Source organism: Bufo gargarizans, chromosome 6, assembly GCF_014858855.1.
Source record: "Bufo gargarizans isolate SCDJY-AF-19 chromosome 6, ASM1485885v1, whole genome shotgun sequence".
Taxonomy (NCBI): domain Eukaryota; kingdom Metazoa; phylum Chordata; class Amphibia; order Anura; family Bufonidae; genus Bufo; species Bufo gargarizans.
The window spans coordinates 321,509,030-321,581,118 of record NC_058085.1 but is presented as its reverse complement, the minus strand read 5'-3'; the positions used below and the strand labels follow the sequence as shown (position 1 = coordinate 321,581,118).

General features: G+C 43.2%; 1 protein-coding gene across 2 annotated transcripts; it reads left to right on the top strand.

Annotated features, from left to right (window-relative positions):
• Window positions 1–20,644: 20,644 nt before the first annotated feature.
• Window positions 20,645–66,507, top strand: HCK (HCK proto-oncogene, Src family tyrosine kinase). Of its 2 annotated transcripts, XM_044296910.1 has the most exons (12): window positions 20,645–20,701; window positions 23,367–23,592; window positions 33,963–33,993; window positions 34,982–35,081; window positions 57,639–57,737; window positions 59,186–59,289; window positions 60,058–60,207; window positions 62,948–63,100; window positions 63,933–64,192; window positions 64,276–64,429; window positions 65,002–65,133; window positions 65,288–66,507. In XM_044296910.1, the coding sequence occupies exons 2-12, from the start codon at window positions 23,479–23,481 to the stop codon at window positions 65,488–65,490; spliced, it is 1,500 nt and encodes a 499-aa protein (XP_044152845.1). In that variant the 5' UTR covers window positions 20,645–20,701; window positions 23,367–23,478; the 3' UTR covers window positions 65,491–66,507. The 2 variants fall into 2 exon arrangements, with proteins under 2 accessions (XP_044152845.1, XP_044152844.1); XM_044296909.1 differs by lacking the exon at window positions 20,645–20,701 and having other exon boundaries at window positions 23,273–23,592.
• The last annotated feature ends 5,582 nt before the right edge of the window (window positions 66,508–72,089 follow it).

Below are 72,089 nucleotides of genomic sequence, written 5' to 3'. Positions count from 1 at the left end.
GGAGATCTGAGTGCTGAGGGGTGTGGAGAGATGGAGATCTGAGTGCTGAGGGGTGTGGAGAGATGGTGATCTGTGTGCTGGGGGGTGTGGAGAGATGGCCATCTGTGTGCTGGGGGTGTGGAGAGATGGCGATCTGTGTGCTGGGGGGGAAGATGGCGATCTGTGTGCTGGGGCAGACAGAGATGGCGATCTATGTGCTGGGGGGGGGGCAGAGATGGTGACCTGTTATTCGGGGGGTGTACTGCAGTCAGTGGGTGTGGGGTTCAGACAGTGGTATTCATATTTTATGTCAGGTCTGTGTGAGAGAAGGGGCACATGGTGGGAATTGTGTGATCAGACAATAGTACTTGGGGAAGCAGTCTAGCTAGATGGAGTGACCTGGGGTGCAGTACCTGGTCTCGGGCATATGGGGTCAGCAGGGAGTATTGTGTGGAAGCCAGACAGGGAAATCATGAGTGCAAGAGTGTGGTCGCATGTAGAGGAGTCCAGGTTATGTGGGGGCAGTGTGTTTGTGTGGGAAGCTGAATGGCACTGGAGAGAGGTGTCCAGTCACTAAAGCCAGAGGAGAGGAGCGCTCCAGTGCTGGATCCTGCACAGGCGGAGAGGAGCACTCCAGTGCTACTTCGAAAAAAAAATAGTCTCAAGCCCCCTTTTTTAACCGACTGTACAGTTTTACGCTGTGTTCGCAGTTGGGGGATTGCAGGCATTTTGGGGGCTGGGCCAGGACTGGATTAGTTTTATCTCCACGAACAAGGACTGCCATACATGCGACTAGTTTATGATGAGGTACACGCCTCGTCATAAATTGGACTAATCTTACGGCAGTGCAAGGGGGAAACTAAGACTGGTGTAAAGTGCCCCATTGGGTCTTGTTTATTGAGACAGTGTAAGGCTAGGTTCACACTTTCATTGGCCTTTCATCTCTTCTGAATCAGAAAAAAAAACCGAGCTAGGGCTGCAGTAAACGATTATTTCAGTAATCGAGTATTCTACCGATTGTTTTTACGATTAACCGAGTACTCTAATTAGAAAAAATGAATTAATAGACTGTTTTCCTTTATAAAAACACATCAGACCCCCTGCCAATAGTCCCCAAAACCCTTCGTTCCCCTGTGGGCGATCAGCCCAAGTGCATCAGGCTCTTTAACCTATTACATGCAGCGGGCAATGGCCCTTGCCACATGGGAGCAGATACCCTCTGTTTCCCATTGGCACCTGCAAATAAGATTGCGGGTGCTGGTTTGTGTATACAGTATATACATTCCGGGAACTAGTATAGGCCCCAAGCCTACCTTGAGCGTTCCTCAGCAGGCTGCTCTTTTCTGTATAGCACTGCCATTAAAATGCAATGCACTATAGGAAGAGTGGGGGAGATTTATCAAACTGGTGCAAAGTAGAACTGGCTTAGTTGCCCATAGCAACCAATCAGATTCCACCTTTCATTTTCCGAAGGAGCTGTAAAAAATAAAAGTTAGAATCTGATTGGTTATGGGCAACTAAGACAGTTTTCCTTTACACCCAGTAATTTATAAGCGATCAATAGATCGCCTGTTATAGTCCCCTTGTGGGACTTTTAAATGGTAAAAAAAAATAAAAAATGATTAAATAAGAAATATGCTTAATTTTTCGTTGAAAAAATGCTTTTCAATAGAAAAATTGCAAAATAAAATCTACCCCACGTTTGGTATCACCGCATCTGTAATGACCCACACTATACAAATATCATGTAAATTACCCTGTACCGTGAACGCCATAAAAAAAATTGCAGGATTGCTACTTTTAACTTAGTCACAACCCAAAAAAATTTAATAAGCGATCAAAAAGTGTTTTATGTACCCCAAAATACCAATGAAAAATACAAGTCCTGCAAATATCAAGTCCTCACACAGCTCTATAGAAAGAAAAATATAAAGGTTCTGGGTCTTGGGATGGGGCGACACAAAAATATTTTCTTCTTATTGAAAAAGGATTTTTTTTAATTGTGCAAACGAAGTAAAACATAAATAAGAAATATAAATATATATATATATATATATATATATATATATATCCCAGAAAATAAAGTTATGTTATTTATGCAAAAAATAAAAACACAAAATTTATAGCATAAAATCTCAGTGGAATCTCCCTCCCAGAAAGAGTTAATAAAAGTTAATCAGTAAGGTATGTGTACCCCAAAATGGGATCAATAAAAACTACAACTCCCCAAAAAAACAAGCCCTCATACGGCTATCTTTGTAAAAAAAAATTAAGTTCTAGCTTTTGTACAGTAACAATGAATATTTTTTTAATAAAAACACGCTTGGTCAGTAAAGCCCATAAGTGACTAGTTACTAAGGGGTTAAAGGGGTTATCCGGTAATGTATTTATAACATGCTGCCTGCAGATTGCACTGCATTCTGTGGTGACATGTTTTTTTTAAACAGCATATGTCAGCAGGGTCAACCCTATTAAGCCAGGCACAATGCCTCATAGGTTAGATCCTACTGATTCGAACCATATCTTTTGTTATGGGGATTGGTTGCTTCATTGTGGAGCAATGTCATATGATTGCATTCATCCGTCCAGATGTGCACAGCCTGAGCGGCAGCAGCGTCTCCAAGGACTCTCCCAGAAATTGGAAGATCTTGCTCTGGTTCTTCTGTGTTACTTGCAGGTAAGTTTGCCATGTGCTGTATAATCGTTGATCTTGATTCACGCAGCGCTGTCAACAGTACACATTCTGTTGACAGATTGGTGTCGTATTTATATGTAGTTTTAGAATGGTTTTAAAAAAGCGCCAAAACAGGATAAAAAGTACCGTGTACAAAACGTAGTGATCACATCTCAGTCCAGACAATGCCAGTGTTCTATATATTCACATTGTCTTCGATCTGCATCACATGGTGAATATAGCGGTAGTTTAAAAAGTTTAAACAAAAGTATCTCTAACAAAGAAGTTTTGGTACATAACACCTTACATATTTGTCTCAGACCATTATGTAGACAAGGTAGAAAGGATGGATATTGGCCCATTACAATCTCTGATCACTCTGAAGTCTCAGCGGTACTTCTCTTTTGTAATTTACCGGTGAGGCACTGGACGTAGGGATTGAATGAGACTTTGCTTGACAGAGATTTTAAAACCATCCAGAATAAACTGTCCCTTTTCTTTAAAGAGAATTATCCCCTGACCTATCATCCACTATAATAATTTGGGAAGCCCATAAAGCAGTAGGGGGGGGGGGGGGGGGGAGGGATTTATAGCATTAGGCAGTCGAGTTAAGAGAGAGAGGCAGAAGTTTAACCATTCCCTGCTATCTCAAATTGTTGCCATGGAGAAAATTCGTAAACAGTCGAAGGCTTGACTGGTATATGATGAGTTAGTTAAATTGCGTCAGCAGCTTAAGGACCATCTTAATCTACAACATGCCAAATCATACCAATACGCCAAGTTTAGATATTATGCACGTGGTGATAAAGGCAATCGTATGATTTCTTATCTCGTTGAAAAGCAAAGGGAAATTACATGTTACTCAATCTCTATACCTGTGGGTGGGAGCGTCTCCATTGCCAAAGATATTGCCACGGCTTTTAGAGACTTTTATTTTACATTATACAATTTGAATGGTAGCATTTAGGGAGAGGCACAAGAGATACTTCGGAATACCTTTCTGCAGTCCCTTAAAGGGTAACTGTCATTTTTTTATTTATTTGCTAGTTTATTACAGCTAGGCATGTATACCTGAGTTAGTCTGTCAATGATTGTCAAAGGATATGTAATTACCTTATAATAACAGCTTTTATTAATGTCCTCTGTCCCTTTCCACTGCTCCCTTAAAAGACTGTTGCTATGGCTTGTCTGTCTTCCCTTTAGTACAAAAAGAAGACAGAGGGGCAGTCCCCCACACTGCGTGGCTGCATTAGGCTTCAGAGTGAGGAGGCGTGTCTCTCAGTAATCCAAGGTGATTGGCTGGCAGGGAGCTGCTGGCTGCAGCAAGTGTGTATGGGAAGTGAGGGAAAGCAGTTTTGGCCTCAGAGAACTGGCAGAGGAGCCAACTTGAGAAGGTCCTCATATTGTAAATGTTTAAACAGACGTAACTAAGGGGAAAACTCAAGGAAAACAGTGGTATGTGAAGAAACTAAAGATTGTTTTATGCATGATGCTGCAGCAGCAGTAACATATGCTAAAATAGATTTTTTTTTTTTATGCCGATATTGCTTCCATATCTCGCAAAATGGTGTACAGAACTGTTCCAGGGCACACCCTTACATAAACAAGCACTGGAGGCTATTATAACTACAAACCGGATTCCAAAAAAGTTGGGACACTATACAAATCGTGAATAAAAACTGAATGCAATGATGTGGAGGTGCCAACTTCTAATATTTTATTCAGAATAGAACATAAATCACGGAACAAAAGTTTAAACTGAGAAAATGTACCATTTTAAGGGAAAAATATGTTGAATCAGAATTTCATAGTGTCAACAAACCCCGAAAAAGTTGGGACAAGGCCATTTTCACCACTGTGTGGCATCTCCCCTTCTTCTTACAACACTCAACAGACGTCTGGGGACCGAGGAGACCAGTTTCTCAAGTTTAGAAATAGGAATGCTCTCCCATTCTTGTCTAATACAGGCCTCTAAGTGTTCAATCGTCTTGGGCCTTCTTTGTTGCACCTTCCTCTTTATGATGCGCCAAATGTTCTCTATAGGTGAAAGATCTGGACTGCAGACTGGCCATTTCAGTACCCGGATCCTTCTCCTACGCAGCCATGATGTTGTGATTGATGCAGAAGGTGGTCTGGCATTATCTTGTTGAAAAATGCAGGGTCTTCCCTGAAAGAGATGACGTCTGGATGGGAGCATATGTTGTTCTAGAACCTGAATATATTTTTCTGCATTGATGGTGCCTTTCCAGACATGCAAGCTGCCCATGCCACACGCACTCATGCAACCCCATACCATCAGAGATGCAGGCTTCTGAACTGAGAGTTGATAACAACTTGGGTTGTCCTTGTCCTCTTTGGTCCGGATGACATGGCGTCCCAGATTTCCAAAAAGAACTTTGAATCGTGACTCGTCTGACCACAGAACAGTCTTCCATTTTGCCACACTCCATTTTAAATGATCCCTGGCCCAGTGAAAACGCCTGAGCTTGTGGATCTTGCTTAGAAATGGCTTCTTCTTTGCACTGTAGAGTTTCAGCTGGCAACGGCGGATGGCACGGTGGATTGTGTTCACTGACAATGGTTTCTGGAAGTATTCCTGAGCCCATTCTGTGATTTCCTTTACAGTAGCATTCCTGTTTGTGGTGCAGTGTCGTTTAAGGGCCCGGAGATCACGGGCATCCAGTATAGTTTTACGGCCTTGACCCTTACGCACAGAGATTGTTCCAGATTCTCTGAATCTTCGGATGATGTTATGCACAGTTGATGATGATAGATGCAAAGGCTTTGCAATTTTTCGCTAGGTAACACCTTTCTGATATTGCTCCACTATCTTTCTGCGCAACATTGTGGGAACTGGTGATCCTCTACCCGTCTTGGCTTCTGAGAGACACTGCCACTCTGAGAAGCTCTTTTTTTACCCAATCATGTTGCCAATTGACCTAATTAGTGTTAATTGGTCTTCCAGCTCTTTGTTATGCTCAAATTTACTTTTTCCAGCCTCTTATTGCTACTTGTCCCAACTTTTTGGGGATTTGTTGACACCGTGAAAATTTGAATCAACGTATTTTTCCTTTAAAATGATAAATTTACTCGGATTAAACGTTTGATCTGTCATCTACGTTCTATTACAAATAAAATATTGACATTTGCCATCTCCACATCATTGCATTCAGTTTTTATTCACAATTTGTTTAGTGTCCCAACTTTTTTGGAATCCGGTTTGTATTTTGCCTATAGAGGGTAAGGACTTAGAACAATGCGGGAGATATCGCCCCATTTTACTATTGAATGTGGACTTGAAGATCTGGGATAAGCTTCTTGCTAAAAGATTGAAAGATTGAGACCCTTTCTTCCTAAGTTGATTCAATTAGAACAGTCTAGCTTTGTGCTGGGGAGAGAGGGGAATCACAACTCATGCAGCGTGTTGCATGCTATTCACTATGCTAGAGACAGAAGACTGCCCCTGGTCCTTTTCGGCACAGATGCAGAGAAAGCCTTCGATCTGATAAATTGGTCCATTATGTGGTGTGTTTTAGCTAATTTTTATCCAGGCTATTATGTCCTTATATAGCTGTCTGAGTGCTAGAGTTAGAGTAAATGGCATCCGGGCTGATTCACTTGACATTCGTAATGGTACTAGGCAGGGATGCCCCCTGCACCCCTCGCTGTTTATCTTGGTAATGGAGACCATTTTACAGGCCATTAGGGATCACCCAGGTATTGAGGGTCTGCGGGTAGGTGATCAGGTGCATAATACAGCGGCTTTCGCAGACATCTTGCTGCTGTTAATTGCTAACCCTTCCCAGGCTTTTCCTCATATTCTTACTCTGTTTGAGACCTTTGGGAGGATATCCAATTTTAAGGTCAACTATAGCAAGACAGAATCTCTAAATATTTCAGTCCCTGAGAGCGTTGTCGCATCCCTACAGAAGACTATGCCGTTCAAATGGTCCTCTTCTCAATTGACATATCTAGGTATACAACTTACTAAGGATCCAGAGAAGCTTTATCAAGCCAATATCCCTTTAATACATAAGGTTAGGGCCCAATTGCATGCTCTTGCAATTCCATGTTTCCTGGGTGGGGAGGAAAAACTTATTGAAGACATTTATTTTGCCCATCTACTACCGATGGTCCCCGTTGGTCTGCCCAAAACGTTTTTTCTCCAAGTAAAATCTCTGTTTTCTTCCTTTTTAAGGCAGGGAAAAAAACTCATATTCCCTATGACAGGTGGAAACGGAGAAGGGAAATGGGAGGTTTTGGTATGCCTGACATTCTTACATATTATAAAACTGTTCATTTGCACCGCTGGTTACAATTATGTGGCCCGAAATATTGCATATTTTGCACAGATATTGAGTTATGTTGTTTACACACAGCACAAATAGCTAGTCTTTGGAGTCTAACTCTAATGGGTGGTATCTTAAATTGCCTTACCAGAGGAACTGCTCTGTGCCTCCATAGCCTAAACTCTGACCTGTCTTTAATCTCCAAGCCCTCCCCTATGTTACCAGCTTGCTTGATATCATATTTACTTCATCCTGATTCAAGGAGCTGCTCTGAGATTTGGAGTAGGCTAAGAGACCAGTCTTTGGAATCCCTACTACCAATATTGCAGGGTGAAATTTCCTCTGGTAACTTTTTGGGGGTAATGGATCTGCCATCCTCTCTATCACTTTTACTGTTTAACACAGCTGGCTTGAGAAACTTCTTCAGATTTAATCGCCCCCTTAGAAACCATATCCAAGATATTCATGCTATACAGTGCTTTTCTAACAGCTAAGAGTCAAGGGGTACCAGCATACATCAAGACGTGGGGGAGAGAGAGCTCAGTAGATCATTCTCAGAAAAAGACCTTAGGTCACATGGGTTTTCAAGGTGTGTTCGCATACAAGAACACTCTTACAAGACACTCACCCAAATCTTACAGTCAGCTATACCATAGAGGCCCAGGTGACTCCAGCCTTTGTTGGAGGTGTGGGTTGGAGGAGAGGACCCTGAGTCATATATTCTGGTTATGTCCTCTTATTCTAGAGTACTGGAAGGAGATTGGAGATCAGATAAACAACATTTGTCAAACTAACAAAACTCTTTGTCTGTAAACTGTGCTGTTGTGGCTATCGCATATGTCTTAGACTGCTTTTAAAAGGGATCTCCCTACACATTTATTACAGGCTGCTAGAATGCTTATACCCCCACAATTCAGATGTGGAAAGAGAAGGTAGATTTGCTATGTAGACTTAAGGAGTTAGCTAGTTGGGAGCAATGAACGCACTCCCAGTACCCCAAATTATGGTACCCATTGAAAGTCTTCAGATCGTGTCCTAGGGCCCAATAAGGAGTGTTGCGTCAGTCCTGATGACCTGATGTGGACCGGTCCCTGAGTGGGTTGTTCTCTTTCTCTCTCTTATATTATTAATGCCATATTTCAAGATATACTACGAATCAGTTTGTTTTAAGTACTCAAGGACTTCGCCTTTTCTTCAGCAATGGACTATAGACTGCAGAAATGTGGAGTTGGATTGATCGTCCACTTCTACCCCAATGGCTACTTACCTTTTCCCCTTCCAGCCTCTATTTTACTTTGTTCCCTCCTCTTTTGTTTTTGTTCTCTATATACCTAAGTTGAATATGTCATATATGTCATTCAAGTCGGCTACTCATTATGGATCATATAATGTACTGCTTGTGCGATGCTGACTTGTACTATAAGAAAAATAATTCTAACAACACCCCCTTTCCCCATAATTTAAATAAAAACAAGCAATAAAAAAACTATTAAAATATAAACATATTTATCCTTACAGTGAACACTGTAATAGAAAAAAACAACAATATGGCCAATTCGCCTTAAATCGTTATCAATAAAAACTACAGATTGCTCCACACAAATTGAGCCTTCACACAACTTCATAGTGTAAAACAACTGTAAAAATGTTATACAGGTCAGAATAGGGAGATGGAAAGAAAATAGGATTTTTTTTTCTCAAATCATTTTTTTTCGGTATTAAAACACAGGAAAAATTAGCTATAAATGTGGTATGATTGTAACCGTGGGGCTGAATGGAGGATAAGGCCTCTTTCACACAAGCGATATGGATTACGTCAGGATCTGTTCAGGAAAAAGTTGTATCTGGATTTCATGTGTGTAAAAAAAAAAAAAAAGAATAATAATCTACATGTCCTAGCAACCATCACTGAAAAACGCATTGCATCCATGCCTTCCGTTAGTCACTCAAGTCCCATTCACTGCTATGGAGCCAGAGCTGTGTGAAATACGCAGAATATAGAATATGCTGCAATTTTTCCTGAACACAGAGATGATGTATGAAAAAAAGAACGCTCATGTGCACAGAGCCATTGAAAGGAATAAATCAGGATTCAGTCCGGATCCTGTGCACCCACAACATGCATCGTATCCGAACCGAAAAGACGCTTGTGTGAAAGAGCCCTGACAGGTCAGTTTTACCGCATAGTGAATGGAGTAAAAACAAAACCCATAAGGGTCCATTCAACAGCTGCGGAGCTATTCATTTTCAATGGGGCGGGAATGAGCTATCCGTATCCGCACTTCCGGATCTGCACTTCCTTCTGCAAAAAAACGGACCATGTCCTATTCTTGTCCGCAATTGCGGACAAGAAAAGCCATTTTCTATGAGAGTGCCGGCGATGTGCGGTCCACAAAATGCGGAACGCACATTGCCGGCGTCTGTGTTTTGTGGATCCGCAGTTTGCAGATCCGCAAAACACATACGGACGTGTGAATGGACCCTTAAACTGTGGCAGAATTGCGTTTTTTTTTTTAACAGTTCTACACCATTTGGATTTTCCAACTACATTCTTTGCAATATTAAAAAATGCTATTAGAAAGTACAACTTGTCCCTCAAAAAAATTGCCCCCATACCACTATGTGAATAGGAACAAAAAAATAAAAAATAAGTTATGACTCAAGGAAGGCAAATATTAAAAAATGGAAACACAAAAATGGAAAATCCTCTGCGGCTGAAAGGGTTAAAACAACGCTTTCTTTCGGTCAAGTTTCCATTATTTCCCACAGACAGTACTTTTTCTCCTGTCAAAAATAACTGAAACATGATGTAAGGAAGTCAGAGCAGAACTGATGCTAATATTACACCATTGAAACCAATGGTAATAGTGGAATTTTTTATTTTTTTTTCATGTTCCTGTTCTTTAACCCCTTCAAGCCCTTATTATTTTTCACTTTCCTGATCTTGGCTAATTTAGCAAATCTGAAATGTGTCACTTTATATTGTAATAACTTTGAATGCGTTTATTTATCCAAGCAATTCTGATTGAGATCTTCGTATTTCACGATAGTGATAAATTTGAGTTGATATTTTTTTTACCTTTATTTATATAAAAATACATAAAATTTTTGCAAAAAACGTGGAAAAATTTGTTATTTTCTAAATTTTAATTAAGGACGGATAGTAACACCCCATGAAATAATTAGCAATATTCACCATGTTTACTTTATGTTTGCACCATTTTTTAAATGTCTTTTTATTTTTTTAGGCAATTTCTGAAGTGACGCTTAGGGTCGTACATAGTAGGAACCACCAATTAATGACCCCATTTTAGAAACTATACCCCTCAAATAATTTAAAACTAATTTTGTTAAGTGTTTTTTGAGTTTTTTTTTTTTTTTACTGATGACCTATCCTCTGGATAGGTCATTCGTAGATATGGGTCACCCGATGATCTGGGGGGTCTGACAACTGGGATCCTGCCGATCAGCTGTTTTGAGAAGGTACCAGTGCTCCTTTGAGTGCTGCTGCCTTCTCGCAGCTCACTAAGCACAGCACCATACATTGTATAGCGGCTGTGCTTGGTATCATGCTTAGCTTCACTTGAATGGGGCTCAGCTGCTCCTTGGCCACGTGACAGTTGTCATCACTGGCCTAGGAAGTGCTGTGAGAAGGCCACAGCTCTCACAGGAGCACCTCTGCCTTCTCAAACAGCTGATTGGTGGGGTTCCCGGTTGTTGGACGCCCACCAATCAGATACTGATGACCTATCCTGTGGATAGGTCATTAGTATACAAATCTCAGAAAAGCCCTTTAAAGCAAGATGTTGGTGAAATTCTAAAAGTTTATATTTTTTTTGTAGATTTTCCATTTTAACCCATTTTTCCTGTAACAAAGCAAGGGTTAACAACAAAACAAAGCTCAATATTTATTACCTTGATTTTGCAGTTTACAGAAACACCCCATATATGGTCATAAACTGCTGTATGGGCACACCGCATGGTTCAGAAGGGAAAGAGTGCCATATGGTTTTTGGGTGCCATATCACATTTGAAGAGACCACGAGGTAGCCCTAAAATGGAAACCCCCAAAAAGTGACCCTATTTTGGAAACTCCACCCTTCAAGGAATTTAGTAGTAGTGAGTGCTTTGACCCCACAGATGTTTCATAGAATTGGCTCTGGAAATGAAAAATTACATTTTCTCCAATTAAATGTTGCTTTAGCCCCAGCTTTTTCAATTTCACAAGGGATAACAGGGAAAAAAGAGCATTTTAGCCCCACAGGTGTTTTGCAAAAATGTATTTAGAGCAGATGGTGCAAAGTGAACCTTGCAATATTTACACAAATATGCCATTTCAGTGCCCAATATGTTGTGTTCATTGTGTGCCAGTGTAAAAAAGTCAGCCCTTTTATTATTATGCTGTTTCCTAGTTTAAGAAACGCCCTACATGTGGCCTTATTCTTTTGCCTGATCATATGAGAGGGCTCAGGAGTAAAAGAGCACCATGTGCATTTGATGCGCATTTGTGGTGATTTACCCAGTTTCTGGTGACAACTGTAGAGTCTCTGGAATGAAATAATAAACAGAAACCCCAAGAAGTGACCCCATTTTTGGAAACTCTGCCCATCAAGGTACTGAGCAGTGGAGTAAGCATTTTGAGGCCACGTGTATTTTTTCTGTGCAAAATGAAAATGGCAAGTTTTCCACAGATTTAGCATTTTAGTGCCCAATATGTTTTGCCATCTGAGACAAACCATGTCCCTTTAAATTGTTAGGCAGGTTCTACTGTAGTGCTATAAATGTAAACGTAAACTGCTGTTTGGATATGCTGCGGGGTTCAAAAGAGAAAGACCACACGTGCATGCAGGGCCGCTCGGGAGCGCGTCCCGCTGGGTTTAAATAAGTTGAGCTGAGCGGCCCCAAGAAGAAAGCGAGAGTCATCTCCTGGGCAACGAGCATCCCCTGGAGACAAGCAATACCCTCTGAACCCCTGGACAACGAGCATATTACTGCTAAGTAGCATAAGGGTGCCTTCACACACGGCAGACTTTGTGGCAGAATATTCTGTTTCTTCCATTTCAATGGGGGGGAGCAAGCTCCATTAGGGCTTATGCACACGACCGTAAAAAATACGGCGGTCTGCAAAAAATACAGATGATGTCTGTGTGCAATCCGTATTTTGCAGAACGGAATAGCTAGCCCTAATAAAACTGTACTATCCTTGTCCGTGATGAGGACAATAATAGGACATGTTTGATTTTTTTTTGTGTGGAATGGACATATGGAAACGGAATGCATACGGAGTAACTTTAATTTTTTTTATGCGGACCCATTGAAATTAATGATTCCGCATACTGTCTGCAAAAAAAACCTGAACGGAAACAGAAAGAAAATAAGTTTGTGTGCATGAGCCCAATGGAATAGATTTTCAGTCAGAGATGCTAGGGGGGCTCATCCTCGGCTGCCTTTGGCTGTCCCGTCGCACCCCCCCCCCCCCCCCACCCGTCCGACACCAGATGTTTTAATCTGGGCACGGGGAGAAGCATCAGCAGCGGGACAGAGACTAGGAGCGGCGCAGGAAGCGAGGAGCCAGGTAAGTATATTCAGCGTAGGGAGCCCGCCGTATGGGGGGGCTTTTTTTTTAGGATTGGATAACCCCTTTAAGGCTAGGACTACACGGCGACACTGGTCGCATGACAACTGTCGCAGCCAGGATCGCTGAGCAACCGTGATCCCTTAGAAACTAATGGGATCACCGCGGCAGTTGCAAGAAATCCAGCCGTGTAGCCCTAGTCTAAAGTATTTAGCCATTTTGTACGGCAAAGGCAGCACCAACACCCACTGTTGTTTCCTCTCCAAAAATGTTCAAATACAAATTGTGCAAAACACGGATATCAGCAGTGTGCGTTGTCCATTTTGCAGAACGGAACGTCCGGCCTATAATAGACCAGTTGGTAATGTGAACAAGAATAGGACATGTTCTGTATTTTTGCGGATGCCACGGAACAGACATACGGAGGCTCTGATCTGTCTTACAAATGCATTGAAATGCCGGATCCATCTTTCTGGTGTCATCCGGAAAAACGGATCCTGCATTAATTTTTTTTTCACATTTTTTTCAGTCTGCACATGCGCAGACCGGAAGGACGGATCCGGCATTGCGGTATTTTGAATGCCGAATCTGGCACTAATACATTCCTATGGAAAAAATGCTGGATCCGGCATTCCGGCAAAGGTTCCGGATTTTTGGCCGGGGATAAAACCGTAGCATGCTGCGCTATTATCTCCGTCCTGAACAGTCAAAAAGACTGAACTGAAGACATCCTGCTGCATCCTGAACGGATTGCTCTCCATTCAGAATGCATGGGGATAAAACTGATCAGTGCTTTTCCGGTATTGAGCCCCTAGGACGGAACTCTGTGCCGGAAAAGAAAAACACTAGTGTGAAAGTACCCTTAGAGTCCATTCACACGTCCGCAAATGGGTCCGCATCCGTTCTACAATTTAGCAGAACAGGTGCGGACCCATTTATTCTCTATGGGGACGGAATGGATGCGGACAGCACACAGGGTGCTGTCCGCATTTGCGGAGAGCGGCCCTGATCTTCGGGTCCGCAGCTCCGCAAAAGATAGAACATGTCCTATTCTTGTCCACAGCTGCGGACAAGAATAGGCATTTCTTTAGGGGTGCCGGGCGGGTGTGTTGCGGATCCGCAACACACTACGGACGTGTGAATGGAGCCTGTATTATACTCAAGAGAAGTGCTGACTATTCTGCTAGCTGTTAGTGTGTACATACATTGTATAACATATTCTGTACTGAGCCTGAATTACATTCTGTATTGTACTCCACAGCTGCACTCATTATTCTGCTGGTGGAGTCACTGTGTACATATATTACATTACTTATCCTGTACTGATCCTGAGTTACATCTTATATTATACTCCAAAGCTGCACTCACTGTTCTGTCGGTGGAGTCACTGTGTACCTTCATTACTTATTCTGAGTTACAACATGTATTATACTCCAGAGCTGCACTCACTATTCTGCTGGTGGAGTCACTGTGTACACACATTACATTACTTATCCTGTACTGATCCTGAGGTACATCTTATATTATACTCCAGAGCTGCACTCATTATTCTGCTGATGGAGTCACTGAGTTCATCCATCACATTATTCATCCTGTACTGATCCTGAGTCACAGAGCCTTATGATGTTAGACTCACTCTCACCTGTAATTAGCGATTCTGAGCCTAATAATATAGTATGGATATACTAGTTAGGCGATTACTTACAGGAGACCAAACCAGAATTTAAACAAATCTAAATCTGTTCAGATGTAAAGTTCATCTTGCCCTCAGTACCCAAGTGCCAGAGTCGGTAAATATCTTGGTGATGTCTTTTTATCCATGGCAGGTGCCAGGAAGGAAGAAATTACTGGTGACATTTATCCGTGCAAAATATGCTAACACCGCAAGATCGAAATCGCCCCCCCCCCCCCCCAACTGCGCTCATTAATGACTGAAGACACAGATGTTAATCTGTAGATGAGAAAAAAAGACAAACAGCAAGTGTAACATGAGATGTGTGTCTGTACAGGAGGCACTGTAATACTAATAATATACTGCATCTAAAACCACAGCAAGGAGAAGTCTAACTACCAGCATAAGGGTCCATTCACACATCCGTGTGTGTTTTGTAGATCCATTGATCCGCAATTGCAATTGCGGACAAGAATAGGGCATGTTCTATTTTTTTTCGGAAACGGAAATGCGGACCAGGAAGTGCGGATGTGCGAATGGAGCTTAATCCTGCCCATTCTGATCCACAGTCTTATCCACAAAGTGCAGTATTATAGTAGTTATATTCCTGTACCTAGGAGCAGTATTATAGTAGATGCATTCTTGTACATTTTTCTCAATAGGGTGGCAGTATGCTAATAGATATTTCTGTACATGGAAGGCAGTATTAAAGTAGTTATATTCTCATACATAGGAGCAGTATTATAATAGTTATAGTCTTCTACATAGAGGGTAGTATTTTAGTAGTTATAGCCTTCTACATAGAGGGTCTTATTTTAGCAGTTACCTTTTGGTACATAGGGACAGTATTATAGTAGTTATATTCTGTGCATAGAGGATGGTATTATAGTAGTTACTTTGTGGTACATAGTAGGCAGTATTATTGTGGTTATATTCTTATACATAGGGGGAAGTATTATAATAGTTATATTCTACTACATAGTAGCAGGAGTGTAGATAAGAAAGAAGGTTAAAACCAGCTCACCCATATTACTCCTGTGGAACGGTGCACAGAACGGACCCAAGTCAGTCCTGATGTACAGTACAGATCAAAAGTTTGGACACACCTTCTCATTCAAAGAGTTTTCTTTATTTTCATGACTATGAAAATTGTAGATTCACACTGAAAGCATCAAAACTATGAATTAACACATGTGGAATTATATACATAACAAAAAAGTGTGAAACAACTGAAAATATGTCATATTCTAGGTTCTTCAAAGTAGCCACCTTTTGCTTTGATTACTGCTTTGCACACTCTTGGCATTCTCTTGATGAGCTTCAAGAGGTAGTCACCTGAAATGGTCTTCCAACAGTCTTGAAGGAGTTCCCAGAGATGCTTAGCACTTCACTCTGCGGTCCAGCTCACCCCAAACCATCTCGATTGGGTTCAGGTCCGGTGACTGTGGAGGCCAGGTCATCTGGCGCAGCACCCCATCACTCTCCTTCATGGTCAAATAGCCCTTACACAGCCTGGAGGTGTGTTTGGGGTCATTGTCCTGTTGAAAATTAAATGATGGTCCAATTAAACGCAAACCGGATGGAATAGCATGCCGCTGCAAGATGCTGTGGTAGCCATGCTGGTTCAGTATGCCGTCAATTTTGAATAAATCCCCAACAGTGTCACCAGCAAAGCACCCCCACACCATCACACCTCCTCCTCCATGCTTCACAGTGGGAACCAGGCATGTAGAGTCCATCCGTTCACCTTCTGCGTCGCACAAAGACACGGTGGTTGGAACCAAAGATCTCAAATTTGGACTCATCAGACCAAAGCACAGATTTCCACTGGTCTAATGTCCATTCCTTGTGTTCTTTAGCCCAAACATGTCTCTTCTGCTTGTTGCCTGTCCTTAGCAGTGGTTTCCTAGCAGATATTCTACCATGAAGGCCTGATTCGCACAGTCTCCTCTTAACAGTTGTTCTAGAGATGTGTCTGCTGCTAGAACTCTGTGTGGCATTGACCTGGTCTCTAATCTGAGCTGCTGTTAACCTGCGATTTCTGAGGCTGGTGACTCGGATGAACTTATCCTCCGCAGCAGAGGTGACTCTTGGTCTTCCTTTCCTGGGGCGGTCCGCATGTGAGCCAGTTTCTTTGTAGCGCTTGATGGTTTTTGTGACTGCACTTGGGGACACTTTCAAAGTTTTCCCAATTTTTTTCGGACTGACTGACCTTCATTTCTTAAAGTAATGATGGCCATTAGTTTTTCTTTACTTAGCTGCTTTTTTCTTGCCATAATACAAATTCTAACAGTCTATTCAGTAGGACTATCAGCTGTGTATCCACCTGTCTTCTCCACAACGAAACTGATGGTCCCAACCCCATTTATAAGGCAAGAAATCTCACTTATTAAACCTGACAGGGCACACCTGTGAAGTGAAAACCATTTCAGGTGACTACCTCTTGAAGCTCATCAAGAGAATGCCAAGAGTGTGCAAAGCAGTAATAAAAGCAAAAGGTGGCTACTTTGAAGAACCTAGAATATGACATATTTTCAGTTGTTTCACACTTTTTTGTTATGTATATAATTCCACATGTGTTAATTCATAGTTTTGATGCTTTCAGTGTGAATCTACCATTTTCATAGCCATTAAATTTAGAAAACTCTTTGAATGAGAAGGTGTGTCCAAACTTTTGGTCTGTACTGTATGTCCATGTGAAAAGGAAAATGGCTCCAGCACCAGTTGTAGAAGTTTTTTCAGTCCCGATCTTTATCCACCAGATTTGTTCAGAATATGTACAGAATACAGTGGCACTAATTCCCACTCTTCCCCAGTTGATTTACGGGTTTCGAACACTTATGTTCTTAGTCATAATGACTAAGAACATAAGTGTTCGAAACGCGTAAATTAACTGGGGAAGAGTGGGAATTAGTGCCACTGTATTCTGTACATATTCTGAACAAATCTGGTGAATAAAGATCGGGACTGAAAAAACTTCTACAACTGGTGCTGGAGCCTATATTTCTTTTTTAGCAGGAGTGTAGTTACAGTGGAAGAAGGGGAAACAGCTGCTACAGAGAGCGAACTCAGAAGGGCCCCACCCGGGAGGAGGACTGAAAGATTTTATTGTCAGGACCCACTCAACAGTATTATACAAAGACATTATATACAGTGATAGTATGTACAGTGACATGACATACAGTATATACGTGTAGGAAATGAACAGTTAAGCTGCCTGGCCTGGTCTGAGAGAGCTATAATGACTAGCCACAGCAGTGAGGGTTGCATGGGGGTAGGATGGTGCTGGTGGGGGCGGGGGAATAATTTTTTTTTGCTGTGGGGCCAAGTCAGTTCTAGTTAAAGGGGTTGTCCGAGTTATTTTTTTATATTCTTTCTATGTTTCTAACTAGGCAAATGTAACAGCTTTCCAATTAACTCACTTTATCTCCAGTGGCTGGTTTCTCAGATTTCACTGAGGGTCACATGACCAGTGATGTCAGCTTCTCTCCCTGCTCTGATAATGTTAGTGCACAAGCCTGAGAGATCTGTACACAAGACTGTCACTGTGCTGGCCACGCCCCCCTGCACTGCCTGCTGCTGCTTATTGCTCTCTCCCAGAATTCTTAACCCCTTCAGCTGCACAGACTCAAGGCTGAAGTGTTTACTGTGTAGCTGCAGTCAGTGAGGAGACAAATGCTGGGCACAGGAGCTAAAAGAAAAGTTCTGCAGAGCATTGCAGGTAGGGGAAAGATCCTGTGTGTATCAGCAATATCATTGTACAGCTAGGACTTGTAGTTCTATACATACAACATTCTGCTGAGTCTCCCAGCAGGCAGACATGTCACTCAGGGCAGCACTTGTATTCACTCCCTTAGCAGTTTTTCATTATACAGCTGGGACTTGTAGTCCTACACATACAACATGCTGCTCAGTCTCCCAGCAGGCAGACATGTCACTCCCTCAGCAGAGCAGGGGGAGGGGAAGAGATAGTTTTTATTGCAAGTAAACAAAGGGCTAGAAGAGAACCAGGGAAATGAGGAAATAGATTTTTTTTTGCCTAAAACTTGCTTAGCTTAGTTATATATCGCTGACCATCAGATTTACAGTGCTATATCTTTTTTTCCCATAACTCGGACAACCCCTTTGCATAGTGGCAGTATTATACTACTTATATTCTTGTATATAGCGGCAGTATTATAGTATATATATCCATGTACTTAGGGAGCAGTATTGAAGTAGTTATCCTTGTCTATAGGGCCATATTTACTGTATTATATTCTTGTACATAGGCAGCAGTATTATACTGTAGATGTTATATTCTTGTACATAGAGGGCATTATTATAGAAGTTATCTTCTTGTATATAGGGGGCAGTATTATACTAGTTATATTCCTGTATATAGGGGGCAGTGTTATAGTAGATATATTAGTGTACATAGAGTACATAGAAGGATAGAAGGCGGTATTATAGTAGTTTTATTTTTATACATAGAGTCAGTATTATGGGAGTTATATTCTTGTACATAGGGGCCACTATTATAGTACTTACACTGAACAAAAATATAAACGCAACACTTTCGGTAAACCATTACTCTCAAATATTTAATAAATATTTTCTGCACATGTCAATCTGGTTGCCAAGTGTATGAGTGCTCGCTCATTACTCTATTACTGCATTTGCCTTTTAAGAGAGGGTGGGGTGATTCCCTCTATATGAGCTTGCAGCACCATACCTTAACTACTTGCTAGTGAGCCACCACAACCTACCACTATTCATTACTCTCAAATATTGTTCACAAATCTGTCTAAATCTGTGTTAGTGAGCACTTCTCCTTTGCCAAGATAATCCATCCCACCTCACAGGTGTGGCATATCAAGGTGCTGATTAGAGAGCATGAATATTGCACAGGTGTGCCGTAGACTGAAATTTGCACAGTTTAAACTTACCGGGGGGGGGGTTCAGAACACATCTCCGTCTCATAGAGTTGATCAGATTGTTGATTGTGGCCTGTGGAATGTTGCTCCACTCCTCTTCAATAGCTGTGCGAAGTAGCAGAATATTGGCAGGAACTGGAACACACTGTCGTATACGCTGATCCAGAGCATCCCAAACATGCTCAACGGTATCTCTGTGCATTCAAAATGCCATCAATAAAATGCACCTGTGTTCGTTGTCCATAACATACGCCTGCCCATACCATAACCCCACCGCCACCATGGGCCACTCGATCCACAACATTGACGTCAGAAAACCGCTCACCCACACAACGCCACACACGCTGTCTGCCATCTGCCCTGAACAGTGAAAACCGGGACTCATCCGTGAACAGAACGCCTCTCCAATCTGCCAGACGCCATAGAATGTGAGCATTTGCCCACTCAAGTCAGTTGCGATGACGAACTGCAGTTAGGTCCAGACCCCGATGAGGATGACGAGCATGCAGATGAGCTTCCCTGAGACGGTTTCTGACAGTTTGTGCAATTCTTTGGTCATGCAAACCAATTGTTGCTGCAGCTGTCCGGGTGGCTGGTCTCAGATGATCATGGAGGTGAACATGCTGGATGTGGAGGTCTTGGGCTGGTGTGGTTACACGTGGTCTGCGGTTGTGAGGCCGAATTCTCTGAAACACCTTTGGAGACGGCTTATGGTAGAGAAATGAACATTCATTGCACGGGCAACAGCTCTGGTAGACATTCCTGCAGTCAGCATGCCAATTGCACGCTCCCTCAAACATTGCGACATCTGTAGCATTGTGCTGTGTGATCAAACTGCACATTTCAAAGTGGGCTTTTATTGTGGGCAGTCTAAGGCACACCGGTGCAATATTCATGCTGTCTAATCAGCACCTTGATATGCCACACCTGTGAGGTGGGATGGATTATCTCGGCAAAGGAGAAGTGCTGACTCAAAGATTTAGACAGATTTGTGAGCAATATTTGAGAGTATTGGGTCTTTTGTGTATGTAGAAAATTTTTCAGATCTTTGAGTTCAGCTCCTGCAAAATGGGAGCAAAACCGAAAGTGTTGCGTTTATATTTTTGTTCAGTATATATTCATGTAGATAGTGAAAGGTATTATAGTAGTTATCCTTGTATAGAGGATTTTTACTGTAGTATAGCACTGTATATTCTTGTATGTAGGTGGCCATGGCAGCATTATAGATGTTATATTCTTGGATATAGAGGGCATTATTATAGAAGTTATATTCTTGTACATAGGAGGCAGTAGTATAGGAACTATTAATCCTCATTCTGTTTGTGAACTAGGAAGCTCACGATGAACAAATCTGCATGGAATTGCAGGAGGACACAAGATGATTTTGAATTATTAGACGACTATATGATATATTTTAAGAGTAAGATGTTGAAGGCGGGTAAGTAGGAGGACCAGCTAACCATGACACTTGTGCAGGGTTCAGTGGTTATGTATTTACAGCTTTATGTTTCCTGCTGATATCTCATCTCTGGTTTCTCTTTTCCTCATCTAGTGTTGTGTACTGGCTTAGATGTTACACCACCTCTAAGTTCTAAGGTAAGTCTCAGGTCCCATGCCGTCTTGCTTGCCTCATACTGACTAGTCAGGTTGTGGGCACTGTGGAAGTGAGCTAGTGGAGCAGTGCGTTAGGTGCAGGTTTACAATCAGAAAATCCGCACAGATTTCCATGAGGATTTCTTTTGTGTTTCCGCACCAAAACACGCATATGTTACTTGCGTTTTTGGTGTGGTTTTGATGTCGTTTTGCCACAGATGTCACCATTGCGTTAAAAAGGGTTAATTCTGCACAAAAGATTAAAAAATCTGTACGGCAGGTCCTTTTCCACACGGATAAAAAAGAGCGACGCGTAATCTGCAACGTGTACAGGTAGCCTTAGATAACCCTTCCTGTGTTTGTCCTGTCCATTACAGTGGGACTTCGAAGTTACCTATACGTAACATGTACAATGTCTATGAGTGTTCAAGCATGTTGGAATGAATTAATGGGGTGAATGGCTACAGCAGTTATGGTGTTTATGACCAGCTATGGAGTCTGTAAGCGCAGCTCTATAGGATACTATAGACTCTATAGTCCGCAAATGTGGAACTTTAGTTTGTGTACAATGATTCTTTTTGGCTGCTGTTTACATATTCTTTTCAGTGCGTTTTTACTCTGTGTATTATGTAGAAAAAAACAACTTCAGCAAGCAATGGTGTTATCTTTATTATAATTTTATGTCCATATCTATGATATTTTAACTCATTAACCCATAAATGCCCACTGCTCAACTAAGTAAAAAAAGCAATATATAATAACATGCATTAGGTATTTATATGTTCATGGGGTGTTCCCAAAATAACAGCTGGGAATGTGTGTAAATGAAAGAAAATAGTCACTCCCTTTTTAAAAGTAGTTCCTATCCCTGCTGTTCATGTGCCGCTCGAAGACTTGTCACTACTGAGGCCAGTGAATGGCTGCAGCGGTGCACATGACCATGTACGGGGGCGTCATACTTCCGATCCGGCAGGGACTGGAAGCAGCAAGAATTAGGGCCCTTGGTGATGGAATAGTACGGGTTTCAAGAGGTGAGTGATTTCTTCTCTTTATTTTACATGATGCCTGACGGTAATTAATTTTGGTTTGGGGGCTGGACAATCCCTTTAAAGCCTGATTCACACGTCCGTGTCCGTGCTGAAATCCGTGAGCAGGTGGTCAGTGATGCATCCGTGAAGCTGTCCGTGAAGGATCCATGTTGGGTCCGTGTCTCCATTTTTTGCTGTCCGTGTTGCATCCGTGTTTTTCACAGACCCATAGACTATAATGGACGTGATGGACAAAATAGAGCATGCATCCGTGGTAAAAGAAAACTAGCCCACGGACCGTGCTAAGACACTGATGTCTGAATACACACATTAAAATGAATAGGGACATGTGCTGTCCGTGGAACACTGACGTGTGAATGAGGCTTAAGAAGTTAAACAGGCCATCAGACCCCTGATAATTGATACACAACCACTGCGCTTCAGGACCCTGGGGAACTTGGGCGATCATCCCTATGGTAGCTACACTTGCTGCCATTGCTGTTCATGTTGTCCAGTAAGGTTTGTCCATTGGTTTTCAGGATCCCAGGTAAACTGAATACCATTGCCTATGGTAGCAGGATGGAAACTGCCGTGTGCAGCGGTATTTGTCCGGCCACTTCTCGGCATATTTTCTGGGTTGCAGCTGGATCTCCGCCGGCCCCTATTATAATGAATGGGCCGAACAGGATACTGGCAGCGCGCGGCAAGGACGATACGACATGCTGTTCCCCGTCAGAACAGCCTGCCGGATCTGTTTCACACAAGTGTGAAACCTGCCTTACATAAGCATTAATGTTATTTTCCATCCACTGTTTTTGCTTTGACCACCTTCTGAGATAGAACTATTCCACACCTTCACAGCTCTTATGGTCAAGGAACTGGCAGCCACTGCTGTTCAGGACAGCAGGCCAACTAGGTGGCATTCTCTTTGGTAGCTATAATGACACCCATTACTTGTAAACACTCCCTGTGGTAGCTCTAGTGGCAGCCATTGCTGTTTAGGACCCCATGTAAGCTGGGTAGCACTCCCTATGGTAGCTCTATTGGCAGTGTTGGACTGGGGCTCTTTGGGCCACCCAGAAGAAATAATTCTCAGGGCCCAATCCATATCTCATCAGTAAAGTCTAATAGGTTTTGTATCAAAAACATAGACCCTTGTGTCAAATGTTTAGTTCCGAAGACAGCTCCAAATAGGATTTTTCTCTTGGACCTTTGGGGTCCACTATGGCACCAGAGACTGGGCCCACCGGAGGATCCTCCTTGTGGTAGATCTGTTGGTAGCCATTGGTGTTCAGGACTCCAAGTGCGCTGTGTGACAGTAGCTGTCAGAGCTATAACGGTGCTGTCAACTTTTCCAGGTTCAGAAACATACTTGATTAATGGTTACATTAAAGTTTTGACATTAGGAGATAAAGCAAGGATTTGTATTCATTTTGGGGAAGTGGCCCTTTAAGTGATGTATCTTGTGCTGTCTGGAGTTGTCCCTCACCCCCCAGTTCCGCATTTATAGAAGGAAGCTAATTTCATGTAAATGTAGCTCTTGAAAAGAGAAGTTACATACACTCGAGCATTCAGCCATTCCAACAAGGTGTCACTTTTGACCTGTGCTGTTGACTCCTGCCACATCCTATTCCTTCTAGGGAAACATGAAGTTGAACCATTAGTGGCTTGGCGAATAGTCGTCTTTGGCGCTGCAGCCATCTCCTCTTCCCTGCACTCACTTTATCTTGGACCATCAACGGTGCTATCAGCATGGGCTGCATAAAGTCCAAATCATCTGCAAGTGTGCCAGTCAAAACATGGGAAGTCATACCCAAGACAGAACCTGGACATTATGTCAAAGATCCCACATCTCCCAATGGAGCAGTGAGTACATAATATTACACTATAACTAGATATTTACTGTATTATTATACTATATACACTATAACTAGATATTTACTGTATTATACTGTATACACTATACCTCGAGATAAACTATTATACTGTATACACTATACCTAGTTATATACTGTATTATTACACTGTATACACTAAATCTACATATATACTGTATTATTACACTGTATACACTATACCTAGTTATATACTGTATACACTATACCTCGAGATACTATTATACTGTATACAGTAAATCTACATATATACTGTATTACACTGTATACGCTATACCTAGTTATATACTGTATTATTACACTGTATACGATATACCTAGTTATATACTGTATTATTACACTGTATACACTAAATCTACATATATACTGTATTATTACACTGTGTACACTAAATCTACATATATACTGTATTATTACACTGTATACACTATACCTAGTTATATACTGTATACACTATACCTCGAGATACTATTATACTGTATACAGTAAATCTACATATATACTGTATTATTACACTGTATACGCTATACCTAGTTATATACTGTATTATTACACTGTATACGCTATACCTAGTTATATACTGTATTATTACACTGTATACACTATACCAAGTTATATACTGTATTATTACACTGAATACACTATATCTAGCTATATACTGTATTATTACATTGTATACACTATACCTAGTTATATACGGTATTATTACACTGTATACACTATACCTAGATATATACTGTATTATTACACTGTATACACTATAACTAGATATATACCATACTATTACACTGTATACACTATACCTAGTTATATACTGTATTATTACACTGTATACACTATACCAAGTTATATACTGTATTATTACACTGTATACACTATATCTAGATATATACTGCATTATTACACTGTATACACTATACCTAGATGTATACTGTATTATTTCACTGTATACACTATACCTAGTTATACATTATTATATACCTAGTTATACATTATAACTAGATATATGCTGTATTATTACACTGTATATTCTACAACTAGATATATACTGTATTACACTGTATATGCTAGAACTATATATACTGTATTACTACACTGTATACACTATACCTAGTTATATACTGTATTATTACACTCTATACACTATACCTAGATATATACTGTATTATTACACTGTATGCATTACATCTAGATATAGACCTTAGATTAAACTGTATACTCTAACTAGTTACGGTATATACTGTATCATTACAGTGTATACACTATACTTATGTACTGTATTATTACTCTATTTACACTATATCTAGATATATTCTGTATTATTACACTGTATACACTATACCTAGATATATACTGTATTATTACACTGTATAAGCTATACCTAGTTATATTATTACGCTATATAGGCGATAACTAGATATATGATGTATTATTACAATGTATATTCTACAACTAGATATATACTGTATTACACTGAATATGCTAGAACTATATATACTGTATTAATACACTGTATACACTATACTTAGTTATATACTGTATTACATTGTATAAGCTATGACTAGATATTTATTATTACACTGTATACATGAAGTATAGTATAACTAGATATAGAATATATAATTCCACTGTATTCTTGGTGTATGGTATAAATAGATATACGGTAAATATATAATTACACTCTATATTTGGTGTATTATATGACTAGATATATAATGAATGATTAGACTATATTCTTAGCTTACGGTATAGCTAAATAGCATATTACACTGTATAAACTGTAACTAGAGATGTGCTACATTATTACGTTGTAAATGCAATAACTATTACAGTGTATGGTATAACTAGATATGAAGCATTATTATACGGTATATACTAGAACTAGATTTATCGTATATCACACTGTATATACTATAACTAGATATATTATTAAAATGTAAATGCCCTAAGTAAATATTTAATATATTTGTATACTGTATGCATGGAGTTGGCTACAACTAGCTATTTAATATATCATTACACTGTATACATGTGCACTATAACTAGTTATTTAGAGTATTATTATACTGTGTACACAATAGGTAGATATACAGTAAATTATTACACTAAATACAATGTTCTTATACTATATACATTATATGTAAATCTCTACTATATTATTACACAGTAAACACTATAACTAGATATTTAGTGTATTACACTGTATGCACAGTAACTAGATATACAGTATTAGGGTTAAGTGATTAATGAAATTAAAGGGGTTTATTCCATGACAACCTATCCCCTGTCAGTGGGATAGGGCATAAGTGTCTGACTGGCAGCTGGGACCCTCGCCATTCATTAGAACGGGGGCCCCTGTGTTTTGACTGAATAGAGCGGCGGACTCGGATTGAACTCTGTGGGACTGCCAGAGATAACCAAGCACTGCAATTGCAGCCTAAGGGCTCATGCACACAGACGTATTTTCTTTCCGTGTCCGTTAATTATTTTTTGGGCGGACCGTATACGGAACCATTCATTTCAATGGGTCCGCAAAAAAAATGAAAGTTACTCCGTGTGCATTCCGTATGTCCGTATTTTCGTTCCGCAAAAAAAACAGAACATGTCCTATTATTGTCCGCATTATGGACAAGGATAATACTGTTCTATTAGGGGCCAGCTGTTTCGTTCCGCAAAATACGAAATGCACACGGACGTCATCTGTATTTTTTGCGGACCGCAAAATACATACGGTCGTGTATGAGGCCTTACAGTGATAGACTATAATGCACTTATATACAAGGCATCCCAGTGCATTCTAAAAGTGATCGCATTCTGATGTTCCATTATAGGACTACATTTTTTTATAATTTAAGGTTAATAAAGTTTATATAAAAACACACATGCACACATATGATACTGACTAGAGATGAGCGAATTTCATATTTTGAAATTCGTTCACGCTTCGTTGGGTGGTAAAAGCAGAATTGCGTTATGGATTCCGTTACCACGGACCATAAAGAAATTCTATAACAGAATGCATATCGGAAAGGCATTCCGTTATTCATTCCATCATAATAGAAGTCTATGGGCTGCAAAACGAATCTGTCCCGTTTCCTTTTTGCAGGGGAGTCTTCTCCTGCATAATGGAAACGGGACGGATCCGTTATGCAGTCTATAGACTTATTGTATAACGGAATGCCTTTAGAGGCATTCCATTATGCATTCCATCATAGAATTGTGTTATGGTCCATGGTAATATAACATAAAATTCGCTCATCTCTAATACTGACGCATTTGTCACAAACCATTTAATGAAAATAAGTTATTTAACCCACCCGGTGAACGACATATTCCCATCTCAAAAAAATAAACAATTTAATAAGTTCCATGTACCCCACAATGGTATCAATAAAAAAATTATTAAAATTTAGTTAATTATGTATCTACCCCAAAATGTTATCATTAAAAATACAACTTGTCCTGCAAATAAACAAGCCTGACTACATTAAAAAAAAAAAAAAAAAAAAAAGTTATGGCTGTCTGAATGCGACAACGCAATATAAAAATCCTATGGCCTTAGCACCTAAATAGTCCTTTAGGAGATAACTAATTGATTGGTGGGAGTCCGACCACTGGGACCCCATAGGGCTCCCAGAGAAAAGTGAATGAGAAAAAAACAGAAAATTGAGATTAAAATTGATAATCATCTTCAAATTAGAAAAAAAAATAGATTTTAATTTTATGCAATATCCTCCAGCCATAATATTTACAGTGTATTATTACTTTGTATCTGCTATAACTAGATGTAGAGTGTATTTCACTGCAAATGATACATAGTATATCATTACACTATAAGGCCTCTTGCACATAAATGTTTTTTTTCCCAGTTTCCGTTCCGTTTTTGCGGATTCTGTTTGCGGTCCGTATGCGGAACCATTCATTTCAATGGTTCAGCAAAAAAAAGGAATGTACACTGTATGAATTCCGTTTCCGTATTTACATTTAAAGATAGAACATGTCCTATTATTGCCCGCAAATCATGTTCCATGGCTCCATTCAAGTCAATGGGTCCACAAAAAAAACCGGAATGCATACGGAATGCATTTGTATGTCTTCCGTATCCGTTCCGTTTTTGCGGAACCATCGATTTAAATTTTTTTTGCCCAGCCAAATCTTTTCTATGTAATTACTGTATATGCCATACAGAACCATCTATATGTTATGCTCAGCCCAATTTTTTAATGTACTTACTGTTTAAACATCATTGTATGCTTCCATTTCCGTTTGCGATCCGCAAAAAACGGATCAAAAACGGAAACCAAACGGAACGATAGCGGAACGGAAACACTACTGAAACAAAAAAAACGGACTGCAAAATCATACGGTTGTGTGCAAAAGGCCTAAATGTGATTTCTAGATATATAGTATATCACTATAAACACTGTATGTATATACTGTATTATTACACTGTAACTGCTATAACTAGATGTATAATATATTATTATACTATATACAATAGATTTATATTGTAGCACAATTATTACATTGTAGACACTATGGTGAAAATGTATTCATATGCTGGAGTAAGACTTTTTTATGAGGCACAGACACAATAACTTCGGTGCATCTTCTGACTGTGAGCTGGCATACATTAGTGCTATAACTTACTTAAAGGGGTTGTCTCCCTTCAGCAAATGGCGTTTATCATGTAGACAAATTGAATACAAGGCACTTACTAATGTATTGTTATTATCATCCGAAGTCGATTCACATAAAACTTAGTTCTAATACTGCAGAAGCTCAGTACAGTATTAGAATGTATTGGCTCCGATGAGCCGAAGTTATTGCTTTGCGAAGTCTCGTGAGATTTTGCGCAATAACTTCATAAATTAATTTGTACTGTAAAAACTCGGGTTCGGTTCCAAGTGGTACCTTGGAACCGAAGCAGAGTTCGGGAAATGTTTTTTTTTACAGTACAAATTAATTTATGAAGTTATTATGCGAAGTCTCGCGAGACTTCGTGAAGTAATAACTTCGGCTTATCGGAGCCAATACATTCTAATACTGTACGGAGCTTCTGCTCCGTACAGTATTAGAACAAAGTTTTATGCAAATTGACTTCGGACGTTTCATCTGAAGTTGATTCGCTCATCCCCAGTAACGACCTTCCAGCAATTCAGTAGCGGTGGCCGTTCTTGCACACTATAGAAGAAAGTGCTGGACTATGCGCACTCCCGTGGTCTCCTATAGTGTGCGATCATGGCCACTGCTGCTGGATTGCAGGGTGGTCATAACCATGGAAACAAGCAGTGTATAATGTGATGGAAAAATGAATCCAGCCAGCAAAGGAGGCAATATGGACAATCACAATACATTAGTAAGAGCCTTGTAGTCACTTCCTCTACATTAAAAATGTCTGAAGTTAGACAACCCCTTTAAGTTTCTTGGGTCCATTATATTAAATCTGTTGGGCCACAGGAGACCTTCTCCTTCTGTTAAGCCCCACTCACGTTGTTCAACATTATCAAAAATGACATAAAAATAAAAGACACAAATTGCACAGAACTATAGTCTGTGCCAAAAGTTGTGACTTTTTTTTCTACCCAAACACTGGGGGGAAACATTGCATAATAAATGTGCCCTATAATTGTATAACTTGTTATATATTATACTATTATGGTGTAAACACTATAACATAATATATTATCACATTGTAAAAACTATGAAGGTCATTTATTATACTGAAATACGCCTATATTAGACGTATTTCAGGCGCAGATTGCAGATTCCCTGCTCACGTCAGGTCTAACAAAGTGGACATGGTATGGGCTGGGATGGGCTGGTGGGCCCGTCTCATTTACCATTTTCTACGCCTGTTTTAGGCGTAGAAGAAAGTCTAAATGTAAGACAGCTCGGACGCTGGCTTACGTTTAGAACTGGCGGAGGATCCGCCAAAGTTATGAAGAGGCTTAGGGGTTTATTAAGACCGGGGTCTAAAATGCCGGTCTTAATAAATGTGCTCCTATATCTAGAGCTATAAAATGTTTTTACACACTATACTTGGAGCATGGTATAACTAGATATGTAGTATGTGTCTATATATTAGAGACATGCTATATGCTAGTACGTTAGTGCAATTATACTATAAAAAAATATTGGGGAAGATTTATCAAATTAGTGTAAAGTAGAACTGGCTTAGTCGCCCATAGCAACCAATCAGATTTCTCCTTTCATTATCACAGCTCCTTTGGAAATTGAGAGGTGGAATCTGATTGGTTGCTATGGGTAACTGAACCAGTTCTACTTTACACCAGTTTGATAAATCTCCCCCATAGTATATTATTACGCTGTATACATTGCATACACTATATTAAAAACATATTGTTACACGGTATATACTGTAACTATGTATATGGAACTATCCATCTCATCCCTAGCTGTTCCTATTCTGTCACCTGGATTTTGGGTATAGAGGTGAGGACATGGGTTGCTAGATGGCCGCTAGCACATCCGCAATACCCAGTCCCCATAGCTCTGTGTGCTTTTATTGTGTAAAAAAAATCGATTTGATACATATGCAAGTTAACCTGAGATGAGTCCTGTCCCTGACTCATCTCACATAAAGGACTCATCTCAGGTTTATTTGCATATGGATCAAATCGTTTTTTTTACACATTAAAAGCACACAGAGCTACGGGGACTGGGTATTGCGGATGTGCTAGCGGCCATCTATACACAAAATCCAGGTGACAGGTTCCCTCTAATAGTTATTATAATAGGACAATATACACACTATAAGGAGCGCCCAGTCATTTGGTACCAGTTTCTTTTCATCCATCATCTCCTAGTAGTTGTTTGTTACTCAGTATTCAGGTTTACTTGAGATGTAAGGATCTTAGACCCTGGAGCAGTAGCTAAAATCTGGTCAAATGCTCATGAGTGATGTCACGGACCAGCACAATTTATGATCATCACACTATATATATTTACCCTGCACAATTGAAATTATTATTTCATGCTGTACCCAAGTTATAGCTCCACTGATTTTATCATAGGGCAAGGGTTCTCTGGATACTTCATGGCTATGCGTTGGGATAGGTTTATTCATTTTAACACCACTGACTAGGATGTAAAAATTTGACACCAACAGAGGTTTGCATTCTGCCTCATCCATTTTGCATGTCTTCAATGACATGCTTTGTGTGACATATTGTCTCGGTCCATCATTGTGTCAGGTTAGTGTTTTATCAAGCGTACAGAACAGCTGCTTAATGCCCCAGCGTTCAACAGAAGTTTCTCAGAAGAGGTGTGGGACTAAGAAACCACAAATGCAACTCTCCAACTTCCCCTTATTTAAAACTTGAGATAATGGGGCTTCAATTCATGTATCATCTGTATTTGAACAATTTGCAGAAGCCTCAATCCGCAAGCTGCACAAAAGATCCACCATACACAATCATTGTATCTGGATTAGTTGTTCTCTAGTCCCTAGTCTGTGGTTTAATGCCTAATTTACTGCTGTCCAATTGTTTACTGCCTCTCCATCTATACCCTGTAGTCCCTGGAGTTGTCCCAGTATTGGTGTCCAGTGGTTTAGTCCCCAGTCCTGTTGCCTAGTGGTGTAGTATACCAGTATTGGTGTCCAGTGCTTTAGTGGCCAGTGGTGTCATGTCCAAATATTTGAGTCCAGTGGTATAGTTTCCCAGTATTGATGTCTAGTTAATTTCCTAGTTGTGGTGTCCAGTGGTGTAGTGTCCTAGTACTGGTGTCCAATAGTTTAGTGACTAGTGGTATCACGTCCAAGTATTTGTGTCCAGTGGTATAGTGTTCCAGTATTGATGTCATGGTTTAGAGTCCAGTAGTGTAATGTCCCAGTATTAGTGTCCAGTGGTTTAGTCCCAGTATGGTTTAGTTCCTCTAGTAGTGGTTTCGTTCCCTAGTCCTGGTGTCCAGTGGTGTAGTGTCCACTGGTGTATTATCCCAGTATTAGTAACAAGTGATATCATGTCCAAGTATTTGTGTCCAGTGGTGTAATGTCCCAGTATTGGTGTCTAGTGGTTTAGTTTCCAGTCCTGGTGCCCCATGGTGTATCGTCCACTGGTGTAGTTCCCCAGTATTAGTGTACATTGGTTTAATGTCCCAGTATTGGTGTCCAGTGGTTTAGTGTCTATTGATGTAGTGTCTCAGTATTGGTGTCTAGTGGTGTAGTGCCCCAGTATTAGTGTCCAGTGGTTTAACGCCCAGTGGTGTAGTATCCCAGTAATAGTGTCTAGTGGTTTAGTGCCCCAGTCCTGGTATTCAGCAGTGGCATGTCCCAGTTTTGGTGTTGTGGTTTAGTGTTTAGTGGTGTCCAAGTATTGGTGTCCAAGGTTTAGTGTCCAGTGGTTAAGTGTTCCAGTATTGGTGACCCGTGGTTTAGTGCCTAGTTGTGCAGTGTCCACTATTGGTGAACAATGGTTTAGTGTCCAGTGGTGCAGTGTTCCATTATTGGTGACCACTGGCTTAGTGAATAGTACTTATGAAACCAGCTGACCTGTTGGATGTGCTCTTGGCAGCTGAAGACATCTGTGTTGGTCCCACATTTGTATGTGCCCGCATTGCTGAGAAAAATTATGTTTTAATATATGCAAATGAGCCTCTAGGAGCAACAGGGGCGTTGCCGTTACACTTTGAGGCTCAGCTTTCTCTGCAACTGACGCGCCCTCTGCACTTTGATTGACAGGGCCAGGTGTGATGAAGTTTAGTGCTAGCTCATATGAACATAGGATCAACACAGATGCCTTTAGCTGCCAAGCTCATGTGCAACAGGTCAGCCAGTTCAGGGGCGGACTGGGAAGTGGCCCTGGAAAAAATAAATAAAAATGGCTCCATGTTTTAGGTGAGTCCAGATTGACAGAAGCTGGGACAACACAAGTAGGCAGGGCCAACAGAAGTACTTGAGGCCAACAATACTGTAGTGCAGCCCAAAATATCGCCCAGCAGAACCAAATACCACAGTTTAGCACAAAATACTGCTGCTCACGTATTCAACTGTATCTCTGTCCTGAGGACGGCGATGCAGTTGAATTCAGGAGGACACCTGCACCCGCCGCCAGGTGAATAAGTACCTGATGCTCCTAGCATTAATTAATACTGAGAGCATCAGACTGATATGAACTGGACTGAGGGGGGATGTGTGGCGCACCAGGAAATTTCTCTGTAGGGTCTATGGCAAGTCCGCTTCATACATACAAATCTGCTGACAGATTCCTTTTAAATGTCAGGTCCTGAAAATGAAACTCCCAATAGCAAAAGGAGTAACTATCATCTGGCTTGTAGACGAAATACCTGAAATGTATTCATCAAGGGTCACAATTGAACTTTCACATACAAAAGCCCATACAAAGCAGAAAACTAAGAATGGACACAATTCCTCCAAGCCTTTCCTGGTACTGCTGAGTAATGCGGTAGCAGACATTCATTTTAATACTCGATGAATCCCATTTCCTCATTTTCACTGAACGCTCTCCCCCATTTACACAATATTCTTGACTTGCAAAAAGTGCAGATTTTACTTAACGATCTGCAGGGAAAATAAACCAATGTTCTGGAAATTCCCTAAATACAGACATAGTGAAGTGTCTTCTTGACAAGTTTGCACAAAAGATATAGGAAGCTATTGCAATAAACCCGTATTACTTCATTCCACCCGTGAACGGAAGTTCTGACGCTTCCCCAAATTGTCGTGGAAATGCTCTCTACATCTTAAAACGAAGCCCTGAGCAATAATAATGAGTCTTCCAGACAGTCACCTAAAAATTCTGCATAGTGACACTATTAGGGTCCATTCACACGTCCATAACGTGTTTTGCGGATCCACGGATCCGCAAAACACAGACACGGAAAATGCGTTCTGCATTTTGCAGACCGCACATGGCCGGCACTAATAGACTATCCCTATTCTTGTCCGCAATTGCGGACAAGAATAGGACATGTTGTATTTTTTTCGGGAGCAGAATTGCGGACCCAAAAGTGCGGGTCAGCAATTCCATATCCGGGCAGCACATCATGCTGTCCCATAGAAATGAATGGGTCCGCAATTCCGTTCCGAAAAATGCGGAACGAAATTGCGGACGTGTGAATGAACCCTTACCAGCATTGCTACTTCTCACTGGTGTATGTGCAAAGGGAAGTGACAAATGCTATGGGTGTCAGAAAATAGCAATTACAACCGTGGTTGTCAGTCTTATTCCCACTGGACTGGGGGAGGGGAGCTGCTTTATAGTTTTTGGTCTGTGTTATAATTCTGTTTCTAGGATTGTATGTGTCTTGTCCTTTCACGAGACAATGATTCCTTTATATGTATTCATTATTTTACAGAATAAACCGAAAGAGAGCCTGAGCGGAGTAGGTAAGTGACTCCAATAGAAAAAGTAGCACAGAAATGCAGTGGATCTGATGACATGAACCTCAATAACATTACATGATGGGGAATGTAGTGCTGTCTGGTTCTCGGAGACATCGGTTCAGCACGCAGTATCACAAATGATAGACAGGTGACAGTATCACACATAATAGGGTTAGATACAAGGGGCTGAGTAGACAGTATTATACACCATAGACATCTCCGCAGAGGGTGTTGTTCAGAAAATATCTAGAAATGGATCAAACACTAAAGGCTTAGATACACTTCTCAGCATTTGAGTAATTTACCTAAACCAGCTGAGCAAACAGTATCACACAGGTTAGGATTAGATTCAGCAAACAGTATCACACATTGTAGGCTTAGATACAGCAGCTCATTACACAGTATCACACATTATAGACTTATACAAAGGAGTATCACAGATGATAGACTTAGATGCATTGGTTCCAAACACAATATCACCAGTGGCAGACTGGGAACCTGGAAAAAAAAGCCTAAAAGTGGCCCCATGTTGTAGGCGAGTCCAAAGTGACAGAAGGCAGGGCAACACAAGTAGGTGAGGCCAACCCAATAGGCAGGGCTTGCAATACCGTAGGGCAGCATATAATGCTGCCCCAGCAGAACACAATTTCACAGTGCAGCACTATATACTGCCACCCCACCTCAGTATTCAGCTGTATCACCATCCTGAGGACAGCCTTGAATTTAGGAGTGCACCTGCAGCCAGGTGCATAATACCTGATTCTCCTGGCATTAACAGTGGTCGTGAGGAGGGCTCGAGAGGCCCCCTGGGCATCAGCCAACTGGGATGTTTCACTGTAAGGTCTATGGCCAGTCCTCCCGAGAATATCCGACATGATATACACAGCTCAGCCAACAGTATCACACATGATACACTAAGATACAGTAGCGCATGATGGGTTGTGTAGTACTTTGTGGTGCAGGGAATATTCTGATGTTTGTTTGCTCACAGGTGATGATCCCGTCATGCTCGTGGCTTTATATGATTATGAGGCTGTGCACCCAGATGATCTGACATTTCGGAAGGGCGATACTCTACAGCTACTTGAGGAGTGAGTAACAGAGGAAAATTCAGATTACATAGTGCAAAAGCAGTAAATATAAAAACTTAAAGGGAACCTGTCACCAGTTTTTATGGTGTCCTAACTAAGGGCAACATAAATAAGTGACTGATTCTCTTAGCAAAATGCTGGGTCACTTTCTTTAATTGACCCAGTCAATCTGCCAACATCTTATATTGAAAAGCTCCAGCTCCTAATGGTGAGTCCTGAATATTCATGAGCTCCTGACTCTCCCCGCCCACCTGCTGCTGATTGACAGTTATTTTCCATATGAATCAGCAGCAGGTGGGCAGGGGAGTGGCTATAGCTCTGAATAAAAAAAAACACTGGTCTCAATGACATCACGCTGGACTCAAATCAGCTCATTAGCATGCGGCATGCAGCATCTTTGTGTGTATATTATGAGGTAACCATCTGTCACACCAGTAAGTGACTACATCTAAGGTACTTTATAATAGTTAATGATTGTATATAATTAGTTTAGATTATAATCAAATATCCACATGACAGGTTCCCTTTAAGGCTCATGCACACAAACCTATTTTCTTTCCATATCCGTTCCGTTTTTTTGGTGACCGTATGCGGAACCATTTATTTCAATGGGTCTGCAAAAAAACAGAAGTTAGGGCTCATGCACATGACCGTATGTAATTTGGGCTCTCCGAAAAAAAGGATTCGCAAAAAATATGGATGATGTCCGTGTTCATTGCGTATTTAGCAGAACAGAACAGCTGGGCCCTAATAGAATAGTCCTATCCTGGTCCATAATACGGACAATAATAGGTCATGTTCTATTTTTTTAAGAACGGACATACCGAAACGAAAAATGGAACAGACACGGAAAGAAAATACGTTTAAAATATGAAATGCACATGGACGTCATCCGTATTTTTTGCGGATTGTTTTTTGCCAACCAAAAGATACATACGGTTGTGTGCACAAGCTCTTAGGGGGACATTTATCTTCCCCTTGTGCGCAAGAATACTCGCACCAAAGAGTCGCAAAGTTTGGCACACACTGTATTTGCACAAAATGTTTGGGGTTTGAGGCACCGCTCACTACTTTTCAATGTGGCTAGTGGTGAAGGGCCATTGTAGGGAGTTTTTTTCAAATGCATTGCGATCAATGGCAGGAAAATGGTGTAGATTGTAGCGGAGAAGTACACAACTTTATGGCGTAGCTCTCTATGAACTTTTACAGATGTTCCTCAAATATTAAGATGCATTGCTTAATAATTGGGGCACATCTAAGCCAGGCAGAGAATAGCTTAGACGGGTGTGTAAAGCGCCAGTCTTGATAAATGTCCACCTTAGGCTTCCTCAGATAAGTGATCTAAAACTTGTTCATGTTCAGGCTGACCACGTGCTGTCCATTTTGCTGTCCAGTCTGACAGACCCATTCCATTCTAATGGAAGAGCAATTCAGACATATAAATAGGGCCATTAACCGTTATGGGTCCTTGTTCAGTCTATGTGCTGTCCATTCTACACCTGTCTGAATGAGACCTGATAATATGATTATAAGAACCAAATCCCCATCCACTTCAGAAGTAGTGTGATGAGTGTTATGGGCTGGGTTCACACTTTACATACAGTTATGAGAAAAACAACTGTATGGTTTTACAGATCAGGACAAGACATGAAAAACACATCTGGTCCTTAGAAGGTCTTAAAGGCTATGTATGTACACCTTTGGGGGTAATTTTTTTGTATTATTGTACAAAGTGAAAGTGCCAGTCACACAGTTTTGAAAAAACTGTTAACCCTCTATGACAGAATGGCTCAATATTTATTAAAAAAAAAGGCCAATTAAACATTTGATTTTAAGCCAAAAATAAGTAAAATGCAATCATAAATAAAAATTGCCTCCAAAGGTGTACATAGCATTTAAAGGTAGGTAAATACCATCTCAGATTAACAACATCACATGAGAAAATACACTGTGTCATTGTTTATGTAACTAAAAACTAGGCAAAAGGCAGGCGTTTGTGAAAAATGAAGTACAGCATTACTGCTTCCATAGCATTTAAGAGATTAAAGGAAACCTGTCATCAACTTTATACTGAGTTCACTGAGGGCAGCATAACATAGTGACAGAAATGCTGATCTCAGCGGTGTGTCACTCATGAGCTAAAAGTCAGTGGTTGCTGAGAACCAGCATCATAATCATTGTAGCCCAGGCCTTGAAAAGAGTCATGGCTTCCTGAGAAGAGTCATGGTTATTCATAATCTCCTGCACTCTCACCCATCTTCTGATGATTGGAAGTTCCCTCCTAGAGAGAAAAGGAGACAACTAGGTAGAAGACGGACAGACATCAGCAGGTGGGCAGAGGAGCAGGAATGTTTGAATAACCAGGACTCTTCTCAGGTGGCCGGGACTCTTTTCCAGGCCCAGTCTGCAAAGATTGTGATGTTGGTTCTCAACAACCACTTAATTTTAACTTTGAAATGACAGACCCCTGAAATCAACTCACCTGTCTCTAATTTATGCTGCCGTTAGTATGGGTAGCATAACGTTGGTGACAGGTTCCCTTTAAAGGGGTTGTCACACTCCAGCAAGTGGCATTTATCATGTAGAGAAAGTTAATGCAAGGCACTTACTAATGTATTATGATTGTCCATATTGTCTCCTTTGCTGGCTTGATTCATTTTTACATCCCATTATACACTGTTCGTTTCTATGGTTACAACCAACCTGCAATCCAGCACCGGTGGCCAAGCTTGCGCACCATAGGAAAAAGTGCCGACCTCTTTGGTGGCCAGGACGCTGAGAGCGCACATAGGCTTTTGCTTTTCTTCTAAAGTGTGCAAGCACGACCACCACTGCTGGATTACAGGGTGGTTGTAATCATGGAAATGAGTAATGTATAATGTGATAGAAAAATGAATCCAGCCAGCAAAAGAAGCAATATGGACAATCACAATCAGGGCTGGCTCCAGGTTCATGTGGGCCCTTGGGCCATAAAGTCTCAGTGGGCCTCCTTACACAGTGATAACTCTGAGTACAGATAATATAGTAGCTATCACCTGCAGTCCTATGTAACAACACAGATAATACAGCGAGTACAGAAAATGTACAAACCAGATTCCAAAAAAGTTGGGACACTATACAAATCGTGAATAAAAACTGAATGCAATGATGTGGAGGTGCCAACTTCTAATATTTTATTCAGAATAGAACATAAATCACGGAACAAAAGTTTAAACTGAGAAAATTTACCATTTTAAGGGAAAAATATGTTGAATCAGAATTTCATGGTATCAACAAATCCCCAAAAAGTTGGGACAAGGCCATTTTGACCACTGTGTGGCATCTCCCCTTCTTCTTACAACACTCAACAGACGTCTGGGGACCGAGGAGACCAGTTTCTCAAGTTTAGAAATAGGAATGCTCTCCCATTCTTGTCTAATACAGGCCTCTAACTGTTCAATCGTCTTGGGCCTTCTTTGTTGCACCTTCCTCTTTATGATGCGCCAAATGTTCTCTATAGGTGAAAGATCTGGACTGCAGACTGGCCATTTCAGTACCCGGATCCTTCTCCTACACAGCCATGATGTTGTGATTGATGCAGAATGTGGTCTGGCATTATCTTGTTGAAAAATGCAGTGTCTTCCCTGAAAGAGATGACATCTGGATTTTTCTGCATTGATGGTGCCTTTCCAGACATGCAAGCTGCCCATGCCACACGCACTCATGCAACCCCATACGATCAGAGATGCAGGCTTCTGAACTGAGCGTTGATAACAACTTGGGTTGTCCTTGTCCTCTTTGGTCCGGATGACATGGCGTCCCAGATTTCCAAAAAGAACTTCGAATCGTGACTCATCTGACCACAGAACAGTCTTCCATTTTGCCACACTCCATTTTAAATGATCCCTGGCCCAGTGAAAACGCCTGAGCTTGTGGATCTTGCTTAGAAATGGCTTCTTCTTTGCACTGTAGAGTTTCAGCTGGCAACGGCGGATGGCACGGTGGATTGTGTTCACTGACAAAGGTTTCTGGAAGCATTCCTGAGCCCATTCTGTGATTTCCTTTACAGTAGCATTCCTGTTTGTGGTGCAGTGTCGTTTAAGGGCCCGAAGATCACGGGCATCCAGTATGGTTTTACGGCCTTGACCCTTACGCACAGAGATTGTTCCAGATTCTCTGAATCTTCGGATGATGTTATGCACAGTTGATGATGATAGATGCAAAGTCTTTGCAATTCTTCGCTGGGTAACACCTTTCTGATATTGCTCCACTATCTTTCTGCGCAACATTGTGGGAATTGGTGATCCTCTACCCATCTTGGCTTCTGAGAGACACTGCCACTCTGAGAAGCTCTTTTTATACCCAATCATGTTGCCAATTGACCTAATTAGTGTTAATTGGTCTTCCAGCTCTTCATTATGCTCAAATTTACTTTTTCCAGCCTCTTATTGCTACTTGTCCCAACTTTTTTGGGATTTGTTGACACCGTGAAGATTTGAATCAACGTATTTTTCCTTTAAAATGATACATTTACTCGGATTAAACGTTTGATCTGTCATCTACGTTCTATTACAAATAAAATATTGACACTTGCCATCTCCACATCATTGCATTCAGTTTTTATTCACAATTTGTTTAGTGTCCCAACTTTTTTGGAATCCGGTTTGTAGTAGTGTTACCTGCAGTCCTATGCAAAACCACAGATAACACTAGTGCTAATAATATGTTAGTGTTACCTGCAGTCCTATGTAAAACCACATATAACACTGTTACCTTCTAATATGACTCCCACTGATTTCCAGTACTAAGACGCCATGGACTGGGGTTTAAAAAGGAATTATTAACGTGTACCAGAAGGTGGTCTAATCTGTAACCCATCAGGCACTGGCTAGACTGTGGATGGGGTCTAAGCAATGCCTTAGACACACACACATGGGCACACACAGGGACAGACACACAGCTAGGCCTTACCACATTCCAGCCTTGCTCTTCTCTGTACAGGAACACAGCTCTCTGCTCCTCCGGCTCCTCCCCCACTGGTCACATGGGTGGATGATATCAGGAAGGTCCTTTAGCCCGGTAGGAAACTCCATCTACCCTGTTCTGAGTCCTGGGGCCGCCTACCCCAGCAGTGCACATGGGGAAAATTGTCTGCATTGCTAAAGTAAGCTGCCCTAGAATTCAGAACAGGCAGTTTAATGATTTAATGAAGAGCAGGTCACGCACTTGCCCGGGTGTGCCGGGTGCTGACGCCGGCCCTGATCACAATACATTAGTAAGTGCCTTGTATTAACTTTCTCTACATAATAAATGCCACTTACTGAAGTGAGATAACCCCGTTAAGTTGTAGCCAGTTGCTGCTAATCCAATGCTCTTGATTAATTAACCATCAGCAAGTGTGACCACCTCTATAAAAGTAGACGGTTCTGCAGTTTCTGGTCTGTAACATTCAGGCGTGTGTTAACATAATGGCAGGGTGGAAGGACATCAGCAATGATCTTAGAGAAGCAATTTTTGATGCCCATCAATCTGGGAAGGGTTATAAGGCCATTTCCAAACAATGTGAAGTCTATCATTCTTCATTAAGAAAAATTATTCACAAGTGGAAAACATTCAAGACAATTGGCAATCTTTTCAGGCAAATTCACCTCATTGACCCTGAATCTGGGTCAATGATGCTAAGCACATCTACAACAGAATGGCTAAGGCCTCTTTCACACTTGCGTTGTCCAGATCCGGCGTGTACTCCACTTGCCGGAATTACACGCCGGATCCGGAAAAATGCAAGTGTACTGAAAGCATTTGAAGACGGATCCGTCTTCAAAATGCTTTCAGTGTTACTATGGCAGCCAGGATGCTATTAAAGTCCTGGTTGCCATAGTAGTAGTGGGGAGCGGGGGAGCAGTATACTTACCATCCGTGCGGCTCCCGGGGCGCTCTAGAATGACGTCAGAGCGCCCCGTGCGCATGCATGACGTGCCATGCGATCACGTCATCCATGCGCCTGGGGCGCCCTGACGTCACTCTGGAGCGCCCCGGGAGCCGCACGGACGGTAAGTATGCTGCTCCCCCGCTCCCCACTACACTTTACCATGGCTGCCAGGACTTTAGCGTCCCGGCAGCCATGGTAACCATTGAGAAAAAGCTAAACGTCGGATCCGGCAATTTCGCCGAAATGACGTTTAGCTTAAGGCCGGATCCGGATCAATGCCTTTCAATGGGCATTAATTCCGGATCCGGCCTTGCGGCAAGTCTTCAGGATTTTTGGCCGGAGCAAAAAGCGCAGCATGCTGCGGTATTTTCTCCGGCCAAAAAACGTTCCGTTCCGGAACTGAAGACATCCTGATGCATCCTGAACGGATTTCTCTCCATTCAGAATGCATTAGGATAAAACTGATCAGGATTCTTCCGGCATAGAGCCCCGACGACGGAACTCTATGCCGGAAGAAAAGAACGCAGGTGTGAAAGAGCCCTAAAAGAGTAAAGAATCAAGGTGTTGCAATGGCCCAGTCAAAGTCCACACCTCAACCCAATTGAAATGCTGCTGTGGAGAGCTGTGCATAAATTAATGCCCACAAACTTCAATGAACTGAAACAATGTTGTAAGGAGCAGTGGGCCAGTATTGCTCCAGAAAAATGTGAGGACTGATTAAGTCATACAAAAGACCCTCAAAAGGCAAAAAAAGGTCAAATTTTCCTCATTTTAGGGGAAAACAATCCTTCCAGACTCCAATCAGACAAGCAAAATAATTTGGTGGATCAACGACCTCTTCAGAAGTCTAATAACTATAACCTGTAATATTACTACACTCCAGAAATACATCCAGGCCCCTCTTGAACTCTTTTAGTGAATTCACCATCAACGCCCATAGTCTCACTGCTCTTACCGTAAATAATTCTCTTCTGTGTTGATGGAGAAACCTTCTTTTCTCCAGACACAGAGGATGTCCCCTTGTTACTACTCTGGGTATCAATAGATCATGGGAGAGATTTCTGTATTGACCACTGATATATTTATACGCGGTCATCTTTTTTCTAAACTGAATAACCCTAATTCTGATAATCTTTCAGGGTACTGTATTTGCCCCATTCCAGTTATTACTTTAGTTGCCCTCCTCTGAACCCTCTCCAGCTCTGCTGTCTGCCTTGTTCACAGGAGGCCAGAACTGTACACAGTACTCCATGTGTGGTCTGACTAGTGATGTGTAAAGTGGCAGGACTTTGTTCTCATCATGTAATAATAATATTACAGGTTAAAGTTACTAGATTTCTGGAGATGGGTTGTTGATCCAGGGAGTTATTCTGATTGTCTGATTAGGTCGGAAAGGAATTTTCCCCCTAAAATAAGGGAAAGTGGCTTCTACATCACTGTTTTTTTTTTTTGCCTTCCTTTGGATCAACTTGGAGGATAACAGGCTGAACTGGATGGACAGATGTCTTTTTTCAGCCTTATAAACTGTTACTATATGCATCTATGCCCCTTTTGATGCAATCCATAATCTTATTGGCCTTGGCAGCAGCTGCTTGACACTGGTTTTTACAGCTTAGTTTACTGTCCACTAAAATTCCTTAGTCCTTTTCCATGTCAGTGTTACCCAGTGTTTTACCATTTACCATTTAGTATGTACGGGTGACTTGCATTATTCCTTGCCATGTGCATAACCTTAAATTTTTCAGTGTTAAAACTAATTAGCCACTTCTTTCTCTAAGCCTCCAATCTATCTAGATCCATCTGTAGCAGTGTACTGTCCACTTACAGTACATATATATATATATATATATATATATATATATATATATATAGCTTTATGTCGCCATATTCTGACACATAACTTTTTTCTTTTTTCTGGTGATGGAGTTGTGTGAGGGTGCACTGTACTTTTTATTGATGCCATTTTGAGACTCATGATCTTTTGATTAAAGCATTAAGACTTTTTTTATCTTTTATTTGAATATTTCAAAAAAAATTGGATGCATCAATACCAATTATATTATCTTTTAATGTTATACACTGCCCGTCCCAAAAAAAAGTCGCCACCAAAAATATTGAGTTGGACTGCCTTTAGCTTTGATTACGGCACGCATTCGCTGTGGCACTGTTTCGATAAGCTTCTGCAATGTCACAAGATTTATTTCCATCCAGTGTTGCATTCATTTTTCACCAAGATCTTGCATTGATGATGGTAGAGTCTGACTACTGCGCAAAGCCTTCTCCAGCACATCCCAAAGATTCTCAATAGGGTTAAGTTCTAGACTCTGTGGTGGCCAATCCATGTGGTGACCAATCAATTTGAGCCCGATGAATCTGGCATTGTTATCTTGGAAAATGCCTGTGCCATTAGGGAAGAAAAAATAGATTGATTAAATAACCTGGTCATTCAGTATGTTCAGGTAGTCAGCGGACCTCATTCTGCCCCCACAGGCTTGTACAGTAGGCACTAGGCATGATGGGTGCATCACTTCATCTGCCTCTCTTCTTACCCTGATGCGCCCATCACTCTGGAACAGGGTAAATCTGGACTAATCAGACCACATGACCTTCTTCCATTGCTCCAGAGTCCAATCTTTATGCTCCCTAGCAAATTGAAGCCTTTTTTCCTGGTTTGCCTCACTGATTAGTGATTTTCTTACAGCTACACAGATGTTCAGTCCCAATCCCTTGAGTTCCCCCTCGCATTGTGTGTGTGGAAATGCTCTTACTTTCACTATTAAACATAGCCCTGAGTTCTACTGTTGTTTTTCTTCGATTTCATTTCACCAAACATTTACGTGATCGCCGATCACGATCATTCAGGTTTTTTTTCCCTCCACATTTTTTCCTCTAATACGATGGGTCCCCACTATCCTTCCAGTTTTTAGAAATGCGTTGGACAGTTCTTAAACCAATTTTAGTAGTTTCTGCAATCTCCTTAGTTGTTTTCTCTGCTTGATGCATGCCAATGATTTGACCCTTCTCGAACAGACTAACATCTTTTCCACGACCACGAGATGTGTCTTTCAACATGGTTGTTTAAGAAATGAGAAGTAACTCATTGCACCAGTTGGGGTTAAATAACTTATTGCCAGCTGAAAGATAATCGCCCATGCAGTTATTATCCAATAGGAGGCTCATAACTATTTGCTTAGTTAAATCCAGGTGGTGACTTTTTTTTGGACAGGCAGTTTATTTTTACTTGAGAAATGGTAAACTATATGGTTTTATAATATTAAAACCTAATTCTAATATTTTTTTTTACATTTTTATAACTCCCTTAGTTTGTTTGCTTGAACTACACTGCAATACTTTGGGGGTAATTTACTATGCTGAAATACGCCTATTTCAGGTGCAGATAGCGGCGCTACTACCTGTGACTTCTCCCCGCTCACGCCAGATCTAAAATTGTGGGCGTGGCCAGGGGTGCACCGTCAATTAGGCGAGGTGAGGCGATTGCCTCAGGCAACACCAGGTAGGGACAAGGGTGGGTGTAGAGGAAAGATCTTGGGCAATAAGTGCCTTTATTGTGGAAGCAGTTCATCTCTGCATATTCAACTGTATCACTATTTGAACCAGTATGTTTTGTAGCACTATATGTAATGTTTTCCAAGTATGCCTTTAACAGTAAGGCTAGAGGGAAGGGGTTAGGTTGAGAATTTGGCATGGGGGGTAGGATGCCATTCTAGTTTTTGCCTCATGCAGCAGAAAGGCTAGATGCATCCCTGGGCGTGGCGTGGGAAGGGGACAGACCGGCAGGCCCATCTCATTTAACATTTTCTACGCCTGTTTTAGGCGATAACTTCGGCGGATCCACCGCCAGTTTAGGTCTTTATTAAGACCGTTGTCTAAAATGCCGGTCTTAATAAATGTGCACCTTTGTGTTTAGACTTGTACCAGTATTCAATTGCATCCTACCAGGCAACATGTAATACTGTAGGTGCAGTAACATGAAAGTTCTGGGTTTCTTGACAAGACCCCAGGCTGCCATGACAACTGCTCAGCCCATCCTTCTGTCTAAGACCTCAGTTGCCACGGTTACTATTGATTGGGGTATTTGAGGGGGTAAACTGCCAAGATCAGAGTTATGTCTGATCACGGCAGTGAGGGTACCTGCAGGTAAAGCCATGACCACAGCTCCTGAGCTATGCCATCACTGTGCTGCACTATTACAATGCTTTGTACTAACCCTTTTTAAGCTGGCCCAGTCTAAGCACTGCACAGGTCTCCCGTTAGTTCTGCTCTCCTGCTCTAATGGCCTAGAGTGGCAGGAGCGCCTATCTGGGCAATTTAACTCCTTACATGCTGCAGCCAATAGTGCCCGTGACATTTATGCGGTTACACTCATTCTGTCTCCCATCAGCACTCTGCAAATGAGATTGCGGGGTGCCGATGCCAGTGCAGGCAGGCTGAAGTCTACAGTCTACTGAAGGCCCAAGGCCTGTTTCCAACCTTTCCTCACATTAAAATACAATGCACTACAGAAATAGCAATCAAAATATCACCTATTATAGTCTGCTTGTGGGACTATTAAATGGTTAAAAAAAAGGGGAAGAAAAAGTTCCAATAAAAGAAACAACGCATATTTGGTATCGCCACATCCTTTACAACCTGCACTATTTATTGTGGCTTCTCCCACCATGCTGTGCGATTTATAGCTTCAGTCTTGTTGTGGATGGCTGGTGTTTGGATCTCGATGGAGTTCCTGTGCTTACATAGCCTTTTGAAGTTAAGTGTCTTCTTCCCCTTTTGTTTATTGTTTGAGTTTTCTGGTGTTGCTCTGTGTTTAGGCCTGAGGGAGACTCCTGTTCGTCCTACCGTTTGGATGAACAGGTTATCTCTTGTCCTGACACTAGTACCAGGGTCCTACAGGGTGAGTTAGGACTTTAGGTTCCTGTGTACAAACTCGCCTACCACTGGAGTCAGTTCATACTTGCAGTCAGTCAGGATTTTGATTAGGGTTTCTCTAGGAGGTGACCTGCTCCTTTCCCTAGTTTCCAGGTCTTTTCCCCATACCCCTTTCCCTCCTACGTTCGGTGTGGGTTATAAACCTCCAAACCGTCTTTTTTTTTGCTTGTGTCAGTACAGCCATGGATCCTATTGCTACACTGGCCGAACAGCTGCAGGGGCTGTCTTTGGAGGTAGCTGACCTCCGCACGACCATCTCGCAGATCCAGAGACCATAGGCTGCTGGTTCTAGTGGTGGTTACCAGGCCTGTCTTGAACCAAAAGTGGCCCTCCCAGACAGATTCTTTAGGGGAAGTGATATTTTCATTGGTTCATAGAGGCGTGCAAATTGTATTTTAATTAACGTCCACACTTATCTGGGGATGAGAGTCAGAAAGGTGGTGTGGTTATTTTGTTGCTTAAAGAGGACGCTCAGTCTTGGGCTTTTTCTCTGCTGACCGGCTCGCAGTCCCTCCGGTCGGTGGATGAATTTTTCAGAGCTCTGGGTCTAATTTATGATGACCCGGACCGGACCTCCCTGGCAAAGACCAAGTTCGTGGCCTTTGTTAGGGAGAGCGTTCTGCTGAGATCTATTGCTCTGAGTTTAGGAGGTGGGCTACGGATACTGAGTGGAACGATCCGGCTCTCTGCAGTCAGTTCTGTCAGGGATTATCTAAGGATTATCTAGGGGCCTTCACTCTCAGGACGTACTATCACATAACGTATCGTCTTCCACTGACAATTTGGGTGAAGATACTCCTGAGTTTAGGTCTGGGGATGAATCCATGCAATTTCAAGTGTATTAGTCGTAAGAAGGGTGTGTTTTTTTTTTCTTCTGTGGACAAAAGGGACATTTTATCAATGTATGTCAATGCATTCAACGTCAAAAAGAAAAGAGGACGTCTAATTCCCATCTGACTCTTGGAGGGGTAAGAGAGGAGTCAGAAAACATGCAGTTCTCTTTGACTGGTAGTACCCGAATTCTCCTGACTGCTGAGGTGGCGCTAGAGTCCAAGACTGTGGGGATTGAGGTGTTTATCGACAGTGGGGCAGGGGTGATTCTGATTGATGGTCAGTTTGTCCGTTTGCACGGGTTGTCACCGAGTGCATTAGAGAAAAACATTTCCATTTTTGACATTGATTCTGCACCTCTAACTCAGAAGTGTTTATCTCATATGGTGCATGATATCAGATTAAGAGTGTGTGACTTTCATCAGGAGTTCATCTCATGTTTTGTGATGGAAGGTCTCCCTGCTCCGTTGGTTCTGGGTTTACCGTGGTTAAGCAAGCATAATCCAACCATCGATTGGCAAGCTAGACAGATTCTGGATTGGGGTGACTATTGCGTTGATAATTGTCTGAATACGTCTTTTTCTGCTTTAACCACTAAAACATTACCCTCTTTTATATCTGATTTTGCCGATGTATTTAGTGAAAGTGGATGTCAGGATTGTCCTATCAACCTTATTCCCAGAGCTAAGTTGCCCAAATCTAGGTTATATAACCTTTCTGGACCCGAAAGAACGGCCATGAGACAGTATATTACTGAGAGTTTGGCTAAAGGACACATAAGACCTTCCAAATCTCCTGTGGCAGCAGGGTTTTTATTTGTTAAAAAAAAAGGAAGGAACCTTTAGGCCATGTCTGGATTTCCGTGAGCTCATTCGGATTACTGTCAATGATCCTTACCCCCTTTTGTTTTGATTCCTGATTTGTTTAACCAGATTGATGGTGCCAAGGTGTTCTCCAAATTGGACTTAAGGGGGGCATATAATCTGGTCAGGATCAAGGAAGGGGATGAATGGATGACTGCTTTTAATACCCCAGAGGGTCACTTTGAGAAACTGGTCATGCCTTTTGGGTTGACCAATGCTCCTGCGGTTTTCCAGCATTTTGTGAATGACATTTTTCTGGGGAGGTTTGTTTTTGTGTATTTGGATGACATACTAAATTATTCTCCAGATGTGAAGACTCATTATGATCACGTTAGACAGGTGTTATCCTAAGAGATAATAAATTGTATGCAAAATTGTCAAAAGTGTTATTTTTTTTTTTTGCTGTATAGGAGGTGCAGTTCTTGGGCTACCTGTTGTCATCTTCGGGTTTTCGAATGGTCCAGAGAAAGTCTGTGCTGTATTGGACTGGGATCAACCCGAAAATCTGAAGGCTCTTATGCGGTTTTTGGGGTTCACCAACTATTACCGAAAATGTGGTCCGATTCGGCATTGCGAGCCTTTTCTGCGGTTAAGGAGTGTTTCGCTTCTGCCCCTATATTGGTGCAGCCGGATGTGTCACAGCCTTTCATTGTGGAGGGTGACGTGCAGTGGCGTGCCCAGGGTGTTTGGCACCCGGGGCGGGTCATTTGTCTGCCCCCCCCCCCCCCCCAATAGTTGACCACATACCTCTTACATCCAGGGACATCTCTTGTCATGTAGACCTTCTCTTTCCTCTTCTCCTCCATTAGACCGCCATGAGAAATTCTTTCAGCCACATCTTGTCTCTACAGAGTTTGTAACACAGACTCCTTAGATTTCTCAATTTTTCCATCCCCCCCCCCCCCCATCCTGGTGTCCCCACAGTGTCATCCTGCTGCCACTCCCAATACTGTGCCCGTTGTGCTCCACAATGTCCCAGGTACTATACTACTGAAAAGATAGTGACCCTAATAGACATAATTAGGGTAATTTATCAAACTGGTGTAAAGTAGAACTGGATTTCCAAAAGAGCTGTCAAATATGAAAGGTGGAATCTGATTGGCTGCTATGGGCAACTAAGCCAGTTCTACTTTACACCAGTTTGATAAATTAGCCCAAATTTCCCTATAGTGTCCACAGCAGCTATAATGTCCCCTAGAGTGCCCCCAGTAATTATAACACCCTCTATTGTGCTCCAGGTAATAATCGCTGTATAGTATCCCCAGAAATAATAGAATGGCCCCTAGAGTGCCCCCAGTAATAATAACACCCTATATTGTACTCCAGGTAATAATTGCTGTATAGTATCCCCAGAAATAATAGAATGGCCCCTACAGTGCCTCCCGAATAGAAAGGCCCCCATGCTGCCCCCCACACAGTAATTTCCCCCACACTGACCCCACACAGTAGTGTCCCCCACACTGCCCCCCACACAGTAGTGTCCCCCACCCTGCCCCCATACAGTAGTGTCCCCCACACTGCCCCCATACAGTAGTGTCCCCCACACTGCCCCCATACAGTAGAGTCCCCCACACAGTAGTGTCCCCCACACAGTATTGTCCCCCACACTGCCCCCATACAGTAGTGTCCCCGTCCCCACACTGCCCCGATACAGTCGTGTCCCCCACACTGCCCCCATACAGTCGTGTCCCCCACACTGCCCCCATACAGTCGTGTCCCCCACACTGCCCCCATACAGTAGTGTTCCCCACACTGCCCCTATACAGTAGTGTCCCCTACACAGTAGTGCCCCCATGCTGCCCCCCACACAGTAGTGTCCCCCCACGCTGCCCTCCACACAGTAGTGTCCCCCATTATGCCCTCACACAGTAGTGTCCCCCACGCTGCCCCCACACAGTAGTGCCCCCCACACTGCCCCCCACAGTAGTGTCCCCCTTGCTGCCCCCCACACAGTAGTGTCCCCATGCTGCCCCCCACACGGTAGTGTCCCCCACGCTGCCCCCCACACAGTAGTGTCCCCCACGCTGCCCCCACACAGTAGTGTCCCCCACACTGGCCCCATACAGTAGTGTCCCCCACACTGCCCCCATACAGTAGTGTCCCCCACACTGCCCCCATACAGTAGTGTCCCCCACACTGCCCCCCACACAGTAGTGTCCCCCACGCTGCCCCCCACACAGTAGTGTCCCCCACTCTGCCCTCACACAGTAGCGTCCCCCATGCTGCCCCTACACAGTAGTGTCCCCCACACAGTAGTGTCCCCCACACAGTAGTGCCCCCCACTCTGCCCCCATAGTAGTGTCCACCACGCTGCCCCCATATAGTAGTGTCCCCCACGCTGCCCCCACACAGTAGTGTCCCCCACGCTTCCCCCCCACACAGTAGTGTCCCCCACGTTCCCCCCCCACACAGTGGTGTCCCCCACACTGCCCCCACACAGTAGTGTCCCCCACACTTCCCCCCACACAGTAGTGTCCCCCACACTGCCCCCCACGCTGCCTCCACACAGTAGTGTCCTTTACACTGCCCCCCACACAGTAGTGTCCCCCACATTGCCCATATAGGTATTTTCTCCCCACATAGTAATCCCTTCCATAATAATTTGCCCCCCACTGTGCCACACAGTATCCCACCATATCCCCCCCACGTCCTCCTGTATGCACCCCGCTCATGTCCCCCAAAGTTGGCACATAAAAGAAAAAGAACCAGACCGCCCCGCCCCCCCCCCCCCCCCCCCCCCCCCCAGGCACGCCACTGGTGACGCGTCCAAGGTGGGGGTAGGAGCAGTCTTATCGCAGGCCCATCACCTGGTAAATGGCGCCCATGTGCATTTTTCTAAAAAAAACTCTCTGCTGCAGAGAGAAATTACGATGTGGGTAACAGAGAGTTGCTGGCCGTTAAGTTGGCTTTTGAGGAGTGGTGTCATTGGTTGGAAGGGGCGATTCATCCGATCACAGTGTTCACAGATCACAATAATCTGGCTTACCTAGAATCGGCTAAATGACTGAACCCGAGGCAGGCCAGATGGTCTTTGTTTTTGACCAGATTCAATTTCATTGTCACTTATCGTCCTGGGGTTAAGAACGTCAAGGTAGATGCCTTGCCACATAGTTTTCCTGGAGGTGGTGATTTTGAAAATCCAAGTCCGATACTGTCGGAGGGGGTGGTGACATCCGCTCTATACCCTGACCTAGAGGTGAAGGTATTAGAGGCTCGGGAGACGCACCGGATTCTTGTACCTCTGGGAAAGTGTTTGTTTTATCTGAATTGCGTCACAAGGTGTTTGAGGAACATCACTGTACGGTTCTTATGTGACACCCTGGGAGTAGATCCACTGCTGACCTCATTTCTCGTAGAGTTTGGTAGCCGGGGTTGCGTAAGTGTGTTGAGGACTATGTGTCAGCCTGTAGCACTTGTGCATGAGCTAAGGTGACACATACTCGGCCTTCCGGATCTCTACTTCCGTTGTCCATCCCGTCCAGACCATAGACTCATTTATCCATAGATTTTATCACTGATCTACCTAATTCTTCAGGAAAGACAGTGGTTTGGTAGTAGTTCATCGCTTTAGTAAAATGCCACACTTTATTGCATTGCCGGGCCTACCTAAGACTCTTGCACAAGTGTTTGTTGATAACATTGTGAAACTACATGGCATTCCCTCTGACGTGGTATCGGATTATGGGACTGTGTTTGTTTCCAAATTCTGGAAGGCGTTCTGTATTAGACTGGGGGTACAACTGTCCTTTTCTTCAGCTTTTCATCCTCAGTCGAACGGACAGACGGAACGCACTAATCGGAGTCTGGAGACTTACTTGAGATGTTTTGTCTCTGAGAACCAGGAGGAGTGGTCTTCATTTTTGTCTTTAGCAGAGTTTGCCATAAACAATCGTAGATAGGAGTTCACAGATAAGTTGCAGTTTTTTGGGGGCATATGGATTTCACCCGCAGTTTGGCACATTTTCTGGTTCTGATACTTCTGGTATTCCCGAGGAGGAATGTTTTCGTCATCATTGTCATCTATATGGCTGAAAATTTAAAAAAGCTTGAAGAATATGGGCACCAAGTATAAATGTGTGGCTGACAGGAGATGTATGAAAGGTCCGACCTAAGAGTGGGTGATTCTGTGTGGCTGTCCACAAGAAACATTAAATTGAAGGTACCTTCTTGGAAGTTGGGTCCAAGGTTTATAGGTCCATGTAAGATCACTGCCATTATTAATCCGGTAGCCTTTCGTCTTGAACTTCCTCAGGCTCTAAAGATTCATAATGTGTTTCATAAGTCTTTGTTATAGAGATATGTTGAACCTTTGGAACCAGCTTCCTTTCCACCCGCTCCTGTCATGGTGGACGGTAGTTTGGAAGTTCAGATCGCCAAGATAATTGACTCTTGAGTTCTCCGTAGATCTCTTCAGTATCTTGTTCACTGGAAGGGTTATGGACCAGAGGAGAGGGAGGATGTGGGTACCAGCATCTGACGTGAATGTCAGTCATTTGGTAGAAGCTTTTCACAGGTCTCACTCGGATAAGGTCGGTCCTGGGTGCCTGGAGGTCACCCATAAAAGAAGGGGGGGGGTACTGTCACAGATGTTCCTGTGCCAGGTGCCAGGAGATCAGTGAGACTGGCAACACGTGGTTTGATCTGACAGGTTCCTTGTGGTCAATTTGTGTCTGTGTTGTTTCTGGTAATGGCCACCCCCTTTTCCTCAGGTGTTGCTTATGTGGTCATTTAACCATCCCTATTTATTGTGGCTTCTCCCACCACGCTGTGCAGTTTATCGCTTCAGTCTTGTTGTGGATTGCTGGTGTTTGGATCTCGGCGGAGTTCCTGTGCTTCCATAGCCTTTTGAAGTTAAGTGTCTTTTTCCCCTTTTGTTTATTGTTTGAGTTTTCTGGTGTTGCTCTTCTCCCTGTCATTTGTGTTTAGGCCTGAGGGAGACTCCTGTTCGTCCTACCGTTTGGATGAACAGGTTGTCTCTTGTCCTGACACTAGTACCAGGGTCCTACAGGGTGAGTTAGGACTTTAGGTTCCTGTGTACGAACTTACCTACCTCTGGAGTCAGTTCATACTTGCAGTCAGTCAGGACTTTTATTACGGTTTCTCTAGGAGGTGACCTGCTCCTTTCCCTAGTTTCCAGGCCTTTTCCCCATACCCCTTTCCCTCTTACGTTCGGTGTGGGTTTCCCTCCCACACCGAAGCGTGACATACATAGACAGAAAAATAAAAAAGATTTAGCTCTTGGAAGGTGACGATGAAAAAATGAAAAAAAAATTGAATGGTCAGTAAGGCCCAAAACAGGCAGGCAATTAAGGGGTTAACTAGGTGATTGACATGAGGTACTAGTAAGGTGCAGAGTGGGAACAGGTTAAACATATGTTTTGCCATATTCTAAGACCAATGATTTTTATATTTCTCCATTTATGGACCTGTATGTGGGGTGCACTGTAGTTTTTATTAGTTTCATTTTGGGTACCTACCACCTTCTTATCATTTTTATTCATTTTTTTTTAATTTTATCATTGTGATTTTATTTATTTTTTACAGAATTCACTCTGTGTGATAAATAACATCATATTTTAAAATGTTTGGCTCTTGTGGATGTAACAATACAAATGATGTTAAAACGTACCTAAAATAATTCTGGCCAACATTTGATCGCTGTAGAGGTGCCTGCCTCTACATAACTTCAGCGGATCCACCGCCGCTTCAAAATGTAAGACAGATTCCTTGCTGGCGTAGAAAATGATGAATGAGACGGGTATGCCCACTTTTTTATATCTGGTGCGAGCAAGGAAAAGTCGCAGATTGCAAAGGACCTTCATGTTGCAATCTGCGCTAGAAATATGCCTAATATAGGCATTTTTGTGTTTAATAGATGACCACTATAGTTTGCAGTCTTCCCAAAGATGGTAGGTAGAGGCTAGCTGCCATCTACTGCACACAGAAGGTAGTGGATAATCTGCTTCCTAACCTTCTCTTCTCTTACTAGTTGTGAATAAAGCACTTGTGCTGAGAAACAAACTTCTTATTTAGCTGCAGCAGTCTGTCTGCAGAGTGTCTCTCCCTGAGTCCTGTCTCACTCAGCTCCTGCTCACTCCCTCCCCCTCCCCTCTCCATAGATTTGGATTGCGATGTGTAATTTCATCCTTTTGTGAGCTGCTTAATGTTTCAAAAAGAAAAGCATTTTCTGATATTACAGTTTCTTGTGGTCACTTGTATTATGGATTTATGAAGTTAGTGACCATTTAAATCTTTTATTGTTTCAGTTTTTATATGTTAAATGGAAAGGATTTTTTTAACTACATACCAACCAGGCGTTTTTCCACTCCGTCTTCCCTGAGAATTTTTAATTTATCTGCTTACAGAACTGTATCATGGCTTGTTTTTTGTAGGATAAGTTGCATTTTTTTTATGGCCCCATTTAATATAGCATATGATGTAGTGGGAAGCTGGAAAAAAAATCCAAATGGGGTAGAATTGGAAAAATAAATGCAATTCCGCCATGGGTTTTACTTCTATGGTGTTCCTTAAAAAGATCTGTATCGGTACGATTAGAGCTATAACACATTTATATAGTTTTTCTTGTGTGTTACTACTCAAAAAAAAGAAAAACTTTTGAAAAAATATATTTGCATCGTCGTATTCTGACCCCCATAACTTTTTTATATTTGGGTCTTTGGAGCTGTGTGAGGGCTCATTTTTTTCACTGCCATTTTGGAGTGTGTATGACTTTTTAATCACTTTTTATTTAATTTGTTTGGAAGGTGACGCAACATAAAAATAGTGCCATTTTGGTTTTTTTTCCCCATTACAGCATTCACTGTACAGGATAAATACCTTTATATTTTATGTTTCAATGGGGTATTTAGTGAAAGATTTATGCAACAAAAATCATGTCAATACATAGTAGAATATGTTGTAAACATGAACATAAGTTGAGGATACAACATTATTGGGTGGCATTCCTATTATAGCATATACATTAGTTAAACAAAGGTATGCAGCATCAGCGATTTACAAAGCCAATATGAAGTACAGTTTCAATTGCTAAGAATTCGAAGAAAACATCCAGCTAGGTTGATATCAATCACAAAGTAATGCAATAACGGAGATCTGTGGAGTGGGAGGAGGACAGCCATAGTTCCCAGAACTTTTCAAAAGTAATAAAAGTATCCATACGAATAGCCGTTAGCCGTTCATATAAAAGGATTCTATTAATCCTTTCTAAAACTGCTTGATAACTAAGTGAAGGAAATCGCCATTTGAAAGCTATATGGATTCCAGCCGCCAGGAGTATGAATTGTGATAGTTTAAATTTGGCATATTGAAGCCAGGAGGGTTTATCTCCTAGGAGAGATGTAGGGTAAACACAACCCAATACTGATGTTAATAGGTTGCTTAAGGCTACTTTCACACTTGCGTTTGGGGTTCCGCTTGTGAGATCCGTTTGAAGGCTCTCACAAGCGGACCTGAACGGATCCGTTCATCCCCAGTGCATTCTGAATAGATAAGGATCCGTTCAGAATGCATCAGTTTGGCTCCGTTCCGCCTCCATTCCGCTCGCGGAGCCAAATTGATCCGTCCTGAGTTACAATGCAAGTCAATGGGGACGGATCCATTTGACATTGACACAATATGGTGCAATTGCAAACGGATCCGTCCCACATTGACTTTCAATGTAAAGTCAGGAGTCCCTATTAATATACCATCGGATCTGAGTTTTCTCCAATCCGATGGTATATTTTAACTTGAAGCGTCCCCATCACTATGGGAACGCCTCTGTTAGAATATACCATCGGATTTAAGTTAGATCGTGAAAACTCAGATCCGACAGTATATTCTAACACAGAGGCGTTCCCATAGTGATGGGGACACTTCAAGTTAGAATATACTAAGAACTGTGTACATGACTGCCCCCTGCTGCCTGGCAGCACCCGATCTCTTACAGGGGGCTGTGATCTGCACAATTAACCCCTCAGGTGCCGCACCTGAGGGGTTAACTGTGCGGATCTCAGCCCCCTGATCGGGTGCTGCCAGGCAGCAGGGGCCAGACCCCCCTCCTTTCCCAGTATTAAAAGCATTGGTGGCCAGTGCGCCCCCCCTCCCAGTATTAAAAACATTGGTGGCAGCACCCGATCAGGGGGCTGAGATCCGTACAATTAACCTGTCAGGTGCGGCACCTGAGGGGTTAATTGTGCAGGATCACAGCCCCCTGTAAGAGATCGGGTGGTGCCAGGCAGCAGGGGGCAGTTATGTACACAGTTCTTAGTATACTCTAACTTGAAGCGTCCCCATCACCATGGGAACGCCTCTTTGTTAGAATATACTGTCGGATCTGAGTTTTCACTCATGATTGTGAAAACTCAGATCTGAAAAAGCTGTTATGCAGACGGATCTGCACCGAATGGATACCATCGTTTTCATTTATAGGTGCGGATCTGTCTGTGCAGATACCAGACGGTTCCGCACCTAGCGCAAGTGTGAAAGTAGCCTAATATCTGGTTCCAAAACCTCCTATCGGGCACGTCCACCAAATGTGGACCATTGTACCATCCTCCTCACAGCCCCGAAAGCATCTGGGAGATACTTCAGGATAAATACGGTGCAATCTTGTTGGTAACAGATAGGTCCTGTGTAGGATTTTTATAGACGTCTCTGCTAATGTGGTTTGCCATGACCCCTTGGTAAGGGTCTGGGAACGTTTGCACCATCTGGATACAGAGTAGTCCATATGTATATCCTCCTTCCACGCCCTCATATAGGGTAACTTGACCCCCTCTGGTGGTGCGTTAAGCACTCCATAAATCTGGGACAATAAGCCTTGCTTGTATAATGAGTAGGTAACTAATCGCTCAAAGGGAGTGAAATCAATGGTTTGATTATTTGCCCGCAGCGAGTATAGGAAAGAGAAAATCTGATTAGTAGTAAACTGCTCCCGTTCAGGGGGGAAATATTTATATTTAAATTCGGATAGAGAAAGCAATTTACCTCTAGTCAGGAACCTATGGAGAGTGCATAGTTTATTAGAGATCCACCATGCAAAAGCATGTGTCTGAAGGCCCGGGAGAAATACAGGATTACCTATCAAGTATGTTAATGGTGAGAGTTTAGATTGTAATGAGATCTTAAATCTTACAGATCTCCATAAGAGAAGGGAAAAGTGTGATAAAATACATTTATATTATAATAGTTTGGGCATTTTGGGATGTGGCAATGCAAAGGATTTTTTTTATTTTTATTGTTTATTCATTTTTATTATTGAGAAAGGGGGTGATTTTTTACTTTTTTTCACTTACATTAAGTCACCTAGGGGACTTGAACATGTGATTGTCTGATCGCTTCTCCCATAGACTACAGTGAATTACTATTGCAGTCTATGGGATATTCATTATGTTCCTATGGAACCCTGCCAAAGTTCTCCACAGGAACATAGTTGTGGTAAACTCTTCCTAAAGCTTCCTAAGGCTACCACATGAATGAACAGCTCCCTCGATCTTAGAGCAGGGAAGCTGTTGAAGTAAAGCTGCTCAGATGCTATCAGATGGCATCTGAGAGGTTAAGTGTCTGTGATTGGCAGGTGTCTGCTACAATGGATCACTTGTACAATACATTGCAATGCTCCTGTACTGAAGTGTATTTTGCTTTTGTTGTCACCCTATTACACTCTAATAGGGGGCCTTCACTGTATAAAAGGGAGGGGATCGGGGGACAGTAAGAGTCTGTTCCCTCTGTGTAATCACTCAGATATTGTAGTTTTGGCTGCTGCAGGCACGTGTACTCGGAGTATATGACGCCGTCTTAGATCCTGAGTACGCTCCATACACTCCCTGCATGCTTTTGAGGTACATGTACACATGATAAGGGGTTAAACTGAAGCTGAACAGTGCCCCCTGGTGCTTGTAATATAAGAAACCGGAGAACAAGGGTATATATGTTTGCTTGCCCTTGTCAAACATAAAGGAATTGTAATATTCCAGCTTGGTCATAACCTTCATTTTGCTGTAGGTCCGAGGAATGGTGGAGAGCCCACTTGATTCGTACAGGGGAGGAAGGTTTTATCCCCAGCAATTATGTAGGACGGGTCAACTCCCTGGAATCTGAAGAGTAAGTATCTTGCCTTATAACACGTCTGTATTTACCCTCTTTACGCTTCCCATTTCACTGAACAGGTATACCTTATCAGTCTTAGGCCTCATTCATTCCGTGTCTTTGATGACATCTGTGACAAGGTAGTCAGTCGGTGGTTCATCAGTGAAGATATCCATGAAGAATCTGTGTTTGGTCCACGCGTCTATCCTTTGGTCTCCATGTGTCATCTATATTTCACAGGCACTGCTCAGTTGAAAATCAATTTCAACAGCATGATCCATGATGGCATCTCTGTTGTGTTTGTGGTTTTCATAGACCCATAGACTATAACGTGTGTGAGGGATCTGTAATCATGGACCAAAATAGGGCATGCTTTCATGGTGTCGGGTCCGTGGAAAACCACTGATTTGTGAATACACACATTAAAGTCAATCGTTTAGTGTGTTGTCCCGTGTCCATGATTCACTGACATGTGAAAGAGGCCTTATTCACCACCAATTAAATGCTGACCAAACCTACTGTTGGTCAATGATTAGTCAAGAAGATACTGGCTCAGATTTACTAATGTGTCTGCACCTAAAATCTGTCTAAAAAATGGCTCAAGTTGCGGAAATTAGGTGCAACTAGGGTATCTACCCTTTTCTATGTCTTGCTCGGAATGTGCCCAAATTGTGTCACAGTTCTGGTGTAAAATTCTGTCTCAAAGTAAGCCAACCAATAGTTGGTATAGAGTTAGACAATGTCTAATCCTGCACCAAATTTTTTCTCCACCCTGAGCCCCTGTGATAAATCTGTTGCTGGTCCAGGTTTACAACATTTATAGAATTAGTAAATCAGAACCACTGTCAGTATCGGTAAAAAGTGCCTTAACAAAGTCGCACACAACCAGGGTGCTTGGCAGGAGCCCTCCTACATCCTATAATGGTAATCATGGGGATAAACATGTAATTGGTACATAGCATATATACGGTAGTAGCGCTACAATTGACCATAACTTAACTCTGGAGCTCTGTTTTTCTCCAAATCCCCTGCATAGCCATAGAATTACATAACAAAATTGAGCTTACAAATCTTGAATACTGAATTCAATGAGAGCTGAATAGATTTATTCACCAATCCCTTTCGAGAGATGGCTGTCGGCCTTTCATCACGTAACTATGTTTTTACGGGAATTTGGCCCGGGCTCTGGCCCCCATAAAGGTATGTTATTAAATTCATCAGAGCAGAATTTTATCTGTGACCCTTGAAGGCATATTTTATTGGGATTTATAAAACAATCAGATATGTCTCTGTGGCCTTTGGAAAGGCAGATTGTTAGAAGGTTACGGCAGTAGGATAATATGAAAATAAAGTTTCGGTGGCCTTGACAGTACAGAACTCTAATAAACCGCCCTAAATTTTAGCAAGTCTTCAAACTTACATTTGGAAAATAGTGAATTCCACTAATCGTCTTATTTCTGCAGATGGTATTTCAAGGGCGTTGGCAGGAAAGAGGCTGAGCGGCAGCTGCTGTCCCCCGAGAACCAGGCCGGAGCGTTCATGATTCGGGACAGTGAGACCATGAAAGGTGAGTGTGTGTGCAGACCTCATATACAAGGGGGGTTCTTTATGTATACTCACAAAACTAAGGTTAGAGCTACTCAAAAAATGTGTCCTGTGACAACAAAATCACGTTGCGTTGTGACAGCACATGTAATACTGGGGTTGTGTTGTGAACTGCAACCTCCCGCAGCAGCAAGACAACTGTTGCGAAAAAGTTAAATCCAATAATGTAGGATTTTTGGTCACAGGTCACACACTACTTCTTCATAGACTGCAATGCTGTCGCACAACCAAAGTTTCCATTTAACCCTAAAGTCAACACTACTTGTTTTCATTATTATGAGCATCATGATGTCTAATACTCCAGTCACAGCTAAAGCTGCATTTACTGTCCCTTCAACTCAAAGGCAGCAGGCTTCAACATCTCATTGCTGCCATCTGCTGGCCTAGTGTGTTTATACAACTTGCTCTGCTCTGGTGCATTTTGTGAGATACTAAAGAAGGTGCATTTCTATTTCCCTTGCAAATACTAAGACAAATTTTGCATATGGAATCTAACTGTGATCCCCAGAATGTGATAGTTATCTTGATTGCTCACAGCGTGTTGGGTTTCATGATATCAGAAGCCTAAATACAAAATGCAATTTAATGCAGAGCATGTGAATTGCAGAAATTAGCAATTTCATGGATTTGCATCTTTATCAAAACACTAGAGGGCATTGCAGTTTTATTTAGAATTGCTTTGGAGTTATTTTCCAGATGTCTAAGCATCTCCTCTGATATGTTTTTCTAGGCTGTTACTCACTTTCGGTTAGAGACTACAACGCTCAGTCTGGGAACATGGTGAAACATTACAAGATCCGTACTCTGGATAATGGAGGATTCTATGTCTCTCCCCGGAAAACCTTCAACTCTCTGCAGGACCTGGTCAGCTACTATAAAAGTGAGCCAAGCAAGGTTTTGTTAGAGTGCCCAAGTCAGTTCTTTCCAACATTGAATATAAACAATAATTGATTACATTTAAAGGCTGAAACCCTGTCCTAGGCATGCACTGCTCACAGAGCTGCAAGGCTTGTTACAAGAAAAAATTGGTCAACTGTAACAAGGCTTGTACCTGTGTGAGCAGCGCCTGACAAGCCCTGTACCTGTGTGAGCAGTGCCTGACAAGGCCTGTACCTGTGTGAGCAGTCCCTGACAATCCCTGTACCTGTGTGATCAGTGCCTGACAAGCCTCGTTGTTGTGTTAGCAGCGCCTGACAAGCCCTGTACCTGTATGAGCAGCGCCTGACAAGGCCTGTACCTGTGTGAGCAGTGCCTGACAATCCCTGTACCTCTGTGATCAGTGCCTGACAAGCCTCGTTGTTGTGTTAGCAGCGCCTGACAAGCCCTGTACTTGTGTGAGCAATGCCTGACAAGCCCTGTACCTGTATGAGCAGCGCCTGACAAGGCCTGTACCTGTGTGAGCGACGCCTGACAAGGCCTGTACCTGTGTGAGCGACGCCTGAAAAGCCCTGTACCTGTGTGAGCAGTGCCTGACAAGCCCTGTACCTGTGTGATCAGTGCCCCACAAGGCCTGTACCTGTGTGAGCAGTGCCTGACAATCCCTGTACCTGTGTGAGCAGCGCCTGACAAGGCCTGTACCTGTGTGAGCAGCGCCTGACAATCCCTGTACCTGTGTGAGCAGCGCCTGACAAGGCCTGTACCTGTGTGAGCAGCGCCTGACAAGGCCTGTACCTGTGTGAGCAGCGCCTGACAAGGCCTGTACCTGTGTGAGCAGTGCCTGACAAGGCCTGTACCTGTGTGAGCAGTGCCTGACAAGGCCTGTACCTGTGTGAGCAGTGCCTGACAAGTCCTGTACCTGTGTGAGCAGTGCCTGACAAGGCCTGTACCTGTGTGAGCAGTGCCTGACAAGTCCTGTACCTGTGTGAGCAGCGCCTGACAAGTCCTGTACCTGTGTGAGCAGTGCCTGACAAGGCCTGTACCTGTGTGAGCAGCGCCTGACAAGTCCTGTACCTGTGTGAGCAGCGCCTGACAAGTCCTGTACCTGTGTGAGCAGTGCCTGACAAGGCCTGTACCTGTGTGAGCAGCGCCTGACAAGGCCTGTACCTGTGTGAGCAGTGCCTGACAAGGCCTGTACCTGTGTGAGCAGTGCCTGACAAGGCCTGTACCTGTGTGAGCAGCGCCTGACAAGTCCTGTACCTGTGTGAGCAGCGCCTGACAAGGCCTGTACCTGTGTGAGCAGTGCCTGACAAGGCCTGTACCTGTGTGAGCAGCGCCTGACAAGTCCTGTACCTGTGTGAGCAGCGCCTGACAAGTCCTGTACCTGTGTGAGCAGCGCCTGACAATCCCTGTACCTGTGTGAGCAGTGCCTGACAAGGCCTGTACCTGTGTGAGCAGCGCCTGACAAGTCCTGTACCTGTGTGAGCAGCGCCTGACAAGGCCTGTACCTGTGTGAGCAGCGCCTGACAAGGCCTGTACCTGTGTGAGCAGTGCCTGACAAGGCCTGTACCTGTGTGAGCAGTGCCTGACAATCCCTGTACCTGTGTGATCAGTGCCCGACAAGCCTCGTTGTTGTGTTAGCAGTGCCTGACAAGCCCTGTACCTGTGTGATCGGTGCCCCACAAGGCCTGTACCTGTGTGAGCAGCGCCTGACAAGGCCTGTACCTGTGTGAGCAGCGCCTGACAAGGCCTGTACCTGTGTGAGCAGCGCCTGACAAGGCCTGTACCTGTGTGAGCAGCGCCTGACAAGTCCTGTACCTGTGTGAGCGATGCCTGACCAGGCCTGTACCTGTGTGAGCAGCGCCTGACAAGGCCTGTACCTGTGTGAGCAGCGCCTGACAATCCCTGTACCTGTGTAGCAGCGCCTGACAATCCCTGTACCTGTGTGAGCAGCGCCTGACAAGGCCTGTACCTGTGTGAGCAGCGCCTGACAAGGCCTGTACCTGTGTGAGCAGCGCCTGACAATCCCTGTACCTGTGTAGCAGCGCCTGACAATCCCTGTACCTGTGTGAGCAGCGCCTGACAAGGCCTGTACCTGTGTGAGCAGCGCCTGACAAGGCCTGTACCTGTGTGAGCAGCGCCTGATCAGGACAGGTTTTTAGACTCCAAATGTAAACAAGTGTGCTGCCATTAACTAACAGCGAGCAGCAATTTATAAAAGGGAACCGGTCAGCTGCACAATGTAGTGACAGACCCACTGATTTTAGCGGTCTGTCACTACTGTGATGACAAACAGTACTTTTAGAGTACTAACCCGCTGAAGCCTGCAGAGCACGCTAGCACTGCGAGGGAGCTGAGTCCAATGCTGCTCACTGTCCCTGTCCTCTCCCACCTACGGATATGGACAATGGGAAAGAAAACTGTCACTGATCGTCCAGAGATGAGAGGGGGGGGGGACAGCATCGGACTCATCTCCCTTGCAGCGCTGGTGCGATCTTTGGCAGGTCAGTACTCTAAAAGTACCTCTGAAATCAGTGCGTCTGTCACTGTACTGTGCTGCCCTCACTGAGCAGTTGACAGGTTCCTTTTAAAATGGTGGGGAACTGAAACACAAAATCTATTGCAAAGTAATAATTAATTCAATGAGTTGTACGTATTAGAGATTTGTATTATTTTAGATATATAAAGTTATTAGCTAGGTGACAGAAGGTTCCAACTTTGTGTCTGATTATTTCTGCTCTCAGGTAATATGGACGGGTTGTGCCAGTATCTCACCACTGCTTGTAAGACGGCTCGTCCACAGAAACCGTGGGAGAAGGACGCCTGGGAAGTCTCTAGGGAATCACTGAAATTGGAGAAGAAGCTTGGAGCTGGACAGTTTGGAGATGTTTGGCTGGGTAAGTGCTCTGCAGACAGTACCACACATTATAGGCTTAGATACACCGGTGTAGCAGACAGTATCATACATGATAGTATTAGATGCAGTGGTTGATCAGACAGTATCACACCTGATGGGCTTAGATACACAGTTCTGAGGACAGTGTTCACACAATAAGGTACAATACAGTGGCTCAGTACATCATTATGAGGCACGATAGGCTAAGATACACTAGCTCGGAAGATGGATAGACTTAGATACACCAGCTTAAGGGACAGTATCACACATGATAGGCTTAGATATAGACATTCAGTAGGCAGCATCACACATAATAGGCATAACAAGATTAGATACAGCAGGCAGTATCACACATGATAGGCATAACAAGATTAGATACAGCAGGCAGTATCACACATGATGGGATTAAAATATGGTAGCTCAGCTAATAGCATCCCACGTGAAAAGCTTAGATACATGGCTCAGCAGATATTATTCTACTTATATGGTGGTGATATATTTTGCAGACATTATCATTACTAGCTGTCCCCAGTGGAGCTCACAATCTAGATTGCTGCCATTATGAGACAATATGACACATTTTGGGTTCAGATACACCAGCTCTGCAGACCATATCAAACATAAGATTAAATACAGTGGCTCAGCAGACAGTAATAGGCATGAAAGGCTTAGATACAGAAGCTCGGCAGACAGTATTCCACATGATATGCTTACATACACAATTCAGCAGACCGTATCACACATGAAGGCTTACCCCAGATAGCAGGTCCTGGAGATTGCTTCTATAATATTGTCGGCTATACACTCATCTTTGTGCCATGTTTCATCCGCAGCAACATACAATGGGCATACCCAGGTTGCCGTGAAAACCATGAAGCCGGGCAGTATGTCCCCTGAGGCTTTTCTTGAAGAAGCCAACTTGATGAAGACTTTGCAGCATGACCGCCTTGTTCGCCTTCATGCTGTAGTGACTCAAGAAGAGCCCATATATATAATTACTGAGTACATGGAGAAAGGCAGCCTTCTAGACTTCCTCAAGAGCCAGGAAGGGAATTACCTGTCGCTGCCGCAGCTTATCGACTTTTCTGCTCAGGTGAGGCTCATAGCCCCAGTCCGTGTGGTCTTCTCTCAGACCGTGTCTCTCTGTAGGTTATATTCTCATTTTTGCACACGCAGATTGCCGAAGGAATGTGGTTCATTGAACAGAAGAATTACATCCACCGGGATCTGAGAGCCGCCAACTGCCTGGTGTCTACAGCTATGGCGTGCAAAATCGCAGACTTTGGTTTAGCGCGGGTGATCGAGGACAGCGAGTATACAGCACGAGAGGGTAAATATCGGCGCAGTAATGGGGCATGCAGAGCTATCATCGATGGCAGTACCTGCTAAGCTGGCCATTGTGCTTGAAGTCAGAGAAGGGTACATGATCTGCCATGGGATTATATATATTATATCAGATAATGTACCGCAAATTCAAATGGGGGTACTGTGAGTCCCCAATAATAGCTACCAGTGTAGCAGATCACTCTGCACTACTAACATTAGTTTTTTTCTTTTGTGTGGTATCACTGTGGAGCACCTTGTGGTCACACCATGGTCCTAGCTGCAGTGCATATCCAACACAGTTGCATTACTTTGAAGACACAACTTGGCATACAGTAGTTGGCAGTGTAAGAAGGGCACCGTGGCTGGTATTTTAAGGGGGATAATGGTTTCGGGGACAGTAGATGGTAATGTAATAAGAGCATAGTGGTACTGTTTGAGGGTACCATCGCTGGCATTGTAAGGTGGACACTGTTTTGGTGAGGGTGAGCACTGTAAAGGGGCAATGTGGCTGGCATCATCAGGCAGCACCTAAGCAAATAAAACTATAATTGTTACCTCTCCCCCCCCCCCCCCCAGGAGCCAAGTTTCCCATTAAATGGACAGCTCCCGAGGCAGCAAACTATGGCTCATTCACCATCAAATCTGACGTCTGGTCATTTGGCATTCTAATGACTGAAATTGTCACATACGGAAGGACCCCGTATCCAGGTGAGAGCATCAGGTTTTGCAGGCATGCTTAGTGGAAGTGGGCATTTTGTGGACTGTAAAATTCATAAGAAGTCACTAGAGACAACAAGTGTGTGCTACACACTGTAGGGCTCACAGGAGATGTGCCAATGTGCATGACTTGTTTTTCTTCCAGGAATGTCCAATCTGGAGGTAATTACTGCTCTGGAGCGGGGGTATCGCATGCCGTGCCCAACCAACTGCCCTCAGGAGCTCTATAACATCATGCTACAATGCTGGCAACAAAGTCCAGAGCAGCGACCAACTTTTGAATACCTGCAAGGTGTCCTGGAGGATTTCTTCACTGCCACGGAAAGCCAGTACCAGCAGCAGCCATAAGGATTGTCAGGACATGCGCTAATGCCACTGGCGATCTAGATCTGGCACACAACCTCATCATTGCAAGTCAGCAGTTGATCAATGTACTGTTGTTGCCCACCTATTTCAGGTTACCGCCTCCTAACACTTCTACATTGCCCTGTGTACAGATCAATCATGTCTGCAACTTATGTTAATAGTTATAGAAAGTAGCAAATTTAATATTTTCCTATTTCTTTAACAGTTAAGGCACAAGCTGTGATTTTTTATTTTATTTTATTTTATTGCGTAGGTGTACTATCCAGCTCAGCCTGTAGTTGGTGCTGTAACAGGCGCAGAACTAACCAGCACTGTATATACTGTCCTGCTGTGATTATATTGTGTATACTGCAGACTAAGCCAGCACTGTATACACTGCAGATTGAACCAGCGCTGTGTAGACTGGAGAGTGAACCAGTACCAAGTATATGAAAGACTGAGTAAGCACTGTGAAAACTGGAAACTCTGAGCAAGCGCTGTGTACGCTGGATATTGAGCAGCTCCGTACACTAAAGACTCTGTATCAGCAGAGTGTACACAGAGGATTCTGAGTGAGCACTGAGGACATTGAAGACTTTGAACCAGCAACGTGTGCATATGGGACTGAGTGAGAACTGTGTACAATGGAGACTCTGAACTATCCGGGTGTACACAGGAGACTGTGAGCGAACAGTGAAGACGCTGTGCAAGAATTGAGAACCCAGAACACTTTGATACACCACTGAATACATGGGATATTTTCACCAGTACTGATTACACTGGAGACCTGCACAGTGTATACAGGAGACTGTCACTCAGCACTGAGTATACTAGTGTTATTGATCCAGCTTTGTGCAAACACCCCTTTCTATCCCAGCTCTGTGTATATTGGAGAGTTTTGGCCAGCACTATATTCATCGCAGCACTTCATCACTTTCACATTGTATTCATCTAATTGAGTCTTTTTTTAATCAGTTTATCATATCTTCCCTACTGTAGGGAATAAAATATATAAATGTACAACCGTTTAACCATGTGTATTCTTTCATCATCTCCTATGCAGTAAATGCCAGTCTGTGTGTATCCCCAACTATACATAAGCCAAAATCCATCACCCCATTAATACACTGCACTCAAACGGCCATATAATAATATTAAACAGTGGCCACATAATACCTCTAAACTACACAGTACCTCTACATAGTGACTACCTAATACTTTTATACAGTGGCCACATAATACATCTGTACAGTTACTACATAATACCTCTATACAGTGACTACATAATGTTATGGACTATTGATACAAAATGGATACTTGCTTGTTGAGAACTATAATGTAGTTAAAATTGCGGCCAGGCCCCCAGCCAATGCCTATAACAAGAATCTTGCTTTCTGCTTTATTATGTGCGTAAAGACAGTTTCTGTTCATTTCAAGCAAGCAGCTTCCCCCATCTGGAAGGGGGAGGGGGGAACAGTGCTGTGTCCCTTGGTGTAGTCCATCCGTGCCTGTCTGAGGGAGGGGTGCCGTGTCAGCTTGGGATGTCCTCGAGGGCATGAAAGTAAGAACCCCATGTGTTTTAAAGTCTTAATCTACTGTGTTGTGTTTATAAGTTGTGAAGATTCTGCTGACAAGTATCACTAACTGAGACACAGAGTTCTCCTATTAGCCTGTTTCGGAGTGCAGCCCAGCGTCTGACTCAAATCTCCAAAAAGGGGACGATCACAGAAGGGGGAGAGCGGTCCACGGTAGCCCAGAGTGTGCTTGACTGGGACTCAAAGGTCATCAAGTCTAGTGATTACTCTATACAGAGGTCTTTAGACGGCTCCAGTAAGTGCGAGAGACGATGGGACGACAGTACGGGGTTCTTCCTTGATGTATTGTGGTTTATTGTTTTTAATGTGCGACCCTTTGTAATGGAAACACAGACTGATAGAAACCCAAAGGTCTTCTAAAGTGCCTGTGTCAATCGGTCACCCCGGTGTTGTGACCGAGAGACGACAGAAGGGAGGAGACCAGCCAGTGTCTACCCAGAGTGTGTGGGACATTAGGCTCAACGTGTTATATCGGGTTTCTATGTTGTCCAGAACAAGGTGAAGGATCCAGAAGATGGGAAATGAGGAAAGTGTCCCGAAGGGCTGCTGTTCACCCGAACAGTACGTGGCGGATCGGAGAGGCAAACGCCATGTTAAATGTTAGAACTTAGAAAAAATGTACCGATGTAGAAGAGTGACAACCATACTGTACAGGACCTTATCACAGGTATATTAGCTAACAACACCGAAGGTCAGTTAAAAGGATATGAGCTGGCGAAAGGGATAAAATTAGCCAAATTAATTACCCAATTATTCAATAGCACAGCAGTGGCAGTTCCAGAAGACATATATTTAGTTTGTGGACACAAAGTGTACAAATGGTTATCTAAGAATGTCACAGGACTGTGCACCATCGCCAGGCTTACTCCTGCCAGAACTGTGCACCATCGCCAGGCTTACTCCTGCCACACTCTGAAATTGACATTGTTTGCGCAGCCCGGCATCTCTTCTGTCTTCATCTTTGCTGGGCAGTAGGAAAAGGACCTGTGGTGACGTCACTGCGCTCATCACATGGTTCGTCACATGATCCATCACCATGGTGATGGATCATGTGATGGAACATGTGATGAGCGCAGTGATGTCATCAAAGGTCCTTTACCCAGCTCCTGAAGAAATAAGACAGAAGAGAAGCCGGGCTGCGTGAACAAGTGGATTAAGGTGAGTTAATTATATATATTTTTTTAACCCCTCCAGCCCTATTGTACTATGCATTTTGTATTAAGACTGCTACTATTTTCCCTTATAACCATGTTATAAGGGAAAATAATGCAATCTACACAACACCGATCCCAAACCCAAACATCTGTGAAGATGTTCGGGTTTGGGTACCAAACATGCCGATTCTTCTCATGCGCGTACAAAACGCATTACAATGTTTTGCACTCGCGCTGAAAAATTGTGCATTTTCCCGCAACGCACCCGCATCTTTATCCGGCCCAAAAACATGACGCCCGTGTGAAAGAGACCTAACACTCGCTATGCGTTGCGACGTTAACTAGACTGCCTAGAACTAAAACCCAACCACCTAATCGCATGTCTTCCCACAAACAAATAACCACACGATAATGATTTTTGTTGGAATGAGGGTCGGTCACAGCTTTATTTAGCTTATTTTTTTTTCTTTAATTCTGCAAATTACAAACTTTTTCTCAAAACCACAAACAGTTCCAGGAGTGTGAGAAGCAATATGCCACCACTGCACCCCAGTGGGCAAGTCCGCCTTTTACTCCCATTTAGTATATTCTTTGAACCGACCTCCATGGAGGAGCCCGTGTAACCCTACACGGCGCTCCGACCCCCACCCAACAAAACCAAGGCGTGTTCCACCGCATCTTGAAGGCCAGAAAGAAAAATATCTAGGCCAATCTCATTCAAATGCACGCCATCTGGACGCATAAGCCGCTAATTATCCCCTTCAAGTTGATGATGACGTACCACGACGCCCCCCAGGGAGCAAACAAAACGAGAAATTCTGGTGTTAACTGTACACCTGGCTCTCTCGATTGCACCCGCGTCCTTAGCGCCCTGCCAAGTGACTCGCGAAACAATCTCCGACAATACCAAGATTACCTCTTGTAAAAAGGATGGTATTCTCTCCAAGTCGGCTCTAATGAGGGTAATGAGCTCCGCGACCTTAAGCATACAGAGATAATTCCCTCCAGCGTGGACCACTAGAATAATCGGGGGTTGTACCACCTTGCTGAAATCAACAGCCTCTGGGAGGACCAGGCTTCGTCCGCCCGGCCTGAACTCAGCTCTTTGCCCGGCCCAGAGAATATACGAATGCCCCATAAAGCAAACTGTGGGGCGGGAAGGGTCTGAAAGGAAAATCTAAATAATCATAATAACAACAACTCAGGGCGAACATAAGAAGCAAAGAATGCCGACTTCCACCTGCCAATGCGCTGTACTTCCAAATCAGGTAACCCCATCCTGGCAGCCTCTGTGGCCGCCCCGATCCTAAACGAATGGGAACCATAGTCGGAAGGAGCTAGACCGATGGTACCGAGGCGTCACCGAAGAACGGAACAAAACTGAAAGCGGGTGAGGGGAAAACCAGAGATATGACATAAGAAAGAGGCGCCATCACACCGAGATGTGGCATAATTCACCACAGTTCTGTAAGAGCAAACCGGGCCGTCGATGCGGTACAAAGGGACCCACGACGCAACGGCAAAAACGCCAGTTTTTGAGCGCCGAATACAAATGCGGACAGATGTGTCTGAAATAGATTCATCGGCTGGGGCGAGGCCGTCTGGCCTGTGTCTAGACTGGGGGAAAAGTTTGCCGATCCTAAAAGCACCGAAAAAAGCAAGGCAAAAAGCGGCAGTGAAAAGTGAAACTTCTGCGGGAAATGAGCAGACCTGGTGTAATGCTTGTATAAGTTGGGTGAGGACCTGATATGAAATGGGGCGTCTACGCTCCTTGCGCACATACTCTTTTCGCCACCCTTTAAGCAGTGGCGGATCCAGAGCCTGGTCTCGGGAGGGGCACTTTCAGATTATTTTCTGTCCGCCGCCACAAAACAATGGTGCCTATAGAACAGACTCCACAGTGTATTCTATATGTGTATAACAATCATATTTCACATGAACACTTACAGTTACTTGGCTTGGCCCTTCGGGATCTCGGACGCCACTTCCACACTTTGGCCGGGGGCTCGGCGGAGCTGATGTGTTTTATCCTAATGAGAAAGATTTCATAATAAGTATTTGGAGAAGGGGCAGAGGAATATCAGAGCAGAAAGAGGCTGGTGCTGCTACTAGGGCGTCATACCATGGGGGAGTAATAAAGCCCACCATAATGCCCCCCCCAGTAGTAATAATTCTCCTTATAATGTGACAGTGCAAAAAATACCCCCTTGTAATGCCCCCAGTTGAGCTAATGTCCCCATAGTGCCCCCATAATGTGCCAGTATAAAATACCCCTATATAGTGCCCCTAGTAAATGACCCCATAGTCCTCCACACCCTCCTTCCTCCTAGTGCCCCCCATAATGTACCAGTATAAAATGCTCCAGTAGATGCCCTCAGTGTCCCCCATAATTTGCAAGTATAAAATACCCCTTCTTAGTGCCCCCCGTAGATGACTCCATAGTACTCCTCTCCCCCCTTCCCCATAGTACCCACCATAATGTGTCCCAGTATAAAATTGTACTGTACAGAGAGCCCATATAAAATACCCCTTCTTTGTGGCCTCAGTAGATGCCCCTATAGTGCCCCCAATCATGTGCCAGTAATAATAGCCCCCCCTGTGCCAGTAATAGCAGCCCCCCGGTGCCAGTAATAGCAGCCCCCACGGTGCCAGTAATAGCAGCCCCCCCCCCCCCCGGTGCCAGTAATAGCCCCTCTGTGCCAGTAATAACAGCCCCCAGTAATAAGAGCCCCTCTGTGCCAGTAATAACAGCCCCCAGTAATAAGAGCCCCTCTGTGCCATTAATAACAGCCCCCAGTAATAACAGCCCCTCTGTGCCAGTAATAAGAGCCCCTCTGTGCCAGTAATAACAGCCCCTCTGAGCCAGTAATAAGAGCCTCCAGTAATAACAGCCCCCAGTAATAAGAGCCCCACTTTGCCAATAATAACAGCCACCCCTTTGCCAGTAATAAGAGACCCCCCTATGCCAGTAATAAAAGACCCCCCTATGCCAGTAATAAGAGACCTCCCCTTTGCCAGAAATAAGAGACCCCCCCTTTGCCAGTAATAGCCCCCCCTTTGCCAGTAATAGCCCCCCCTTTGCCAGTAATAGCCCCCCCCCCTTTGCCAGTCATAGCCTCCCCCAGGTGCCAGTAAAAATATTGTATATAATGAAGAAAAAAAAAAAAACACACATACTTACCTCCATGTCAGCGATGCGATGCAGGCCTCTTCAGGCCTGTGTCCCACGCTGTATGGCTCAGGCGGCGTGATGACATCATCACGCCGCCTGCGCCGGCCTCTGATAGGCTGCAGGCACTAGGCCGGCAGCCTATCAGAGGAAGGGAAAGGGACACGCCTCTCCCTTCTCTGCCGCAGCACAGGCAGGCATCTGTATCGCTGTCCTGAGGACGGAGATACAGATGACTGGAGATGAGCGCTTCCACAATGGAAGCGCTCATCTCCCTGTGCCCCGCTGCCGCCGCCGCCCGCCGCCAGCTCGGGGGGGCAATTGCCCCGTTGCCCCCCGCCTGGATCCGCCACTGCCTTTAAGGGCTTGGCGAACTATAAAGAACTTGGTGACATCTGACCATCCGTTTAAACGAAAGTGAAAACAGACACCCAACAGACGGCGCTGCGCAACGACCGCTGAAACCCCCGCAGTGCGCAAAGCCAACATGTTGACCATGCCTTACCATAACCAGACCAGGTCCCAGGCGCCACTGAAGCTCGGGCAAGGGGCATCAGTCGTTCATCGGTACTTCCCAAAGCTGAGTAGGGCACAGAAGACCCTCTAGCGCAGCGTCCGGCACAAGCTCCCGAAATTCCTGCAAACGAAAACGTGAGAGAGAATCAGCAGCCACATTGATAACCC

Excerpts from the sequence above, each read along its gene's own strand:
- HCK (XM_044296910.1), top strand. The coding sequence starts at position 23,479 with ATGGGCTGCATAAAGTCCAAATCATCTGCAAGTGTGCCAGTCAAAACA. Across the intron at positions 35,082-57,638 it reads ACTCTACAGCTACTTGAGGA|GTCCGAGGAATGGTGGAGAG; the intron begins GTGAGTAACAGA and ends ATTTTGCTGTAG. Across the intron at positions 64,430-65,001 it reads CGAGTATACAGCACGAGAGG|GAGCCAAGTTTCCCATTAAA; the intron begins GTAAATATCGGC and ends CCCCCCCCCCAG.